The 64,681-nt window shown below is 41.2% G+C and overlaps 1 long non-coding RNA gene across 1 annotated transcript; it reads right to left on the bottom strand.

The window, feature by feature from the left end:
• Positions 1-18,089: 18,089 nt before the first annotated feature.
• On the bottom strand, positions 18,090-25,391 carry LOC116562427. The gene is made up of 3 exons (XR_004273935.1): positions 25,229-25,391; positions 24,646-24,707; positions 18,090-18,982 (listed from the first exon to the last, which is right to left on the bottom strand). It is a non-coding gene; the product is annotated as an uncharacterized LOC116562427 (long non-coding RNA).
• Between the last annotated feature and the right edge of the window lie 39,290 nt (positions 25,392-64,681).

Raw genomic sequence — 64,681 nt, 5'->3', positions numbered from 1 at the left:
TCAAAAAAAAAAAAAAAAAAAAAAAAAAGAAAGAAAAAAAAGAATTATGAGTATCAATACTTTTATATTCACATTGACATACTGTTCTATAATGTTTTGTATTTTAAAAAGGCAGGACATATATATTCAAGTGAAAATATTAACAGAACGACATGTAACAAAATATGAATAATGATTATCTTTGAGTGAGTTTTGCCCTATTATTTAAAAGATTTTTATGAAAAATGCATGTGTAGTTTTTATAACAAGAAAATGCTTTTTTAGGCCAGGTGTGGTGGCTTGTGCCTGTAATCCCAGCACTTTCAGAGGTCGAGGTGGGTGGATCACCTGAGGTCAGGAGTTCAAGACCAGTCTGACCAACATGGAGAAACATCATCTCTACTAAAAATACAAAATTAGCCAGCCATGGTGGTGCATGCCCATAATCCCAGCTATTCGGGAGGCTGAGGCAGGAGAATTGCTTGAACCAGGGAGGCGGAGGTTATTGTGAGCTGAGATTGTGCCATTGCACTCCAGCCTGGGCAACAGAGCAAGACTCCGTCTCAAAAAAAAAAAAAAGAAAGAAAAGAAAATGCTTTTTTAAAAAGCAGAATATAGTATGGCTTTTAGGCAGAAACAAATTATCCTAAGCTGATATTTACTTCTTAGAAAAGGGGAAGGAACAAAAGCTTCAGTGCTAGTATAAAACTAAAAGAAAAAGATCACAGAGACACGGAGAATTCAATCCCCACAAAATTCCTGAAGGAACCAGATGATACTCCAGTTTTCCAGAAGGCCCAGAATGCCTTTTGTGAGAAGGTCAAAGAAGGGTTTGCTATAGCTAAGAACACTATGCCGAATCTAAGCCCATAGTGGCCACCCAGACACAGAGCTTATAAGGAAAAGCTTATGCCATTCCAGATGACAGTTCCAAACGGACAGACTTGTAATTTTTCCATGTGGATCAGAAACATATACCCACCCTACATCATTGCAGTGAGACTCCAAGAATGGCAGCAGGAGAAGGTAGAGCAGTTAATTAATTAAACACTTATTTATTGAATGTTTACTATATTTGGGCACTATTGTGAGCCATAAGGATAAAAATTCCTGCCCCCATGGTGCATATATGCTACAGTGTGGAGTTGCAAAGTAAGGAGAGGTGGAAACAATATATAAAAAGTAGCAGCAGGCTGGGCACAGTGACTAATGACTGTAATCCCAGCACTTTGGGAGGCCGAGGGGAGCAGATCATCTGAGGTTGGGAGTTTGAGACCAGCCTGACCAAAGTAGAGAAACCCCATCTCTACTGAAAATACAAAATTAGCCCAGCAAAGTGGTGCATGCCAGTAATCCCAGATACTTGGGAGGCTGAGGCAGGAGAATCACTTGAACCCAAGAGGTGGAGGTTGTGGTGAGCCGAGATTACACCATTTCACTCCAGCCTGGGCAACAAGTGTGAAACTCCATTTCAGGAAAAAAAAAAAAAAAATTAAAAGCAAAAAAAAGTACCAGCAAATATAGCATGCTAGACACATACGGAGAAAAATAAAACAGTGGAAGGAGTTCAGGAGAGTCTGTTGGCAGGTTCTTAGAGTTTAAACAAGGTGGTAAGGTAAGGTGGTCCAAGGATATCTGAGTGAAGATGTGAAGAAGGTGAGAAATTGAGCTGAAGAAAAACATTCTAGACAGAGCAGTACATACAAAGGCGTGGGGCAGGGTTGTATCTGGCCTGTTCAAGGAATGCAAGGAGGTCAGTGTGGCTGGGAGCAGAGTGAGCAGGGGAGGGGAGTGGTGGGAGGTGGAGTGGAGGAGGGTAAAGTCATAAATATCCTTGAAGGCCATTGTAAGGAGAAGGAAGGAGACCAATGCACCCACTGATGCTGACTGATAAAGAGGCATGTGGCAAAGATCACTCCAAGGTCCCTAGCCCAGGTCACTAGGAGTAGATTATATCATTTGCTAAAACAGCAAACAAAGAGGAAGGGCAGAGTTGTGCCAGAGAGGGCATGGGAAGAAAAGAAAGTAAGAAATCAAAAATTTGTTTGGGAAGTCTTTTTGTTTTTTGGAAGAAGGGGCCAGTGGGGCCCAGAAGTTGGAACTGGTACCTTGGGATAGAAATGCAATTGATGAATTAACAACAGAGTGCTCAAATTATGAAAGTGAATGAGTAAATGATCAGCAGGACATGCTAATAAACAGTTGTTGTATCAGCCCTGTGAAACTGTTCAAGAAAGTATTTTATTAGGTTATTTTGCCAGAAAAGGAACAGAGATAAGTGACCTCAGATACTGAGGTTATTGTACAGCTGCACAGGAAGCTAGAATACATTGTCACATAGCAATCAGGACTCAGGACTTATGGAGCCTGAAAGGTCATGAAGGTGCAATGCAGTTATCGGGACCAGGCTACGTGTTCATGTACCCATCACAGGTGTCCTTCTAGTCACGGAGCCACTTTGTCTCTGCTTCTCTTGCTCCTGATAGGGTATTTCTCTTTCTCCCTCAATCTCAATCTTAATCTCTGTCCATATTCCTCAAAAGAAATTATCTAATTTATTTGATTAGTGATCACCCATGACAGAGAACATCTGATCAGAACTCTCAGATATTTTTAGGCCAGGCGTGGTGGCTCACACCTATAATCCCAGTACTTTGGGAGGCTGAGGTGGATGAATCACCTGAGGTCAGGAGTTCAAGACCAGCCTGACCAACATGGTGAAGCTCTGTCTCTACTAAAAATACAAAAAAAAAAAAAAAATGAGCCAGGCGTGGTGGCAAGTGCCTATAATCCCAGCTACTCAGGAGGCTGAGGCAGGAGAATTTGGTGAACTTGGGAGGTAGAGGTTGCAGGGAGTTGAGATCACACCATTGCACTCCAGCCTGAGCAACAAGAGTGAAACTCTGTCTCAAAATAAATAAATTATATATATATATATATATATTTTTTTTTTTTTTTTTCTGAGACAAGGTCTTGCTCCCTCACAGAGGCTGGAGTGCAGTGGGGTGGTCATAGCTCACTGCAGGCTCAAGCTCACCTCCCAGACTCAAGCGATCCTCCCACCTCAGCCTCCCTAGTAGCTGGGACTACAGGCATGCACCACAACACTCGGCTAATTTTTGGTAGAAACAACGTCTCCCTATGTTGCCCAGGCTGGCCTCAAACTCCTGGACTCAAGTAATCCACCCGCCTTGGCCTCCCAGTGTTGGGATTATAGGCATTAGCCACCGCACCTGGCCCTGGTCAGAACTCTTGAGCCTGGGTAGTTCCTAGGCCAATCCATACATGCTGCCTTTGGATCAGCGCTGGTTTCTGTTCCAGACAGTTGTGGCCAAGCGATACCTGGCATCAAACATGGGAAGCCATGATTAGCGAGTTCTCAGATGAGGCTATGGTCACGGTAAGTGCTCTGAAGCATTTCAGGGATAGAAAACCTAGAAGTATATGGCCTTAAGAAAGCCAGAAGAAGGAAGAGTCTTAGGAGACAATGTTCACAAGAATCAAGTGCTACAGAGAGATTTAATAACTGATAACAGTAATAGCAGTAGTCACTGTCATATTTTTGGGGCTTGTTATATACCAAATGCTATACTGAGTGCTTTACATAATTATCACCTTTAATTCTTATGATAGCCTTGTGACGTAAGTATTCTAATGCTATTTTGAAGAAAGTGAGGCCCAGATAAGTAACTTGCTCACTACATCTGGTAAGTGGTAGAGCTGAAATTCAAGGTAAGGTCTTCCAATATACAGAGATCAATTTATGGGTTCATACTCCAACATTTCTTGATTGTATATTTTGCACTGCGCCCCATCCTAAGGCATTCTCATGGAGCTTACATTCAAGAGAGGCAGACAAGCCATAAACAGGTAAACAAGCAATATAACTTAAAAATAGCAATAAAGATGACATAAAATAAAATGGAACAAACTATGGATTAAGGACAAACAGAGGCACTCTTCAAGATGGGATAAGCAGAGAAAGCCTCCACGAGGAGGTGACATTTGGGTTAAGACTTAACTGATGAGAAGGAACAAGCCATACAAAGCTCTGGGGAAAAACATTCCAGCCAGAAGGCACAGCAAGTACAAGAGCCAGGCACGGCAAATACAAGCAGCCAACCTACAGAGGACACCCTGCAATGACTCTGGGTGTTTAAGGAAATAAAAGAAGGCAGGAGTGATGGGGAGAGAAGGAGAAGAGCTTGGAAGAGCAGGCAAGAGGCAGATCAAGAAGATCTCAATGAAGTCTGGCTTCTCTTCTAACCATAAAGGCAAATCGCTGGAGGGTTTTAAACAAAGAAGTGATATAACATGATTTAAGTTTTTTAAAATCCAGGATGGTACTGTGTGTAAGTTGGGACAACCTAGAGCCTAGTAAGGGATGCTGGTGGCAGGAATGGGGTAATACTGGAGAGAGGGAAGAGTGGATGGAGTTTTGATATGACTTGCTAATCGATTCTCTGTGGAGGGTGAGGACATGAGAGGACACCAGAATCAGTCATTTTGATGAGGGTGATGATGGTATTACAAATATGCACAAAAATGCCTGTATGTTTTAGAGATGCAAAATGAAGTATTTAAAAGCTAAAGGTCATTATGACTGTACTTTAAAATACTTCTGCACAAAAAATATGTGAAACAACCCTGGTTGATGAAGAAATTATGAGTGTTTATTAGTGGGTTGTTAAAATTATTTAAATTGGGCCAGGCAGGGTGGCTCATGTCTTTAATGCAAGCACTTTGGGAGGCCAAGATGGGTGGATCACGAGGTCAAGAGTTTGAGACCAGCCTGACCAACATGGTGAAACCCCATCTCTACCAAAAATACAAAAATTAGCCAGGTGTGGTGGTGCATGCCTGTAATCTCAGCTACTCAGGAAACTGAGGCAGGAGAATTGCTTGAACCTGGGAGGAGGAGGTTGTAGTGAGCCAAGATCATGCCCACTGCATTCCAGCCTGGGCGACAGAGCAAGACTGCTTCTCAAAAAAAAGGCCGGGTATAGTGGCTCAAGCCTGTAATTCCAGCACTTTGGGAGGCCAAGGCAGGTGGATCACCTGAGGTTGGGAGTTCGAGACCAGCCTGATCAATGTGGAGAAACCTCATCTCTACTAAAAATATAAAAAATTAGCCAGGTGTGGTGGCACATACCTGTAATCCCAGCTACTTGGGAGGCAGAGGTAGAAGAATTGCTTGAACCCGGGAGGTGGAGGTTGTTGTGAGCCAAGATTGTGCCACTGCACTCCAGCCTGGGTAATAAGAGTGAAACTCCACCTCAAAAAAGAAAAAGAAAAAAACATTTAAATTGTATGTTGGTAGGATGGTCAGTCAGGTGCAGAGCCATAGTAGGAAATGCAAGAGAGACTTGTGGAAGAATGAAGTTTATTATACTCACAAGTCCTAGAGCCATGTGGGGGCACAGTATGCCACAGGTGTAGAGGGGCCACATAGCGGACTTGTAAACCCAGAAGTTGGTCTCAGTCATCATGCAGGAGAAAGCAGAGTGAGGGGCCCATGACTACATACCTTTATTACTTTATTAGAGTCAAGAGTGGGGCACCACAGGAAATGATACCATTTGTTACTCTGTTGTTTTCGTTTTTGTTTTTGAGATGGTGTCTTGCTTTGTCGCCCAGGGTAGAGTACAGTGGCATGATCTTGGCTCACTGCAACCTTCGCCTCCCAGGTTCAAGTGATTCCCCCAAGTAGCTGGGATTATAGGTCTGCATCACCACACCTGGCTAACTTTTGTATTTTCAGTAAAGATGGGATTTTGTCATGTTGCCCAGGCTGGTCTCGAACTCCTGACCTCAAGTGATCCACTGGCCTCGGCCTCTGAAAGTGCTGGGATTACAGGTATGAGCCACTGTGCCCAGTCCCACTGGTTACTTTGAATATAATTGAGGCAAGAAGCGGGAAGAGGTATACAGGAAACTATACCTGTATACAGTGTATGCAGGAAACTCTGGCAGCCAGCCTGGGTCTATCACTTAGGCATACTTGGGCATTCATGAGGAAGATCCATCTAGGAAGGGTGTGGGAGCAGGAGGGGACATTTGGGTAGCAAACGAAAAGGCTTACAATGCAAGTAGACCCTTCCCTCCTTTTTTAATACATTGAATTTTTGTAAGTTTTTAAAAATCGACTTAGGCTTTTAGTCTGAATAGTGAGGCCATTTATAAAAATGGAAAAGCTTGGGAGGAGTAGGTTTGAGGGTGAGGAGCATCAAGAGGTTTGTCCAAGATTAATTTGATATGCCTATTATCCAAAAGATTTGTTACATGGGCATCCTGATAGTGAGTCTACAGCTCAGGGAAGAGATCAGGGATGATGTGGCAGAGATCACTGGATCCCTAGCGATAACCACCCTCCTCTTCTGCCTTAGTAACAAAACCCTGATATTTAGTTGGGGATACTACTATCTAAAATAAAGGCTACATTTACCAGTCTCCCTTGCAGCTAAATATTACCATGTGGCTAAATTCTGGCCAATGAGATATAAATGGGAGTTTTGTGAAGGTGCCTTTAAAGAGAATTGACCAGGCATGGTGGCTCATACCTGTAATCCCAGCACTTTGGGAGGCCGACACAGGAGGATCACTTGAGGTCAGCAGTTCAAGACCAGCCTGGTTATCATGGCGAAACCCCATCTCTACTGAAAGTACAAAAATTAGCCAGGCCTGGTGGTGTGCACCTGTAATCCCAGCTACCCAGGCAGGATAATTGCTGGAACCCAGGAGGCAGAGGCTGCAGTGAGCCGAGATCGCACCACTGCACTCCAGCCTGGGTGACAGAGCAAGACTCCATCCAAAAAAAAAAAAAAAAAAAAAAAGAGAATTGACCTAGTTGAGAGGTCAACTTTTTTTTCTTCTATTCTCCTATGCATAGTCTGGAATGTGGATGACATGGCTGGACTTCCAACGGCCACCTTGAAATAATGAGGTGCCCTTGAGGAAGGAAGCCAAAGGCTAAGGTAACAAAACAGATAAAGTTCCCTTAGTCTCTGATGACTATCAAGGCACACTTGTCCTAGTTTGCCTTCCTTCAAACTTCTCACATAGTCAGTAAAAATAAGCTCTTATTTAGGTTACTCTTTGGGGTTTTTTTCTGATATGTGTAACGTAAACTAATATCAAGGGCTGTAACTAAAGATATAGATCTGGGAGTCAATATCATGTAGATGGGGCCAGGCATGGTGGCTCACACCTGTAATCCCGGCACTTATGGAGACTGAAGCAGGAGGATCACTTGAGGTCAGGAGTTCAAGACCAGCCTGGGAAACATAGCAAGACCCCATATCTACAAAAAAAATTAAAAACTTAACCCAGCATGGTGATGCACACCTGTAGTCCTAGCTACTTGGGAGGCTGAGGTGGAAGGATTGCTTGAGCCCAGAAATTCAAACCTGCAGTGAACCATAACTGCACCACTGAACTCCAGCCTGAGCAACAGGGCAAGAACTTTTCTCTAAAACAACAACAACAACAAAACAAATATAGATGATGTTTAAACAATAGGATTGATGAGATTACCAAGTAGAGATTGTAGAAAGGAGAAGACCTGGAATCAACCAACATTTAAAAGTCAGACACAGAGGGCAGGTATGGTGGCTCGCGCCTGTAATCCCAGCACTTTGGGAGGCTGAGGCCAGCAGATTACCTGAGATCAGGAGTTTGAGACCAGCCTGCCAACATGGTGAAACCCCATCTCTTCTAAAAATACAAAAATTAGCCAGGTGTGGTGGCATGTACCTGTAATCCCAGCTTCTCAGGAGGCTGAGGCAGGAGAATCGCTTGAACCAAGGAGGCAGAGGTTTGGTGAGCCGAGATTGAACCACTGCACTCCAGCCTGGGCAACAAAGTGAGTCCCTGTCTAAAAAAAAAAAAAAAAAAAAAAAGTCAGACATAGAAAGTAGGAGCAGCAAAGAAGACCACAAAGCAAGAGTGAAACAGGTGGAAAACTAGGAGAGTGTGATGTCAACAGAGGCCAAGATTATTTCTGGAAGGGGAGTGGAGTGAACTACATCAAATGCTACCCACAAGTGAAGTAGGCTGAGGACTGGGAAATGACCATTAGATTTGGCAAAACGGAGGACATCTTGATAAGAACCATTCATTAGAGTGATTAAGACAAGCCCAACTGGAGTACATTGAAGGGAACTGGAGGTGGGACATTACAGAAGACAAACACGGATGTCTCTTTTGAGATGTTTTACAATGGAAAAAAGCACAGAGGAGATACAGGGTTAAGGAAGTTTCCAGAGGAATGAGCAGTATTAAGGCATGTTTGCAAACAGTGGGAAATGATTCCATAAAGAGAGAGTAACGTCAAGGAAAAGGTGAATAATTGCAGGCGTAAAGTCCTTGAGAAGGAAGACAAAATAGAATCCAGAGGACTCCAGTGAAGTTTTCCCTAACAGATTTTTTAACCTATGGGAGAGCAGTTTTAGGAAAATGGAGGAGGCAAAATCCAAAATTGTGTGAGTTTAAGGAATGAAATATGAAACTAAAAATAACACAACTAAAATGACATGAGTGGTTCTCTCTGGGTAATAAAGGATTTGGGATAATTCTTTTCTGTGCTTCTTTATACATTTCTGTGACTTTCAAATTTTCTGGAAGGAATTCTTACCACTATCATAATCAGAAAAAAATTGCAAAAAGTTTAAGAAAAGTGAAGTCAGTAAGTGTACTGAATTCCATCTGTCTTGGAAGTAGGTCCACCCCTGGGAATAGAGGAAGTGCAGCAAGAGTAGCTAGACACTTAAGTGACCCTGGCAGGAAGGCCATTTTGTCCATGATGAAACTGTTTCTCCTTTTCAAATCTCCAGTCCCATATCTGCTAGGTATTACGAATTCAATGTGCTCCAGATACAGAAGGAAATTCAGTCTAGCAGGCAAAACACAATAGCTAAAAAGGGTGGCTTCAGTCATTGCCGTTGTTCAGTATTGTGGCTGCCTCAGGCGAGGCTTGGAAGTCTAGGCAGATGGGCACTTTACACTACAGAAATGTCTACCTGCAGGCAGACACACTATTGGAGTCCAAGACCAGGACTGGTGGGGTTGAAAGTGGGTTTGTAAGAACAAAACTAAGCCCCATGGCTGGGTGCAGTGGCTCATGCCTCTAATCCCAGCACTTTGGGAGACCAAGGCGGGTGATCACCTGAGGTCAGCAGTTTGAGACCAGCCTGGCCAACATGGTGAAATCCGTCTCTACTAAAAATGCAAAAATTAGCCTAGCGTGGTAGTGGGTGCCTGTAATCCCAGCTATGCAGAAGGCTGAGGCTGGAGAACTGCTTGAACCCAGGTGGTGGAGGTTGCAGTGAGTTGAGATTATGCCATTGCACTCCAGCCTGGGTAACAAGAGCGAAACTCCATCTCAAAAAAAGAAAAGAAAAGAAAATTAAGCACCAGCAGCTCTACCACAGTGCTCCATTTAACAGAGGACTCACAGGACCTCTGAGCTGATTATTTCCAGGTGAGGCCTCACATACTTACAGTGATGCACTAAGAGGACTAAAAGAAGGTGAGTCTCATCATACAGCTTTGAACATGCTTCCCATTACCAGATTGTTCATCTGTCTTGCATTATAAATTAAGGTACTTACAATCCTACAATTATTTTATGAGCAGCACAACTACATTGCATTATATTTTTCTTTGATTTAAAAGCCCCAATGTTTTAGAGACATTTTTAATGTACCACATTTAAAACTAGCCCTGTTAAAGTATTTCTTTATTTTTTGAAGTTAATAGATTTTATTTTTTTAGAACAGGTTTATATTTACAGAAAAATTGAAGCTGGGCACTGTGGCTCACACCCGTAATCCCACTACTTTGGGAGGCCGATAAGGGTGGATCACCTGAAGTCAGGATTTTGAGACCAACTTGGCCAACATTACTAAAAATATGAAAAATTAGTTGGGTGTGGTGATGCATGGCTGTAATCCCAGTTACTAGGGAAGCTGAGGCAGGAGAATAGCTTGAACCCAGGAGGCAGAGGTTGCAGTGAGCTGTGATAGTGCCACTGCACTCAGCCTGGGCAACAGTGTGAGACTTCATCTCAAAAAAAGGTAGGAAGAAGGAAGGAAGGAAGGAAGGAAGGAAGGAAGGAAGGAAGGAAGGAAGGAAGAAGGAAGGAAGGAAGGAAGGAAGGAAGGAAGGAAGGAAGGAAGGAAGGAAAAGTTGAGCAGATAGAACAGAGTTCCAATGTTCTCCCCTCATCCTCTCCCTGCTCCCAGCACACAGTATTCATATTTTGTGTTAGTGTAGTGTGTATTTACTTGTTACAACTGATGAACCAACATTGGTACATGATTGGTACCAATTATTGGACTTTACCAACTAAAGTCCATAGTTTACATTTGGGTTCACTCTTGGTGTTGTACAGTTCTACAGGTTTTGACAAAAGTATAAGGTCATGTATTCACCATCATGGTGTCATATAGAGTAGTTTTGCTGCTCTAAAAATCCCCTGTGGGTCACCTATTCACTCTTCCCCTTCTTCACTCCCCTTGGCAACCATGGATCTTTTTACTGTCTCTATAGTTTTGCCTTTTCCAGTATATCATATAGTTGGAATCATGCAGTATATAGTCTTCTCAGATTGGCTTCTTTCATTTAGAAATACTCATTTAAGATTCTTTTTGTGGCTAGATAGTTCATTTCTTTTTATCACTGATTATTATAACATTGCCTGGATATACCACAGTTTGTTTATCCACTTACCCATTGAAAGACAACTGGTTGCTTCTAATTTTCAGCAATTGTGAATAAAGCTACTATAAATGTTTGTGCACAGGTTTTTGTGTGGACATAAATTTTCAGTTCAATTAGGAAAATACCAAGGAGCATGACTGGAAGATAACATGGTAAGACTATGTTTAGCTTTGTAAGAAACTATCAAGCTGTTTTCCAAAGTGGCTGTGCCATTTTGCACTCCCACAAGCAGTGAATGAGAGTTCCTCTTGCTCCACATCCTTGTCAGCACTTGGCATTGTCAGTGTTCTGGATTTTGGCCATTCTAATAGGTATGTAGTGGTAACCCATTGTTGTTTTAACTTGTAATTTTCTAATGCCATATAATGTGGAGCACATTTTTATATGCTTATTTGTCATCTGTATATCTTCTTTCTGGAGGTATCTGTTCAGATCTTTGTCCACTTTATAATGGGACTGTTTGCTTTCTTATTGTTGAGTTTTGAAATTTTTTTATATGTTTTGGACACAAATCCTTTATCAGATATGTATTTTGCAGATATTTTGTCTTGATCTATGACTTATGTTTTCATTCACTTAATTTTTATTTAATATACTAAGAGCCTAAAAAATTGCAATTGGCTCAGGCTTCCCTTGACCTCTTAGAAAGTAGAGATGAGACAGGTGATGCAAATAAAAATTTCTGGACCTGTTTAGCCACGAGACGTAGCAGCTCCTAGCCACTCAGGCCACTAGTCCTTGCAGAACAAGGAAGAAAAGAGAAATAGTCATGTAACTTTACCATATGCCAAGCACAAAGCATTTTACATATATTATTCCATAGCTACCTCAAGAAGTAAATTGTGCGGGGGTGGCTCACGCCTGTAATCCCAGCACTTTGGGAAGCCGAGGCGGGTGTATCACAAGGTCAGGAGTTCGAGACCATCCTGGCCAGCATGGTGAAACCCCGTCTCTACTAAAAATACAAAAAATTACCTGGGCGTGGTGGTGCGTGCCTGTAGTCCCAGCTACTCGGGAGGCTGAGGCAAGAGAACGGCTTAAAACCGGAAACGGAAGTTGCAGTGAGCCCAGATGGCGCCACTGCACTCCATCCTGGTGACAGAGGGAGACCCTTTCCCCCCCAAAAAAAGTAAATGGTATCATTTAGATAGGAAGAAATCCATCAAACCTGTTAAGTATCAAACAAGTGAAACTATCCAAGGTCTCATACCTATGATGTGGCAGAACTGGGACTCAACTCCGCATCGAACACACCTGGCCAAATACAAAACTACCCTGTCTCAAGGCAGGTCCCACAGGGGATGGAGGAAAGCGCAGTCCACCGCAGGCAGAGGGTGCTGGAGTGCGGCCCATTCTGTGCCAATGTTGAGATCTCAGGGGCTCTGCTTGTGGGTGGAAGAACTCCTCCCAGTAAGATGGATCCAGAAGGTCTCTTTGATTTCAAACAAGATCTCAATAAACAGTGGGGATATAGGGAATGGAATCTAATTTTCGCGGCTCAAGAAATAGGCAAAAATTAAGCAGGGTGTTAAGGCTTTAAACAAGCAGGCTGAAGCCCAGCACAAGGCTTTGACAGAGCTAGGGAACTGGAGCAAAAATGAAGCAAGCTCAGTCACTGCCATACCAGCAACGTGATGGGAGTCTAAGAGAACCCATCACTGAGGAAATGAGAGACGCTGGGCCTACCGCAGGACTCCCAGCTACGGAGAGCAAGGCCCACTCCTGCACTGCTGATTGGTGGGTCTGAGTCTGTCTTATCAGAGCAAGATGAAGGTCTGCATATGGTTAAGGTTTCCTGTTAAACGTTCTCAGAGCCTGCCATGGAAGGGAACAGTAAAAAAGCTTCAAGGAAAGCAGAAACCACAGAGTCTCAAGCCATAAGCCAGGACTTGGGGGAGAAAAGTGAAGAACACAATTATCAGAAGTGAGCACCAAGCTCAGCACTATTTGATGCCTGTTCTCAGTGCTGAGCTAGGGAAGGCTGAAACTTCCCTGACTTTAAGACCCATCCCAGAGATGAGTTTGGGGCTTAGCTTAAAGGTGGGGCCAGGAGGGGGCTAGTGATACAAACAAGGCGGTAGTAAATGAAGAGCACACCTGTGCCAGACTGGCAGCTGGGACTGTAAAGGGAGGAAGACTTTGTCATAGACTTTGCAGACCAGATAAATTTTGCAAACTGAAATTCCAAACCCCTTTAAGATTCAGGTGCACTGACTGTCGACAATAGCAAAGACCTGGAACCAACTCAAATACCCATCAATGATAGACTGGACAAAGAAAATGTGGCACATATACACTGTGGAATACTACACAGCCATAAAAAAAAGATGAGTTCATGTCCTTTGTAGGGACATGGATAAATCTGGAAACCATCATTCCTAGCAAACTGACACAAGAACAGAAAAACAAACACTGCACGTTATCGCTTATAGGCGGGTGATGAACAATGAGAACACATGGGCACAGGGAGGGGAACATCACACACTGGGGTCTGTTGGTGGGTGAGGGCTAGGGGAGGGACAACGGGGGGGCAGGGAGGTTGGGGAGGGATAACACTGGGAGAAATGCTTGATGTAGGTGACGGGGGGATGGGGACAGCAAACCACCATGGCATGTGTGTACCTATGCAACAATCCTGCAAGATGTGCACATGTACCCCAGAACTTAAAGTACAATTAAAAAAAAAAAGATTCAGGTGCACTGTGTTTAATGCAATAGAAATGTTCCTAAAAAGCAATACATAAATCAAATTTTTGCAAATTGATGGTTTGAGTGACCCAGGGGAATTTGCTGCTTAAAGGAAATTATTATTTTTGTAAGTTTGGTTTCAACTCATTGGATTTTCTTAAATAGAGCATTTTTTCATCAGATTTTCTTGTATCAGAGAGTGAGACATATATTTCTGGTATGTAAAAAAAAAGTAATACAGCTGGGCATGGTGGTACATGCCTGTAGTCCTAGCCACTCAGGAAGCTGAGGTGGTAGGATTGCTTGAGCACAGGAGTTTGAGGCTGCAGTGAGCTATGATCACAGCACTATACTCTAGTCTGGTATCAGAGAAAGGCCTTGTCTCTGAAAAAGAAAATAATTAAAAGTAATGGATGCTACTAGTACATCTTGAATTTAGTAAGGTTTAAATTGTATTCCTTACAATATATTCATTAAATTTTAAAATGTGGTCTAAACCAGTGGTTCTTACATCAACTGTACACAGAATTAAACTGGAAGTTTTAAAAATACTGATTCCTGGGCCCCACTACTTCAGCTTCTGATTCACTGGGAAACATAGGAAGGTACCAGGGGCTCCCCAACGGGAGCCTATGGCTTAAAGGGCTTTGTGCAGCCATAGACCTTGACAGCAGAATGAGGTTAACCCAGAGATGGTCTCACTGCCACCATCCTAGTACCTCCCTCCCCTAGTACCCATGGAAAATAGATTTCCAGCTTACACTGAGCACAGTGATCTCATGATGATGGGGGGTGGGGTCACTGGTCAAATAAGGTGGGGGTTCTCTAAAGCCAAAAGGTGACCACCACTCTCCAGGCTGATGTGAGACCAGACCCTGGTTACAACAGCTCCATTGGCTCTAGAACCAGGCTTTCAGGTATAAGGCAGGGTGTATCACTGTCCCCAGGGGACCTGTGACCTTCATGAAGAATTCTAGCAACATGATTTTATATCTACTTGTATCATACCTAAAAATTATTAGAAGAAAACTGAATATGGTCTTGTGATAAACAGAATAATATCCACCCATCCCGCAGTGACGTCCACATCCTACTTCTTGACACTGTGAATATGTTAGGTCACATGGTTGCTAATCTACTGATTAACTGACAGACTGATGGGAAGATTATCCTGGGTTATCTGAGGGTGACTGACGTAACCACAAGGATCCTTAAAAGCTGAATAGAGAGGCAGCAGAGAGATCAAGAGAGATAATAGCTTGAGAAGGACTTAGCTCCACATTGCCAGGGAAGTGGGGCCATGAGCCAAGGGATGTGGACAGCCTTTAGAAGCTGGAAAAGGTGGCCAGGCCCAGTGGCTCCCATCTGTAATCCCAGCACTTTGGGAGGCCGAGGCAGGTGGCTCACCTGAGGTCAGGAGTTCAAGACCAGCCTGGCCAACATGGCGAAACCTCGTCTCTACTAAAAAATGTATAAAAAATTAGCTGGGCATGGTGGCGGCACCTATAATCCCAGCTACTCAGGAGGCTGAGGCAGGGATAATTGCTTGAACCTAAGAGGCAGAAGTTTCAGTGAGCCGAGATTGCGCCACTGCACTCCAGCCTGGGGACAGAGCAAGACTCCACCTCAAAAAAAAAATGTTGAAAAGGAAAGATGCTCTACTCTACAGCTACGAAGGGACACACATTGCTGCTGACACCTTGATTTTAGCCCAGCAAGACCCACATTAAACTTCTGACCTCCAGAACTGCAAGATAATAAATTTGCATTGTTTTAAACCACTAAATTTCTCGTGATTTTTTTGGATAGCAGAAACAGGAAAGTAACCCATGACTAAGTTCTCAAATTTTGTTTTTCATTAGAATGCAAGAAAAGGAAAGTAGAACTTAAAAGTCTGACAGATTCCCCTTTTTATAAAATATTGGGGTGACTTGCAAGGCCCTGCAAGTCACCCCAATATTTTACTTTTCTTCTCTTTAATAGACAAAGAAGATTGTACATCTAAGGTGACTGGGCTCATTTTTCAGGCCAAGTTTTTAGCACAGTATGAGAGGATTATGGTAAGATCCAGAATTCATATTTTAAAAATCTCCCTAGGCATCTTTAATATGCAGCCACGTTTACGCACCAGTGGTCTACAATTTAAATTCTAACCAACATAACTACAAGGTGGTTGCATTCCTAGAGAATGAGTACTGGTGGGTTATCATTAATCTGGGAGGACAGAACTCAGGTGATATGCACAGAGATGGGGCCTGGTGATGTAATATTTTATCTGTGACCTGCAGAATGGAATAGCCAGCATGCCAATTCAATGTGAATGTGGCACCAAATGGAAAACAGGTGGAGGAGGACATTTTAATTCATTAATGAAGGTTGTTAGGATGGAGGGTTTATTGATTCTGAGGACAGGTGACAGCAGGCTGAGGATGTGCCAGCGGAGTTGCTGGGAGTTGAATGCAGTTCAGAGAAGGCAAATGCAGAATAATATACCGTCTGTAACAGGGAAGGACACAGCACAACAACTGGCAGGGCTGGGGAAGACCTTGCAACATTAGAAAAGGGTCTGGAGACAAGGTAAGTCAGATTAGAGTAGGTGTTAGGGGGAGTAAGTGGATGCCGGAGGGCCACTTGGCCTGGGCCTCTTATTCACATATGTCCTGAAATTTAGGCTCTTGACATCTCTTGGTATCTGATAAGGTGTTTGTTAATGTAAAAACATGCAAAACATGCCAGTTTATAATTCCATTCTTGCAACATTTCCTTTGTTAATATATGGGGAGCCTGAAAACATGAGGCTAGTGGCCTAGATGTCTCAACTTCAAAAGTCTATGGTGGCTCAGGGGACTCATTCAGCCCTGCAGTTCATGAAGCAATCCTAAGTGGACCCCCATAGGATATTTTTGGAAGGATACACCAAGAACAGTGAGGGTCTCTAGTGAGTTGGGACAGGAGAATTGGAATCTCTGCAGAGAGGAAAAGAATTTGCCTTTTCTTTTTTTTCCTAAATACAATTTTAATAGACCCTTTTTTTGTTTTCCTCTTTTCCTCCCAGAGTTATACATGCAGTTAATCAAATGTCAAACAACAAGTCTTGTTATAAAAAAGCAGATGTCCCTTAGTCTCTCCTCCCCACTTTCTACACTTTCAGCTTTTAGATAATTCTTTTGGTATTCACTTCCAGGTCTCTACATTAATATGCTTGAAATGCTGTTCCTTGATTTTTCAACTATAGCTATTATCTGATTTTTCCCCAGGGTAGAAGATTAGGATTTGGTGTCTTTCCTCCTGCTTTCCCAGTGGAACACACTCAACCTTCCCCATTTCCCATCCTTCCAACAGAGTTATGTTGTAATGCATGCTGTTAAGGTGATGTTCAATGTATGTGTTATAGCAATAGTCACAGCTAAGCCATGCAGTAAACTATGACCACTTTCCCTTTCCTGAACACTTTTTTTTTTTTTTTTTCACTTTGAGATAGGGTCTTGGTCTGTCACCCAGCCCAGATAATTTTGTTTGTTTGTTTGTTTTTTGGGGGTTGGGGGGTTTGGGACAGGGTTTCACCTTGTTGCCCAAGCTGGTCTTGAACTCCTGGTCTCAAGCGATTCACCCACCTCTGCCTCCAAAAGTGCTGGGATTACAGGCATGAACTACTGTGCCTGGCCTCCTGCACACCTTTTTTTGTTGCTCCTGGAGCTAATAACTGTTTTGGTTTTTGTTTGTTTCATTTTCTATGTACAGTATTTATTTGCTATTTGTCTATCTCTGCTGTCAAGGCATTCAGAATTTTCAGATGTTCTAATAATTTCACCAGTCTCCTAAAAATTTTTTTAAAAATCTCTCCCATAGCCTTATAGCATGCTCTAACCTGCACCTGAGACACAGCTCTCATTTTGGAATCTCCCTTCACCATCATCACGGAGATTCTCTTGCCTCATTCCTGGTTGAACTTTTGAGTCCTCTTTCTTAGTTTATTATTTTGACGTATGTTTGGGAACTTCCTAAGGCAGGGGCATGGGATATAAATTCTCGAGAACTTGGATGTCAGAAAATGTTTGTTTTCACTCTAGTCTGACACTTGATGGATTCTTTGCACCAAGCATAGAATTCTAGAGAATAAACAGTTTTTCTTGAGAATTCTGAAAGCCACTGCCATCTGGCCTTCTGTTGCTATTGAGAAGTCTGATGCCATTCTGATTTGTCATCCTTTAGGAAGGACTTGTTTGCTCCTCTTCTTTGAAAGCCTGTAGCATCTGTTCTTTGTCCTCACTGTTTCGAGATATCACACTGGTGTGCTTTAGTGTGGGTCTATTCTCTTTCTGCTGGCATTTGGTAGCCCTTTCATTCCAAAAATGCATGCTTGTTAGTTGTGAGAAATTATTTCTTTAATGACTTTCTTTCCTCTGGTTTCTCTGTTCACTCTTTTTAGAACTCCTATTTGCAATATTAAACCTTCTGTTCTGTTTTCCTGATTTTCTTTTCTTTTCTTTTTTCGAGACAGAGTCTTGCTCTGTCACCCAGGCTGGAGCGCAGTGGTGTGATCTCGGCTCACTGCAACGTCTGCCTCCCGGGTTCAAGTGATTCTCGTGCCTCAGCCTCTAAAAGTAGCTGGGATTAGAGGTGCCTGTCACCATGCCCAGCTATGTTTTCCTGATTTTCTTATATTTCCTTTCATTTGTACATTTCTTTCTCTTTTGCTCTAATTTCAGAGATTTGCTTTTCTTCATTTTCTCTTATTGAATTTTTAATTTTTTAATCATATTTCTAATTTCCAAGAGGTCATATGTGTTCCCTGAATGTTCCTTTTACTAACATTATATTCTTTTTTGATAGTTATCTATCTTATCTCTGAGGATATTAATCAGAGGGTATTTGACATTTTCTTCACCCTGTACAGTCTCTCTTTCCTTGAAGTTGCTTTTTCCTATTCCTCTTGGTTGCTGTATTTCATGTGAGAGGTTTTCCTCAGTGTCTATTAAACCTTGATTATCTGTTAGTATTTAAAATCGGAGCTAAAAAGCTGAGTAGAGATTTTGGACCAATTAGGCCTTGTTGTCTGGAGGCTCCACAACATGCTCTGGCTGGGTTATTTGGCTGAAGGACCCACACAACAGTGCATTTAAATTTTTACTCTTGTGGAGATCAAATTCCCCTTAGAAGACTCTTCCAGGCTCATGCTCAAAGGATATAATTCTGGCAACCAGCATCATGGGAGCTCACTGGGGAAAGAGCAGTGGGTCTCAGTGTCTGTCCACTTAATTTCTCAGTTTCCAACACAGCATCCAGCCCTCAACTCTGCCCAGTGTTCTCCTATTGGTAGACCTTCTGTTCTAGACTTTGTGGTGGGGATAGGCTACCAGCCTGGTGCAGACTGGGAAGGGACCTGGGAGTCAGAGTGCTTCCTAAACAGACTTTGAACCACTCCGGGTTTTAGGATGCCCCACCCCACTTCCAGATACCTGGCACTGCCAATTCCTGAGCCCTTGTGGGATTCTGGTTGTTTCTCAAATTTCATCACTGCTGACTTAGGATTCAGTTTTCCCATGTCTGTTATATCATTGGCCACACTTCTTACTTTCCAGCTTTCAAAATGTTGCTATGGGGAGTTGAAAAAAAGTGTTGCTATCATTTCTTCTGTTTTTATCAGAAGGAAGAAAAAGGAGACTCTGTGTGTGTGTGTGTGTGTGTGTGTTCTGTTCTCCATCTTTACCTGGAAGTTGGGAGATTTACTTATCACTCTTTAATTTTTTTCTGTTGTTTTATTGTTTAATCAATGTTTTAGTTACAAACTATTAATTACTGAGGATTGTTTTACTTTTTAAGATAATCTAGTTCATTTTTATCAAAGCAGCTATGAGAGTATAACATGTAAAAACTGCAAAATAATGATCAGCCTTTAAAGCTTTGAGTGTTTCCCAAGTGCTGAGCTCTGTCATACCTGCATGTATGTGCATGTGTATTTACAAAGGAGACAGTTGTGGCTGACGTGGAGAAGGTAATGTACCCACAAACGATGACACAAGACCAATAAAAAATAATACACCTATAAGCAGGAAATGAAGTAGGTCACAATGAGTCATCATCTGTTGTGTGAAATTCTCAGGTTATTGTTACCTCAGCCCAGAGAATAGTTTTCAGTTCAGTTGGACACGAGCTAACCCACTCATAATGAATCTGCTGAAGCCATTAGTTGTTTCCTAATTTTTTTATTGTACATCCTTATAACAAAAACATTTCAGCATACCCTCAAATATATAAATGTATTTATTTGCAGGTTATACATGTCATATTGATATCAGTGTAATATGAACATACAAGTATGTAGAGATTTTTTAAAGGATGCAATAGAAAATAAAATTAGAAGTTCTAATATTTTTATTCAGTACCTCAGTGTCTTATACACCAAGGAACTTTCCACCATGATGAGTATCTGAACATTGATAAAGGTTTTCAAAGACTCCTACTCAGACCCTACCTAGGCATTCTGAATCAGAACTTCTGAGGGTAGGGCCCTAGACAGCCAGCCAAATGCCTAGGCAGATAAAAAGGGGAGAATCTCCCACCCTCCCCACAAGTATTTACATCAGATGCTTTTGTGTAGGTGAAGGAACATGCCCAGGGCCTTGTCTGAGCATGCCCACGTGAGCCCTGGGGGAGCATGGTGAAGCCACAGGTAAGGGGAGGAGCCCTGGTATTCAGTCTGTGAGGTGGGATCCTGTTAGCGGGACTCCACCTCCCTTTGCTGAGTTTTTTCTTTTTGTTTTCCCTTTTCACGCAATAAAATCCTTCTCTATTCACCTTTCAATGTGTCCACGTGCCTAAATTTTCTTGGTCATGTGACAAGAACCTGGTTTTAGCTGAATCAGAAGCAAAATTCTGAAACACTAGCACAAACATTTTTTAAAAGTTTCCTTGCCGATTCCCATATGTACCTCTGGTTTAAAAATACAGTTCTAAAGATGTAAGAATTAGAACCCTTAAAACACTGAACATAGTAGTCAAATAGCTACTAAATGCAAAGAGCAGGCAATTAACACTGGGAAATATAGTTCAATAGAATATCTGGATCATCACATGCCTCAAAAAACATTGTGTCCTCCTTCTCCCAACTCCACAGTTTTCTTCCTCTGTCTCTGTCCTTTCCTTTCAATTTTATTAATTATCATTAATTTTTGAAATGGGGGGGGTCTCTCTAAGTTGCCCAGGCTGCTCTCAAATGATCCTCCAGCCTCAGCCTCCTACAGTGCTGGGATCACAAGCATGAGCCAATGTGCCTGGCTTCCCCTCAATGTTTTTTTTTTTTTTTCCGAAATGGTGTTTTGCTCTTGTTGCCCAGGCTGGAGTGCAATGGCACGATCTTGGCTGGCCACAACCTCTGCCTCCCAGGTTCAAGTGATTCTCCTGCCTCGGCCTCCTGAGTAGCTGGGATTATAGGCATGTACCACCATGCCAAGCTAATTTTGTATTTTTAGTAGAGACAGGGTTTCTCCATGTTGATCAGGCTAGTCTCAAATTCCTGACTTCAGGTGATCCACCCACCTCAGCCTCCCAAAGTGCTGGGATTACAGGCACGAGCCACCACGCCCAGCATGCCTCAATTTTAATATAACTTGACCTTTACTATTATATGCATATATATTCATTATAGAAAATATAGATAAACAAAAAAGAAGAAAACAAAAATGAACTTATAATTCTATCATTCCAAAATAATGAAATGTTTATTTATAGCCTCTAAGATATTTATGCAAACATATTTAAAAGGGAATCGGCCAGGCTTAGTGGCTCACACGTGTAATCCCAGCACTTTGGGAGGTAGAGGTGGAGGGATCACCTGAGATCAGGAGTTTGAGACCAGCCTGCTCAACATGGTGAAACCCCATCTCTTCTAAAAATACAAAAATTAGCAGAACATGGTGGCAGGCACCTGTAATCCCAGCTACTTAGGAGGCTAAAGCAGGAGAATTGCTTAAACCAGGGAGGAGGAGGTTGCAGTGAGCTGAGATAGTACCATTGCACTCCATCCTGGGTGACAAGAGCAAAACTTCATCTCAAAAAATAAATAAATAAACAAATAAAAATAAAAAATAAAAGGCAATCATACTGTACATGCCATTCTTAACCTGACTTTTTTCCCTGTGTAATTATATTTTTTTTCTGAGATAATAAGGGTGAAATCTCTGACAGAGCAAGGAACAGTGGCAAGAGAGCTGATCAACAAAAAGCAGTTGATGAGATCAAGCTACCCCCCTAACCTGCTGAACTGCAATCCTCTCCCTCATATTCTCTTCCCTCCACCTTCTGATCCTCCCTGACTTCATGTCTCTCCCTCTGTTTGCCTTCTAGATGTTCTTTCCCTTTCTCTTTTCCACTACCTTCTATCCTCAATTCTCTCTACTAAAGCAACCGAGGCCTCCAGGACAAGGGTTAATATTTAATAGAATTAAACTTCCTGCTAATTTGACAAGAGATGAATAATCAGGAGCTGGAGCAACAGCTGCACCCGCCTCTGCAGTGGGGATTTTCTGAGCAAGCCCAGGCAAGAGCCCTCTGTTCTTTTTTTTTCTTTTTAGAGACAGAGTTTTACTCATGTTGCCCAGGCTGGAGTGCAATGGCGCTATCTTGGCTCACTGCAACCTCTGGCTCCCAGGTGCAAGCAATTCTCCTGCCTCAGCCTCCCAACTAGCTGGGATTATAGGCATGCGCCACCATGCCCAACTAATTTTGTATTTTTAGTAGAGATGGGGTTTCATCATGTTGGTCAGGCTGGTCTAGAATTCCTGTCCTCAAGTGGTCTGCCTGCCTCAGCCTCCGAAAGTGCTGAGATTATAGACATGAGCTACCTTGCCCAGCCTGAGCCCTCTTTTGTTGATGACTGTCTGTTGTTTCCACTCAGGAGCCCAAATTAAAGTTTCTTATTTGCCTTAGAAGCAAGGTGTGGCCAGAGACAGCCGGGGTACCCAGATTGTCAGAGAAAAGCCATGTCAAGAAGATTATGTTTCTGGAATTGGAACCAAGGGAGATAGAGCTATGGTTGACACAAGATGAGGACTGAGAAGACAGGCATGAAAATTCAGAACAAACCAGCTGCAGCACTTCCCTGCTGGTGTTACAAAACCCATCACAGAAAACCAGTTCTTCTTGCTTTAGGTGGGAAGAATCTGCCACATGCAGATTACCCTCAACCCTATTGACAAACACATTTCCACTGCAGTTATTAATCCACTGGTAATGAGGAAAGTTTTCTGAACTTTGAAAACTCACTGGGCTGGGTGAAAGAAAGCGAGCACTTTCTACTACACTAAAGCCAAACTGTGTTTACCAGAGGCTGTGGAAAATTACCATTTTCATTAAATGTAAATCATTGCCCCCAAACCAACTACGTTCTTGGGGATGAAATTGTCACTGGCTCTATAACTAGGAAAGGCTACATTACCCAGCTCTCTAAAGGCACACTGCTGTGGAAGGTTCTAGAAAACGAGTGGAAAGTGACTCATTCTCCACCCTCATCCCCAAAACCAAAACTCCCCCATGCAGCAAAACAGCCCCTGCAGCAGCAGGAGTTTATGGATTATCCTCAGAGTGGGGGCGTAGCACGTAGGCCACTAGATGCTTCAGGGGGCAGCAATTAAGTGCTTCACCAGGGTGTTAGTCACAGTGGGTGGGACCTTCCCTGTCATCCTGCAGAAATGGGAGCCAGAGAAGCTGGTAATAGCTGAAGAGAAGGAGGCCCCACCCCCTATAACCTCTCCCTTTCCCCAGCAGCAAATACTTCATAAACAGCACTTAGCATATACACAAGGTCAGAAAGGAGGTGAAAAATAGGGGAAGGTGTTTTGATGTAAATATTTCCAGAAAGGATCTGTTAAGGAAGAGCATCTCTGTCTTAGGGTAGAGTTAAAACTTAAAAAGAAAAAAATATTCATGTGATAAAAACTAGGACATTTTTTCCTCCCCCTCACCCCGAGAAACAAATCTCAACTTGTAGTGGCACCTGAAGTTTTACCATTAGTGACTCATTCCTTCATGAGTTCCAGGAGACTTGGCATTTAAGAGGTCTGTATTGAAATGCAAATATTTATGAGACCTGCCAATAATTTTCACTAGCACCAGCATCCTTGAGATCACCTTCAAATACAGACTCCTGGCACATACAAGTATACATCATCCCCCTAGTCCTCACCACAACCATGACCTTCAGCCAATAGGCGGGTTTTCCAGTTCTCTGGCTTCTGATGGGACCTTGATATAGGTAACTTTAGTTCTTGCTTTTGTAGGTTAGAAAATGATTTCCACTGTGGTGACAGTTTGGCTACCTTAATCAGAACTGACCCTTAATAGTTAAGGATGAAAGCAATGGAATACTGGAAGTAGTTGGGTTTGTAAAATGTTAGCATGTTAAAAGGGAGGGTGGCTATACAGGAGTCAACACTGCCACCTTCCTCCACTGAATCCATGGCCCTTTCCTATATTGTGTTTCGTTCTTTTCTCCCTCGTTTCTCTACAATTACATTCTCTTTCTTCTTTTTCTCCTACCCCTCAAGACACAGATACATTCAGAATGCAATTGTATTTGTCTTATATGCACTTAATCATTTAGTACTTTCTTTACACAACATAGAAATAAAATTCTAAGACCCCCAACTGACTGAATGGACCCTTTCTTGGCCGGAGGATCCCCAGAGGAAACTTGGAAGCAGAATTCATGGCTACAATCTGACACCTCCTCCCTTGATAAAAGTCATTGGTTTCCTTTTCTAAGGTCTAAACAGAAACCAGCCCTTTAAACAGATTGCTAGCTTGTCTTCCCAAACACGGAACAAAAACAAGATAAGATTAATGGTTCCTTCATCACCCCCCAAGACCTCTGCTTCCTCTATTCCCTTTTTCTTCAGTGCTTGCCTTATCTTATGTGAAATGTAGATTTTTGGGGTACTAATTAAAGTCTCACAGACACATTCTCATTGGTCTCACTGCTGTCCCTCTCTCATTCCTTTTAAAGGAAAATGAATAAATACCAAACCTCCTGAGAATCTCTTTGGAAAAAAGAGCCACAGATGCTTCTGTGACTCATGTTTTTTCACCCGGCACACCCTCAAGCTGGCTCAAAACCTGGATGATTTGAATCTTATGCTTCAATCGCTCATTTTGGTTTTCAATAGGTTTAATATTTTACTTGAGAATACAGTCGTGTCAGTGAGCTGACCTTTTTTTACTCAATGGGCTTAGCAGCTATGACAGTGGAAAAAAGGTCCTTACCTTTGTTTCATGATGTTAAGAGTGAAGGGATCATTGATAGGTGCTGAGAGCCACAGGGCCACCTAGAGAGTGTCAGAGGGTAATAAGGGTGAGCTGAGGGTTTGAAAAAACAAGACCAGATCTCTTAAGGAAGAGCATCTCTAGCTCATGGCAGAGTTGAAACAAGATCCCTGCCTCCCCTCCACCCCAGATTGCCAAAAGAACAAGTTAAAATCAGCCCTGACCAGTGAGCCCTGGTTAACAATCCACCCTAGGGCAGCAGCAAAGGCCCTACAGGTTGCTCTCCACTCACGCTCTCCGTAAGATTTCCTCAGGTGGGGAGGGCACATGGAGCCCAGGGCTATCTTGCAGAGTTGGGACAACCATAATGTGCCTCTCCTGCCTGTTGGCCTTTTTTTCCTCACTTCAACACATACAGGTGAAATCAAATGAAAATTAATACCAAGGACCCCACAAAGGGTAAAGAAGCCACTACAAGCCAAGAAAGCAGAGTGTGTGGACAGAAGTGGGGAAGTCACTCCAGATTTTCTGGGTGGCTAGGTGTAGTTTGGAAGACAAAGTTACTGGTATTTTCAAGCTTCACCTGGCCAAGTTCTCTTCTTCCCTAGGTGGGGATGCCTCCATGAGCTCCAGCAGGCAGCCTGGCCCACCTCCCAGCTCTGCTCAGCTGCTGGGCACTCCATGGAATGGAGAAGGTGAAGCCCATAATGAACATACCGCCCTGGGCACTTTCTTCCCCCAACCAAAGAGGCGCTCCTCTCCTGGGCCTAGACCTCTTCCGGAGACCAACATGTGACAGAGCCACAACCTCCGGTCCCTGTGTCAGCCATCTGCAGTTCCTCCTTTTCCCTTTCCTCTCTCCCCTCATAAACAATGACCGTTGACGGCCCCACTAGCTACAGATTTTGATGCCAAGATTAGCTTTGGTCAAGATGATAATCTCCATCCTCCAAAACAATGACCAAAATGTTTTATTTATGGCTAGGAACTTTACTTTCTTTCATATGGAATATTGAATATATTTTCCCTGTGCTCATTTTTGTTCTGTGTGGTGATAGTTAACAGCAAAATTGGTGCTACCCAAGAAATAAGCAAGGAACTTCTTGAGAACAGGAGGAACTAAGCACGCAGTTGAAAGTAGAGGCCCAAAAAAAAGGTTATTCTATATTTGATTCCTTCTCTGATTTGTGTAATCTCCTCATCACACACACAAAAAAATCAACAAATTGTGTAACTCAGTTTCTCAAGCATCATAACAACTTGTGTGTTCCCTGTTCCACCCTTGCCACACATAGAATTTTTTTTTTTTTTTTTTTTTTTAGAGATGGGGTCTCACTTATTGCCCAGGCTGGAGTGTGATCTCGACTCACTGCAAGCTCCGACTCCTGGGTTCAAGTGATTCTCCTGCCTCAGCCTCTCAAGTAGCTGGGATTACAGGTGTGTGCCACCATGCCTGGCTAATTTTTTTGTATTTTCAGTAGAGATGGGGTTTCACCATGTTGGCTGGGCTGGTCTTGAACTTTTGACCTCAGGTGTTCTGCCCACCTTGGCCTCCCAAAGTGCTGGGATTACAGGTGTGAGCCACCATGCCCAGCCCACACACAGAATTCTTAATAAGAAATTAAAGCGCATAGCATCTATTGTTTTAAGCAGGTAGCCTCTGCTGCCATTTGCCAAAGACTGGGAAAGTTCCCATTTGTATAAATCCCAGGTACCAATACTTGCAGCTTTCTCTTCTATAAGTTAAAGTCTAAAAACTAGAATTTCAGAACAGTGAAGGAAAATGTGAATATTACAACATATAATATTTAGGCAGCCATATAGTCTTATGAAAAAAAAACAACAAAAAAAGGACAAAACCCAGATGATGTTGTTTTAAATGTAAAAATAAAAGAATAAAAGAAATAAAGAAAAAATAGTTTTTTAAAAATAGTTTTTGGAGTAAGGAGGAACTGTCTAAGTATTATATAAAACCAAAAAGCCATAAAAAAAGTCTTATAGATTGAACGATATAAATTTTTTTTAACTTCCAGAAACAAAGCCAAGAAAAGACAAATGACAAAATGAGAAAAATGTGTTGATAGCTCTAATCACAAACGGATAATTTCCTTCAGATAAAAAGAACTCCCAACTTAATACTGTAAGAAAAAGATAAAAAATCCAATAGAAAAAAAAAATGGATGGGAAAAGGATATAAGCAGATAGTTTATTAAAAAAAGGAAATAGAGGTGCCTCATAAGCATGTAAGAAGATGTTTTATAAGTTAAATAATTCAATATTACTATATTTAAATACAAATTAAATTTAAATTACATTGATATATCATTCTTTGCCTATCAGATCAACAAATTGCAAAACGTTTGATAACACGCTTTGTGGGCAAGGCTCCGAGAAAACAAGCACCTTACCTGTTGCTAGTGAATAGAAACAGGTACCATCTCACCAGAAGTCAATTTAAACAGTATCTTTTCTTTTGCAAATGTTAATAGTATTTTGTATCTTTAGTATTTTTTATTTTACAAATGCAAATAGTAACGTCTCTATTACTTTCACTCATGAGATATGATGAAGTTTGCCGGAGGCCTCCGAAAAATTTTCCACTCTTCAGAGAGTTGCAGGAAGAGATCACTTCTCTCTTCCTTACACAGAAGATGAGGTCTGGAACTGCCACCACCATCTTGTCAGGCAGCCTGAGCACAAATCCCTCCCTCAGATGTGGGAGGGCCATGTAGATGGCCAGAGCCAGGTGCCCCAGCTTATGTTTGGCCTTCCCGTGCTGTAGGCCAATACATTTCCTACGTTTTAGGCAGTTGCATTTAGATTTCCTGTTTCTTGCTGTTGAATGCATCTTAAGCAACATAGTTTTAACCTCTTTGTGTTTGTTTATTTTATGTGTCAACATGGCTAGGCTATGGTACCCAGTTATTCAGTCAAACACTAACCTAGGAGTTACTAGTGAGATTTGTAGGTGTGATAATATCTACTTAAAATGACTTGAAGTAGATTATCTATGCTAATCTGGGTGGGCTTCATCCAATCAACTGAAAGTTCTTAAGAGAAAAACAAGTTTCCCTGAGGAAGAAAAAATTCCACCTGCAAACTGCAACATCAGCTCTTGCTCAAGAGTTTCCAGCCTGCTGGCCTGTCCTTCAGTTTCAGACTTGCCTAGCCAGTCCTCACAGTTGCATAAGTCGACTCCTGTCATAAACCTTTTGCTCTCCTTCTCTCTCTGTGTATATATGTATATATGCACATAGGTAAATGTATTTATATACTGGCCCTGTTTCTCTGGTCTAACCCTTATTAATGCACCTCTTTTTTCCTTTATGATACTTATCTCAATTTGGGATTATATACTTTGCATTTATTATGTATATCCCAGTATTCACAGTCAGACTATAGGCTTTATGCTTGTATGTCAGTAATTCCAAAAGTAGAATTTCTGGTCAATGATTATACACACTTGGAAGATGAAAAATATTGCTAAATTACTATTTTTAGAGTTGTACCAATTATACTCTTACTAGATTATAGCCTTCATGTCTTTTGTGTTCTGTATGTTCCTGGCACAAAGTAGGGGTTCAATAGATATAAACAGATGGAATTATAGAAAGAGAAACACAAATTAAGACAAAAAGACATAAAGGTTTGCCACATTAGGAAGTTTTTTGTTTGACTAAACCACTTTTTTAGTTCCCCTTTCCTCTACAGGTGACATAAAAATTTGGAGTAATTCACAGTCTGGTACTCATACAGCAGCAGCAGGCAGAACCCTGAGTTTGGGGTAAGCCCTCAGTTTGAACACAAATTCTGTGAGATTCAAGTTTTCCAACCTTGGGCAGATCCTTAGCCTCTATCATCCTCAGCTTCCACATCTTTGTGGAAATGAAGGTGATGACCTTTTAGACTGGAGTGAAGGTCAGGAAATAAATACATAAAGCACCTGGTCCATTATGCAGTGTGGACATGGGGATTATAATAAGATCCTCCCTGCAAATTTGGGAACAGAAAGCAACAATGCGCTCTAAAAACAATGTATACTGAGCACATAAAGCACCTGAGCAAAGATGTAAGGTGACCATGAAGAGATCAGCAGGATACCAACCAGGCTGACATTGGTAAAACACCTAAAGGAGGATATGACAAATAGAAGGGGATTGTCACACCCAAAGCCTAGAAAAGCGGAGTCAGAGACAAAGTGAGGCTGTGCCCCTGAAGGCATGTCCCATCAGGCCCCCAAATTCAGCCCCAAAGTTCATTTTAATCATGAGAACACATTCATCTGGCTGCCTGAACTTAATGCTGTTCTACTTTTGAATTACATAAATAGCTCTTTTTGTTCAGATTCCAAAACCTTTCTGATAGATTGGGTTCCTCCCTGGCCTATCCACAGGGAATTTTCCCTGGTCAGGCCCACCTGGCCAGCCAGCTCTCCCGACCCAGCATCCCACTCAAACACCTGTGTTCTCTTATATTTTAGAGGTTAGGCAGGACAATCTGACCCAGATGGGGGAGGAAATTGCAATCATGTTTTTGTCTAATTCATAGCTCTAATTAGCGAATAAAAGAAAAATAGAGCATGAGAAGAAATTGTCCAAGAGCTGGAAATTTTGTAAAAGCACCCATCCCTATGGGGAAGGCACCCTTGTGAACTTTGCCTCCACACTTAAGGTGATGTCATATCAACTACTAGGAAGACAGGGCAAGCACTTTGCATTGTATTTATTTATTTACATATACCCAGCTTATTCCTTAAAGGACTTAAAGCAAGCAGTCTTTAAGGGCTATCTTCCCTGACTACTGACAAAACTAAGTGATCAAAATAACTTTGTTGGCAGGGCACAGTGGCTCATGCCTGTAATCCCAGTACTTTGGAAGGCCAAGGCGGGCAGATAACAAGGTCAGGAGGTTCAGACCAGCCCGACCAACATGGTGAAACCCCATCTCTACTAAAAATACAAAAAAATTAGCCAGGCATGGTGGCACGCACCTGTAATCCCAGCTACTTGGGAGGCTGAGGCAGGAGAATCTCTTGAACTTATGAGGCAGAAGTTGCAGTGAGCCAAGATCTCGCCTCTGCGCTCTAGCCTGACCAGGCCAACAAGAGCGAGACTCTGTCTCAAAAAAATAAAAAAAAAAAAAAGGTTTGTTCAAATCACGTACTTTTTATTTAAAAGTCCAGAGACCAAACCATGACTTTCTTAGTCTAGGTACAAAACTCTTGCCAAAGAACCAAACTGAAAATCAGAAAAGAGTCCATTTGTTATAAACTTAAGATTTAAAACTTCAGAAGACTAAAGGATGGTTTTAGGTTAGGACTGAAGTTTGTGATCTGTAATTCAGCTTTTCTGCTTTTGTAATTTCCTTACTCTACTCTTTTGAATTCTTTTAGATTTTTATTTATTGTAAAATAGAAGACTTCTGATTTCAGCCATTCTATTGAGCTAACCCTTCCATGAAAACAACTGTAACAGATGGACTAATATACAGCACAACATTTGAAAGCATTGGAGGGCAACTGAGGCAGACAATACCTAAGAGAAGGGAGGCACATCAAAGTGATCTCTATACTGACCCTGACCCAACGCACAGGTGAGGGAATAGAGTAAGTGGCAGTTCTATTAGGCTGAAGAGACAGATTAGAGTTCAAAGCTGCTCAAGTGGTTGCAACTTGGTAAAATCTCAGGGAGGAGAGAGTTGCAGGGAAATAAACCCAAAAGATTATATGCAATCTCCCCTTGAGATGTTTGCAAACTCCTAAGCTGAGAAGCACAGGCAGATACTGCAGGAGAACCAAAAGAAAAGCAGCAGCTGGGAGGCTGGAGAACTGGGCAAAGATTTTTGCAGCATGGTACTGAAGAGATAGAAAAACAAAGCCCACCGAGGTGAATAGGTGAAACGCATCCCAAACTCTTTGTTGAGACCCCCAGAAAGACCTGTGAATAGCCACTGCACTTTAGGCTGGGCAACACAGTGAGACCCCATCTCTTAAAGCTGAAAACCAGTAAGTTAAAATAACAGAAGACAAAAAAAGAATAATAAAAATATTTTATTCTCTCCCCTCAAAAGTGAAAGGAGAAATAAAGAACAGAAATAGAAACAAGTTGACAAGATAATAGAGTTAAACATAAATATTTCAATAATTACATTAAATGTTAATGGATTAGTACCCCAACTAGAAGATCAGAATTACTTTTAGACAAAAAAGAAAAATACATATTCTGTTCACAAGAGACTCAGGTTGGGTGATGTGGCTCATACCTGTAATCCCAGCACTTTAGGAGACCAACATAGGCAGATCACTTGAGTCCAGGAGTTCAAGACCAGCCTGGCCAACATGGCAAAACCCTGTCTCTACCAAAAATACAAAAATTAGCCAGGCATGGTGGTGCATGTCTGTAATTCCAGCTACTCGGGAAGCTGAGGCAGGAGAATTGCTCGAGCCAGGAGGCAGAGATTGTAGTGAGCCAAGATGGAGTCACTGCACTCTAGTCTGGGTGACAGAACAAGACTGTCTCAAAAAAAAAAAAAAAAAAAGAGAGAGGGTGAGAGAAAGACTCAATTTAAATAGAAGACATAAGTTTTAAAGAAAAAGAATGGAGGCTGGGCATGGTAGCTCATGCCTATAATTCCAGTACTCCTATACTTTGGGAGGCTGAGGAGGGTGGATCATTTGAGGCTAGGAGTTCAAGACCAACCTGGCCAACACGGCAAAACCTTGTCTCTACAAAAAAAAAAAAAAAATACAAAAATTAGCTGGGCATGGTGCCATGAGCATGTAGTTCCAGCTACTCAGGAAGCTGAGGCAGACGAATCGCTTGAATCTGGGAGGTGGAGGTGCCAATGAGCTGAGATCACACCACTGTACTGCAGCCCAGATAACAGATGGAGACTCCACCTGAAGAAAAATTAAAAATTAGCTGGGTGTGGTGGGCACAGGCTTGTAGTACTAGCTACTCTAGAGGCTGAGGTGGAAGGATTGCTCTTGAGCCCAAGAGGCCAAGGCTGCAGTCAGCCATGATCATGCCATTGTACTCTAGCCTTGGCAAGAGAGCGAGACAAACTCTCTCTCAAAAAAAAAAAAAAAAAGTGGATCACAAGGTCAAGAGATCAAGACCATCCTGGTCAACATGGTGAAACCCCATCTCTACTAAAAATACAAAAAATTAGCTGGGCATGGTGGCACGTGCCTGTAATCCCAGCTACTCAGGAGGCTGAGGCAGGAGAATTGCCTGAACCCAGGAGGCGGAGGTTGCGGTGAGCCGAGATCGCGCCATTGCACTCCAGCCTGGGTTACAAGAGCGAAACTCCGTCTCAAAAAAAAAAAAAAAAAAGAATAGAAAAAAAATGCCATGCCATGGCAACGTAACAACAACAAGAAAGGCTGGTATAGCTATATTAATATCAGACATAATCAGACAGCATAGACTTTAGGGCAAGAAATATCTCTGAAGAGGGACATCTCATAATAATAAAAAGATCAATTAGCAGTCCTAAATTTACATGTACCTAAGAATTTATAATGTCTAAATTTTTTTAAAAATGTTTCCTACCATGGTTTCAATACATATTAAGCAAAGTTGGCAGAATTAAAAGGAGAAATAGACAAATCCACCATCATTATTTGGAGATTTTAACACTTGTTTCAATAGCTGATAGAACCATCAGACAAAAAAATCAGAAAGGATATGTAAGATTTGAACAACAGAAGTAACTAAATTGACCTAATTGTCATACATATATAGAACGCTGCACTTGACAAATGCAGAATAAATACTGTTTTTCAAGAGCACATGAATACTTATCAAAATGGAGTATACACTAGCACGTAAAGCAAGTCTCAACAAATTTCAAAGGACTCAAATTACATAAAGTGTGTTCTCTGACTACAATGGAATCCAACTAAAAATCTACAACAGGAAGATAACTAGAGACCCCTACCCACAAGTGTTTGAAAATTAAGCAACAGATTTTTAAATAACACGTAAGTCTAAGAAGAAATACAAAAAAAAATTAGAAAACATGTAAAACTAAATAATAATAAAAATAAGACATATTAAAACATCGAGATACAAGTAAACAAGGGGCTAAAAGGCCAGCATTGTGGCTCACGCCTGTAATCCCAGCACTTTGGGAGGCTGAAGCAGGCGGATTGCCTGAGCTCAGGTGTTTGAGACCAGCCTGGGCAACATGGTGAAGCCCCGTCTCTACTAAAATACAAAAGATTAGCTGGGTGTGGTGGCATGCACCCGTAATCTCAGCTACTTGGGAGGCTGAGGCAGGAAAATTGCTGGAATCTGGAAGGCAGAGGTTGCAGTGAGCTGAGATTGTGCCACTACACTCCAGCCTGAGTGACAAAGAGCAGCTCTCTTCCTCAAAAAAAAAAAAAAAAAAGAAGAAGAAGGGGTTGAAAAGAAATTAATAGCTTCAAATGTATACATTTGAGAAAAAGAATAATTGGAAATTCACATGATTTAAGCTCGTATCTTAAGAAGCTAGGAAGAGAACAAAAAAATTAAACCCAAAGGAATTAGAAGGAAGTCAATTATAAAAAGATAACAGCAGAAATCTTTGAAATAGAAAATAAGTATGCAATTAAAAAGTCTATAAATTCAAAAAGAAACTGGAGGCAAGGAGTGGTGACCTACTCCTGTAATCACAGCACTTTGGGAGGCCAAAGCAGGCGAATCACTTGAGGTCAGGAGTTCAAGACCAGCCTGGCCAACATGGTGAAACCCCATCTCTACTAAAAATATAAAAAATTATTTGGGCGTGGTGGTGTGCACCTGTAGTCCCAGCTACTCAGGAGGTTGAGGCAGGAGACTTGCTTAAATCTGCGAGGCAGAGGTTGCAATGAGCCAAGATTGCACCACTGCTCTCCAGCCTGGGCGACAGAGACTGTCTCAAAAAAAAAAAAAAAAAAAAGAGAGAGAGAGAGAGAAAAGAAACTGGAGATGCTTCCATTTGTTTCTTAGTAAAACCTTGTTTTAGTTCTTCCTTCCGTATCTGTATATATTTTATTTCCTAATCTTGTCTTATTGCACTAATAGGGCTTCCTGTACATTGTTGAATAGGAGTGATGAGAAGGATGTCCTTGCCTTTCTCCTGATTTGAGGGGAAAAGCATATAATTTCTCAACATTAAGTATGATTTTAGCTGTCGGCTTTTTGTAGGTGCTCTTTATCAAGTTGAGGAAGTTCTCTCTATTCCAAGTGTGCTGAGAATTTTTATCACGAATAAGTGTTGGATTTTGTCAATTGCTTTTTCTGCATCAATTGATATGATCATATGATTTTTCTTTTTTAGCCTGTTGACTTGGTGGATTACATTGATTTTTTTTTTTTTTTTTTTGGACAGAGTCTCACTCTATTACCTGGGCTGGAGTACAGTGGCAGGATCTCGGCTCATTGCAACCTCCACCTCCCAGGTTCAAGTGATTCTCCTTCTCAGCCTCCCAAGTAGCTGGGATTACAGGTGTCTGCCACCACGCTCAGCTAATTTTTGTATTTTTAGTAGAGACAGGGTTTCACCATGTTGGTCAGGCTGGTCTAGGTGATCTGCCTGCCTCAGCCTCCCAAAGTGCTGAGATTACAGTCGTGAGCCACTACACCAGGCTACATTGATTGATTTTTGAATATTGAACCAGGCTTGTATATCTGGAATAAATCCCACTTGATCATAGTATACAATTCTTTTTATATATTGTTGTATTCAATTTGTTAATATTTTATGTTAGAATACTTTTGCATCTATGTTTCTGAGAGATACCAGTATGTAGTTTTCTTTTATTTTCTTTCTTTCTTTCTTTCTTTCTTTCTTTTTAAATAAGAGATAGGGTCTCGCCATGTTGTCCAGGCTGGCCTCAAATTCCTGGGCTCAAGTGATACTCCCACCTCAGTCTGCTAAGTAGCTGGGACTACAGATGTGTGCTATTGTGCCTGGCAATTTTTCTTTCTTGTAATCTCTGTATCTGATTCGGAGATTAGGGTAGAAAAGGTTAGGAAGCAAAGGTTTGTTTCAAACTGTTCCCTGAACCTTAACAATACTAAGGAGTGATCTTTGTGAGATCTAGATGGCCTTAGTTGGAGGGCACAGGAAGACCTGGTAGAAACGGAACAGAAAACCAGGTAAAGATCCTGGAGGTAAAGATTATGGAGAAGTAGCCATAGTTATTTGCTCCCCTGCTAGGTTAAAATCTCATTGGGAAGGTTATATACACACTTATGAATATTAAATTAACAACGGAAGGCTGGATGTGGTGGTTCACACCTGTAATCCTGGTACTGTTGGAGGCCAAGGCAGGCATATGGCCTAAGCTTAGGAGTTCAAGACCAGCCTGGGCAACATGGCAAAACCCTATCTACTAAAAATTCCGAAAATCATCTGGGCATGGTGGCACACAACTGTGGTCCCAACTACTCAGGAGGCTGAGGAAGGAGAATCTCTTGAGCCAAGGAGGTGGAGGTTACCGTGAGCCGAGAACACACCATTGTACTCCAGCCAGGGTGACAAAGCTAGATCCTATCTCAAAAATAAATAAATAAATATATAAAAATTAACAATGGAAGACAGCATATTTGGCCAAACTTAAAAAGAAAAAAAAAAAAAAACAGAAAACAAAAATACCTTAGAGAGAGAAAATGATGTAGAATTTTAGAATGGGAGGTTGGTAAAACTCTTTTTTCTTCTAAACTAAGTTTACCGTTTCTTTACCTCTTCTCCCACCTATATGGCTGAGGTTGGAGGCATGAATATGTGAAACACTGCCACAGTTACACCAAATGACTCAGCATTTTATGCTTAGGGAAAAAGTAAACACACTACAGTAAAACCCTATTAATTTGAGTTCCTAAAATTCACAGACACATTATTCTAGCCCACACTGACAAAGCATACCTTTGTAACATGGAGACAGTGACTGCTAATGAAGTTAATGATGTAAAGCAAATTGTGTTGGGGGTAGAACTGAAAGAAGGAAAGATTTGGACATACTTAAAAAGAATAAACATTTCAAGCCCATTAACAATATGTCAAAGCCCCATTAAGTTGGACTGTACCAATCTGGCATTTGTGTCAAATTTCAGTGCTAGTGCTGAATTTTACCTATGGTAAATATATCTTTCTCCAAGAAAAAAAGTTATTTTAAAGGCTCTTTCTCTGACTTCTCAAAACACCATTAAGTACAAATTAATTGTTTCTTTACAGGATATTCTTATTTCGTAGAATATCCTCTATTTTAAGACACTACTAATTATACTTTATCATTAATTTGTAATAATATTCAGGAGAAAAGAAACACTGACAAGCAAACTGAATTTTAAGATACATCTTAATTTTGGAAATAATAAATGTGAAAAACGTCCATTTTAAGATTAAAGATATTCTGTAGCCTACCTCTCCTTGCTCAGCTTCAGACCCTTATAATCCACCACTTGTTGGCCACATCCACTTCTGTTTCAACACCTCTGAAATTCAAGTCATTATTCCATCAATCCCCTTACCCAAAACTGCTTTCAATACTCTTATTCATTTCTACTACCATTATCAAAACTTTGCTCAAGTCAGAAACCTTGGCTCCTTCTTTCCTCTCACCCTCCACATCCAATCAACCACCAAATTCTGTCCAATTCACCTTGAGATATGTTGAGAACCCGCCCACTCCCTCACATGACTCCTGCCACCATCCTTGCTCACACAACCAGCCCCTCCCTCCTGGTAGATTGCAATAACCTCCCCACTGATTTCTGCCTTCTCACTCCCACTTCCCTCTGTTGGAACAGTCTCTCTGTTTTTGAGATGGGGTTTACTTAATCACCCAAGCTGGAGTGCGGTGGTGTGATTATGGCTCCCTGCAACCTCTACCTCCACAGCTCAAGTGATCCTCCCACCTCAGCCTCCTGGTAGCTGGGACTACAATGTGCACCACCAGGCCCGGCTAATTTTTTATTTTTTTGTAAGTAGAGGCAAGGTCTCCCTATGTTACCACGGCTGGTCTCCGACTCCTAAGCTCAAATGATGTGCCTGCCTCAGCCTTCCAAACTGCTGGGATTACAGGTATGAGCCACCAGGCTCAGCCGGAATAGTCTTTTCCAAACTCTGTACTTCTTAAGATCTTTTTAATAACTGTCAAGACCTTTGGAATGAAGTACCAGATCCTTATTATGGCATCCAAGGCCCTTGTGATGGGAGCCAGTGCTTGGTTCTGCATCATTTCACTCCCCTTGTTTCCTTGCTGAAGAAACTCCAGCTGTCTTGCCTTCTTTTAGTTTCTCAGTCATTCATAGGATGCTGTACCTCACTATGCACACATCTTACCTAAAGGTTCCTTCTTCAAGAAGGCACTTTCTGAGCCCCAGATTACACTGAGTCCCGCTGCTCTATGTTCCCACTACACACAGTCCCTCACAGTCATAACACACATCACTGTTATAATCATTATTCAAATCCACCTTCCCCAGTAGAGTGCAAACTATGTTCCTGCACTGCACGTAATGCCTGGCACACAGTAAGCTCTCCCTAAAATGTAGGTAAATACATTAAAAAGTAATGTCATTAAAGAATAAATACTACCAAAGGGTAAGCATTCACATGTATGCTGCATAGGGCCTAGACTCTGGAATCAGACTGCTGGGTTCATATTCCAACTTCCCCACTTATTCACAAAGTGATAATTGGTATAACTCTTTGTGTCTCAATTTCTCCCTTTATAAATGAGTATAACAATGCTAAATTCTTCAGGGGGAGTTATGAGGACTGAATAAATTTGTGCAAGTAAGGCACTTAAAACATTGTCCAGAACATATTAAGCACTCAACAAATATTGCTTATTATTATCTCATTTATCTGTTCCAATAATCCTAGAAGGAATTATAGTCAGTAAACTGAAGGATACATACAATAAGAGTCCCCAGAATTTGAGTAACGAAAAGGTCACTGTCTTGAGATGAAACTACTAAAAAAGCATAAAATCAGCTGTCAGCTGAAGTAGCCCTTCCTTCAGTGACAAATTGAATATAAGCTGCTACTGATACAGCTTTGGGGATCATTCAAATGAATTGAGGTAGCAGAATGCATCTTCAGGACCAGACTCCAAGATTAAATGAGATAATGCTGACTATGAGCATTTAGACAACCTTAAAGTGGGATATAAATATTTGTGGCATGATTACTGTTAATATTAGTAGAGTAATTCCATTACCCAGTCAATGATATTTTTAAAAAATTTATTTATTTATTTATTCTCAGCAAGGCAATTTACTTCTATAGAAGGGTGCATCTATGGATGGAGGAATGACGAGAGCACATGAACAGGGGAGTGGAAGGGGTTCTTATCCCTGATGCAGGTAGCCCCTACTGCTGTGTCATTCCCCTATTGGCTGGGGTTGGACCACACAATCTAAGCTAAACCTGGTTGGCTAACTTGAAAAGTGCAGAAATGTGGTTATACCAGTGGGAGGAAGGGAAGATCAGTTTCAGCTGGAGTAGCCACTGCAATGGGATGAGTAAGTCACTGAGTGCATATCAGGTGTGGAATGTGGGCTTTGTAGAAAAGGACTGGTGGGAAGGTTGTTTACCAGGACCAGGGGAACACAGAGAGTAAGGAAGTCTGGCCTTGAAAGCAGGGAACAAAGGACAAGCAAACTTAAGTGACCTAAGCCTTTGAAGAAGAATCTCCTACTGTATTTAACAATCCCCCATTTAATTTTTTTATAGTATTTCTTCTTCAAACTTTTCAGCATAATTTGGCTCTGTTGTTCTACTTGGTCTTCTAGAAGAAAAAGCTCATTGGAATAAGGAGGAGGAGGATTGAGGGAGGTTTTGGTGAGAGCTGTTTCTATAAGCTTTTGTATTAATTCTCGGGCACAGGGCATGACATAGTATTCTACAAGAATAAGCAGCCTTATTATTCCGAAGGCAAGAGAGATGAGGATTGAGGACATAAGTCCTTCCCATTTGCTGAACCAATTTCCCATTAAATCTGTGAAGGGGTCATTTAGTCCAGAACTTTTTGCTAGCTCATTTGATAAGGCAGTACGACCTTGTGGTGCTGTTGTTGTGGTTCCACTGGGAGCAGTATTATTAGGGATAAAAGTATAGCATTGGGTTCCGATCATAACATGAACTCCACCCCCTTTTGCTAGTAATTAATATTACAATCTGACTGTCTGAAGCAACACAATTGCATGTACACCCAAGGATCTAGTAGAAGGGCAGAGGAACTGAAGAGCTGGGAGGGCGGGCATTGGTAATGTTTATCCAGCACCATCCAGACAAGGAGCATGCTCATGAGAGACAACACAGGTAAACTCATAGAACAAAGTTTCTCCTGAGACCTTGCAAATACCTAGGCTCTAGTTGTCACTATGACCATACAGTGGTAAGTTAGATCAGTTAGTGGTAAGTAGTTCCTGCCCTCATGTCCAGAGGGGAGATGGACAAATAGATAATCATGCAAATAAAAATATAATTGCATCTTGTGCTAAGTACTGTTAGAGGCTTAGAAAAGGTTTTTCTGACACTTTAAGTGGAGCTAGGAGTTAACCAGATGATGGGGTGAGGGGAAAGCTGTCAAGCAGAAGGTAGTAAAGAGCTTAGTGTATCTGAAGATCTGAAAAGCCAATACAGATTGGAAGGGATCAAGAGAGAGAAGGTTACATGGGAAATGAGCTCGGAAAGGTAGGCAGGAACCAGGTTACAAAGGCCCTTAGTGGCCACTTTGAGGTAGTTTGAATTTATTTTGAATATGATACATAAGGATAAAACTATATGTGGTGAGATTTGCATTTTAAAAAGATCCTTCTGGTTGCTGTGTGAAAAACTGATGGAAGGCCAGGCACAGTGACTCATTCCTGTAATCCCAGGATTTTGGGAGGCTGAGGTGAGTGGATCGCTTGAGCCAAGGAGTTCAAGGCCAGCCTGGGCAACATGGTGAAACCCCATCTCTAATAAAAATACAAAAATTAGCCAGGTGTAGTGGCTCACACTTGCCGTCCCAGCTACTCAGAAGGCTGAGGTGGAAGGATCATCTGAACCTGGGAGGTTAAGGCTGCAGTGAGCCATGATTGCTCCACTGCACTCCAGCCTGGGTGACAGTGAGAGCTTGTCTCAAAAAAAGAAAATAATGGATTGGAGGGGGTGTTAAATTAGAAATGGTGAGACCAGTTAGGAGAATTTTGCAATAATCTAATCACAGGATAATAGTTCATGATGATCTCTTCTTCCCATCGGCTTATAATTTAGTTTTGCCTAAGAGCTTTCTTTGTTCTGTGGTCTTCCCTTTGAGATCACAGATGTCTACATTTATTCACAAGCTTGTGATGACTTGTAGGGATCTATTCTTGAAAGGTAGAAAGAGCTCTTCTTAATTGCAATTCTATGCCCTAAATTTAATCTCATCCCTGTCTGTCACTGATTCTGCAGTTTTAACTAAATTGCTTGAACTTTCATAGTCACTTTTTTCCTCTGTACAATGGGGATAATAATCTCTTCTGTGTTTGAAAATAGAATTGCCATTGATGGAATAGTCTACTGCTGGTTTTGTCTAGCCACCTTACTGGAGTCATGATGGAGAAGTAATTATAAAGTGGTTAAGAAATCTGATTTTATTAACCCATCCAGAGTTGATAGGGTGTAGGAATCTGACTGATGAGAAGATAACTCGCAAGAGACTGGTGGTTCTCTTTGCTTTTTTTCTACAGTTTCTTCCTAGGTGACTCCTCTAATCCCAAGGGCTTTAAATGCTTTTTATACACCAGTGACCTCTAAATGTCTGAGACAGTCTGGACCTCTCTACTAATCTTCATTGCCATATACCTTGTTGGAAAGAGATGTTGGAAATAGATGCTAAGTGCCACAAAGAAAAATTAGCACTGAGACAAAGGATCTTTGAGCAATGTAATTTTTACTTTCTGCAGAAAGGGTACTCCCGTCAGCAATCTTGCCACGAGAGTACAATGAACAAAGGAGGGCAGACATCTTTCTTTTTTACACATTTGGGGTTGTCCTTACTGCTGTATCTGATCTCCGTTGGCTGAAGCCAGACCTCACAATCTAAAGCCTAACCCTAAATAACTTGAAAATTTTCTAAACAGGTAAAAGCAATGGAGAGCTAGGACATGCCTGTGAGCATATTCAGCACAGATATCTTGGTTAAAGTACAAGGACATAGAACATACTACATGCCTGTAAGCATGGCATGTCTAACATACCTAAATGGCCACTTGGCATTTCTCCTGGGAGTTCCCACATGTTTCTTAAACTTAACATATTCAAACTGAACTTGTGTTCATACCATGATACCTGCATTCCCAGCCAGAGCCACATCTAATCTATTCCCCATTTATCTTTGCTCATTTCAATGAATGTATGGTATCTCTTCTACCCAACTGCTTAAGCCAGAATCCTGGGCTATTCCTTCATGCCCCTTCTCCGCACCCAATCTATTTCCAGCTCTATTAATCCTTTCTCCTATACCTATCATCAATCTATTTCCTTTTGGCTACCACTCTTGTCCAAGTTACCTTCTACCTTTCAAGAATAGATCCCTACAGACATCACAAGCTTGTGAAAAAATATAGACATCTCAAAGGAAGATAACAGAACAAAGAAAGCTCTTAGGCAAATCTAAATTACAAATTAGTGAGAAGAAGAGATCATCATGTACTCAGGAAGATAATGCAGGCTCCATTCACATGTGGACTGTGAAGGATAAGAAGGAATTAGGGTAGGTGAACAGAGAGGGACAAAAGTCTCAGTTTTAAGGACATAATGGACCAAAATGCAGGGCACACAAGGGGCAAGCCTTACCAAAAAGAGCCAGTAGCCAGCGGGCTATGGCTCAGTGCAGGAGGACTGGCAGAATCTGTCAAGAGCAGGAGGTGAAGAAATAGAGGCACCACACACTTACCTTTCCTGGACTACGGAGTCTGTGTGGGTGACGACAGGAACATATCTGGATAGCTGGAGTATGGTCAGATTACGTCTGCCTGGAAAGGTCGAAAACGTTGACTTTAATTTTGTAGTCTATAAACAGGCTTTATAGATTTTTGAAGAGGGAAATTACATAATTTTGCAAAAATTACTATGTTGTTGGTGGTGTGCTAGGTAAGATAAAGAAGGGAAGGACTGGAATTCCAGAGGAAACCTAGGGGGCCCTTAGCCTAATAAGTCAGTGGCTTTTGAAACTTAGGAGGGAGCACGTTCTGAAAATGAAATCTTATGTGAAATACTAGCGGTATAAAGCAGACAAAAACCTGGGTTTTTTAAATTAGCATGGTTTATTTTATAGTTTTAAACATATAACCTGTGTTTATAATAAAGTCGACCAAAAGATAAAGGAAACTGATTAAATAAACGTGAACATTTTAATCAGGGGGTGATGGAAGATAGCTGCATCTTGCATTAGCTTTAGCATCCAAGCATCCAATTTATTTCTGAATTTTATTTTGGTTTTACAGTACTAAGAAAAATCCTGATTCACTTTGATTCACATGTTAAGTACTTGCATATGGTAATTTTTGTTTTTTTGTTTTGTATTTTACAATTTGCCTGCAATCCCAAGGTACCCTTCAATTAAACTAAGTCGGAAGGTAGAGTCATAGGAATTATTGTTTCTGTAGTAAAAGTATCAATAGCAAGAAGCCTCCAAAGCAAAAACAACAACAAAAAAGAGGTCATCTATAGTATGAGGTCATCATGACAGGCCATGGCACAGGCCATTTACTACTGCCCAGTCAATGTGGCAAGAGGAGTGACAGTGCTTGAAAGAAGCTATGGAGCCTGGCCAGGCATTTAATCAGGCGCAGTGTGCCTGCACAGTGGTGGTGGCTTCGTTTGTGGTTTTATATGAGCAGATGTGCACAGTCTGAACGTGAGAAAAGAACAATCTACTGTGTCAACTTTCCCAATATTGAAGACTTTAGCCTTTACATTTATGTTAGAATCTGCTGGCATCACAATTCTTTATTTTACTTGGATTACCCTAAGACTCCAAGAATGAAAAGTAATGGAGGTGGGGAGTTGGAAAAGAGGAGGAGGTGTCAGTTCTGAGATACTTTTCTAGTTAATAGAAGAGTCTCCATAATTTATTTAGTAATAGGCTTGGATTAACACAAACCATATACTCACCAAGTGTGTAAATCCCATTCCATAGTACAATGTATTCCATACTACATATCCAATGATTGAAGGAACTTTGTATTTAAAAGAGAGCTTGAGGGCCAGGCATGGTGGCTCATACCTGTGATCCCAGCACTTTGGGAGGCTGAGGCAGGTGGATCACGAGGTCAGGTGATCGACACCATCCTGGCTAACATATTGAAACTCAGTCTCTACTAAAAATACAAAAAATTAGCCGGGCATGATGGCACACACCTGTAGTCCCAGCTACTCTGGAGGCTGAGGCAGGAGAATTGCTTGAACTGGGAGGCAGAGGTTACAGTAAGCCCGAGCAAAGATCGCACCACCAGACTCCAGGCTGGGTGACAGAGCAAGACTCTGAAAAAAAAAAAAAAAAAGAGAGAGAACTTGAAAGGTACTCATAGTTCCCCTCTTCATATTAAAGAAGGGTGTTTTGAGTCACTTATAGTCCAGAAATTTCAGAACCATAAGGAGCATAGAAACTGTGGGGAATAAGTGTCATTTACATTTAAACATTTAAACATATTTAGGTTCTATCTTTTGATATTGTAGAGGTTTATTCATTTGTTTTTCTCCTGCCTTAGCCTCCTGAGTCTTGGGCAGAAAAGGAATCTTTAGAAGTAGAAAAAACTGGCCAGGTGTGGTGGCTCACGCCTGTAATCCAAGCACTTTGGAGGCCAAGGCAGGTGGATCACCTGAGGTCAGGAGTTCAAGACCAGCCATGACCAACATGGTGAAACCCTGTCTTTAAGTTAAAAAAAAAAGAAAGAAAGAAAAAGGAAAAAAGAAAAGAAGTAGAAAAAACTATTTACACTTACTAGGATAGCAAATTAATATTCCATTTTTTATTACACAATTAAAAATCTAGTTTTTCTTGAATTTAAATTACTAATCTTGTTATGCAAATGAAGAGTAATTCACTTTTGTGTGATTAGTATTTGGTGAGCTGATATTAAAAAAACTAAATTTAATTAAACAATCAGTACCATTTACAAAGTGCATAATTAAATCCCCTTAAACATTTTAAACTGCATTTATAAATTTAATAAAGTCAGTTTTTATTTTAAACATTTTAAATGCTTGAAGAGCTAACTTATAACCTAATAAGCAAAACCTCCCCCAAGTACTTAAATAACTCTTATCAACCTTACACATGAAATGTACAAATTAAACTCTCTTAAACATTCCAATTCCTCAGAAAAAGCAAGAGTATTAATACTGAAAAAAATGGGGAAATTGGAAAGGGAAGGCGGTGTGATAGAGGTATGCTGATAGCAACCTTAAAAGTTGTACTATAAGGAATTGAAACTAAGTTCTGGAACTGTGGTTCTCTGAAATCAGAATCACCAAGTCCCTTGAAATACAGTTTGATAGATGATAAAATTGTTGAGCCCAGATCAGCTGCAGACAATGGAAATTTTAAACAAGTGGGATCAAGATCCTGAAGCATTTCTTTTTTTTTTTTTTTAATTATTATTATTTTTTTTCCAAAGACGGGATTTCACCATATTGGTCAGGCTGGTCTTGAAATTCCAACCTCAGGTGATCCGCCAGCCTTGGCCTCCAAGGTGCTTGGATTACAGGTGTGAGCCACCACGCCCAGCCGATCCTGAAGCATTTCTTTGAAGAACTGTAACAAAAGATGAAACATGGCTTTACCAGTGTAATCCTGAAGATGATGGACAATCAAAGAAATGGTTACCAAGAGGTGGAAGTGGTCCAGTCAAAGCAAAAGTGGGCTGGTTAAAATTAAAAGTCATGGCAAGAGTTTTTTGGGATGTTCAATGCATTTTGTTTAAGCATCCCAAAAAACTTTCTGGAGACTTTCTTGAGGACCAAAGAATGATAACTTCTGCTTATTATGACTACATTTTGAGAAAGTGGGCTAAAGCTTTAACAGAAAACACCTGGGAGAGCTTCACCAGCGAGTCCTTCTCCACCCTGACAATGCTCCCGCCCATGTCAAATGAGGGCAATGTTGGGAGAGTTTTCATGTAAAATTATTAGGCATCCACCTTACGGTCCTGATTTCGCTCCTTCTGACTTCTTTTTGGTTTCAAATCTTAAAAATCTGGCCGGGTGCGGTGGCTCATGTGTGTAATCCCAGCACTTTGAGAGTCCTTGGTGGGTAGATCACCTGCGTTCAGGAGTTCAGACTGACCAACAAGGTGAAACCCGTCTCTACTAAAAATACAAAAATGAGTTGGGCATGGTGGCAGGTGCCTGTAGTCCCAGCTACTCAGGAGGCTGAGACAGGAGAATTGCTTGAAGCTGTGAGGTGGAGGTTGCAGTGAGCCAAGATTGCACCGCTGCCCTCCAGCCTGGGTGACAGAGCAAGTCTCTATCTTAAAAAAATAAAATCTGTAAAGGGTACCCAGTTTTCTTTAGTTAATAATATAAAAAGGATTGCATTGATCTGGGTGAATTCCCAGACCCTCAGTTCTTTAGGGATGGACTAAGTGGCTGCTATCATTGCTTACAAAAACATCTTGACCTTGATGGAACTTATGTTGAGAAATAAAGTTTGTATTTTTTTTTGTTTTTTTTAATTGACATATGAAGAAGGAATGTATTTTTTCTTTATATATTTTAATTCAAGTTTTCCATGAACTTTCTGAATTCCGTGTGTGTGTGTGTGTGTGTGTGTGTGTGTGTGCGTGTTTATAAAATCGAATGCTTAGAATTAGAATAGAAATCTGGCTTTGATAAGGGTTTTTTTGTTTTGTTTTGTTTCGTTTTTTTTTTTTTTTTGAGACGGAGTTTCGCTCTTGTTACCCAGGCTGGAGTGCAATGGCCCCATCTCAGCTCACTGCAACCTCCGCCTCCTGGGTTCAGGCAATTCTCCTGCCTCAGCCTCCTGAGTAACTGGGATTACAGGCACGTGCCACCATGCCCAGCTAATTTTTTGTATTTTTAGGAGAGACGGGGTTTCACCATGTTGACCAGGATGGTCTCAATCTCTTCACTTCGTGATCCACCCGCCTCGGCCTCCCAAAGTGCTGGGATTACAGGCTTGAGCCACCGCGCCTGGCCAATGGTAAGGGTTTTAACCAATAGCAAAATATTTACAAGTTCATTGCAGGGTTCTGGTAGAGACTAAAAGTGTCCTTGCCACAAATGACACAAACAAATTAATCAGTCTTTTTAGTTGTTGAGGTCCTGTGGAAGTTGTGGGAGAAACTTAGGTGATATTCCTTTCCTCCAGACTGCAATATCATTGAGGAGATGAAATTAACCCACACATAACAATAAAAGGTGGTGTAGGATCAAATGCTAGGCAGAGTGTGGCACTCCACAGCTGGAGTAGGAGATGGGAGAGGGGAGGTTTCTGGAAGAAGGCAGGTGAGGCTTTAAAAGAATGCAAAGACATCAGCTGAGTCTCACAGAATAGGTGGGAGGTGAACCCCAACCCACACAGAGGCCTCTAGGTATCTGGAAAAAAAGGCCCATTAGGAAAATACTGACAATTTTGAGTAAGCCTGAAGGAATGTGTTCTCTTTCCGGGTCCATGAGGGGGCATAGCTTTAAGGGCAAGAATTTCCCAGCGCCATGCCCCCCTGCCATCTCTCTCCATCCGGGAGATTCAACGGTTTATGTTTGAACTTGCGCGGGAAGAAACTAAAAGTCAATCACTCCAGCGGAAGTTCTAAGGAACTCCTTTCATTGGCCCAGGGCCTTGGAGAAGGTGGGGGTGTCTCCCAGGATAAAAGTCCGTGCTCCCTCACCTGGGCCGGATTTCCAACTCTCTGGAATCCCCTCCCACAGGGTGGGAGCTCCCTCCGGGATTTTCCCCTCTGGAATCCCCTTCCACACTCTTCGTGGAAGCCTTTCTCTTCTCCTTTCCTTCTTTTTTCTCTACCTAAATAAAATCACCTTTCTGCAACATTTTTTGGGTCCAATATTCACTTTACGAGCATACAGGGCAGCTGAAGCGGTCCCAACGCTTATTCTTTAAGAGGTTGGAGGCCAAGAACCCACAACGATCACCGGCATCCAAGAAAAACCCGGTGACAAGCTGACCACATTTTCCATTAAAATGTCAGTACATATGGTCTGACACATGGTCTAACAACAGGAAAGAATATTTTTAATTGGGGCTGCCCCAAAAAATCTAGAACATATGGTTACTTTATTTACAGGTCAAGAAACTTCTAATTACAAGAGAAGAGGGAACTGACCAATGCTAGGTAGACAAGACCTAGCCACTGCCATGAGAAAAACTGCTAAACTAGTTCCCTCCAGTCATCAAAGCTGATGTTCTTTTTTAAGGTTTCTGTTTGTATTTTCAGATAAAAGGTCAGTGCCTACACTACAGAAGACAAGCTGGGGAAATTCTACTTAGATTTCTTCAATTACATTCTTTATTAGCCTCTCAAATTGCCTCAAATAATTTTTGTACTGGGCAGGATATAAATAATGAATGCAAAAATGTTTCTTCCACCTGGGGTAATAAAATAAGATCCAATTTCAAATTTCCTTCCCTTAAAGAAAAAGGGAACATTCTTGAGGTTGTTATCAGAGCTCTCATTTATATTGAAAAGTACATTTTAGGCTACCAAGATTGTTGTATGTAATTTTGTTCTTTACTTCCCTGATGTCTTGCTGTTTTTCTCTTTAGTAGCTTACTGTCTGAAACAAAATACATGCCACAAGCTTCCTTATTCAGTTTTGCAATTTCGTCATCTTAGCAATTATTGGAAAAGAAACAGTTTACAAGGCTTTAATTCAAGTCTTGGCAGGTTAGAACATCTTCCATTTCACCTTTCAGCCCATCCTAGAGCTCAGAGATCACTTGCCAACTCATTGCTAATACTATGAAGGAAATGTACAGTTTTCTGCTTTTATGGTCAGTGAATACATTGACCAAGATGACGTGGTGATCATTACGGATGAACAACAGCAAAGCTATACAGTTGAGCAACCCTTTTTCCTTATGTCTGAAAAAAATCTTAATTAAATGCATCTTAAAATACAGAATAAGTGTTTCTGCTAAAAGCAAAAAGATTTGCTTTTAATAAGATTTTCTGGGCACTAGACTTGTCTTTTATTTTTCAATCTTCCATTATTATTTGAGGCCTCAAAATATTTACACTGAAAGACAGAGCTCGATTTCATTATCTATGGCTGCTAAAAATGGGGAACCACCTAAACATACAATACAAAGGGGACCAGGCACCGTGGTTCACACCTGTAATCCTAGCACTTTGGGAGGCCAAGGAGGGTGGATCACCTGAGGTCGGGAGTTCAAGACCAGCCTAGCCAACATGGTAAAACCCTGTCTCCACTAAAAAAAAAAACACACACAAAAATTAGACGGGTGTGGCGGCCTGTAATCCCAGCTACTCAGAAGGCTGAAGCAGGGAGAATCCCAGCTACTTGGGAGGCTGAGGCAGGGAGAATCGCTTGAACCCCGGAGGCAGAGTTTGCAGTGAGCTGAGATGACGCCACTATACTCCAGTCTGGGCAACAGAACCAGACTTTGTCTCAAAAACAAAAGACAAAATAATATAAAAAGAATATTTTATATCCATTAAAATTTAAAACAATTCAGGCTTAAAAAGGAAGAAAATTCTGGCACACGCTATAAACATAGATAAACCTTGAAGACATTGCACTAGGTGAAATAAGTCAGACACAAAAGGACAAATACTGTATGATTTCACTCATATGAGCTACCAAGAGTAGTCAAACTCACAGAGCAAGTAGGATGTGGTTGCCAGAATCTGGGTGAAGCAGGGATGGGGAGTTGTTATTTAATAGGTAGAGTTTCAGTTTTGCAAGCTGAAAAGAGTTCTAGAAATAGATAGTGGTAATGGTTGCACAGCAATGCAAACGTATTTAATGCCAGTGAACTATATACTTACAAATGGTTAAATGGCAAAGTTTATGTTATGGATATTTTACCATAATTTTTTTAAAAATCAAAAATCTAATTATGAAAATAATTCTAAATATTGATATTGCTGATTATTCGCATGGATGAAAACTCTCTGTTCCTATCCCCATACCTAGTTCCAATGTTGACGGTGAACTTTCTATGGTCTTTGAATAATTAAGCACTCAATAAATGCCGGAGGTGTCAATGATGTGACAGTTATTTTCTTGGTCTCCTTGAATAAGTAAATGTTGATATATTAATATCTTTTTTACATTTTTTTTTTTTGAGACAAGTCTCAGTCTGTCACCCATGCTGGAGTGTAGTGGCATGATCATGGCTCACTGCAGCCTCAGCGTCCGAGGCTCAAGCAATCGTCCCACCTAAGCCTCTCGAGTAGCCAGGACTGCAAGTGTACACCACTACATCTAGGTAATTTTTGCATTTTTGGTAGAGATAGGGTTTTGCCATGTTGTTGTCCAGGCTGGTCTTGAACTCCTGGGCTCAAGCGATCTACCCGCCTCAGCCTCCCAAAATGCTAGGATTACAGCATGAACTATTGTGCCCAGCCAAATCATTTTTAATAGCTGTCATTAAGTTTCTTAAGTGCTTGCTATATACTGAGTACTGATTTAAATATTAAAATTCTCAGCTGAGTGCGGTGGCTCACACCTGTAATCCCAGAACTTTGGGAGGCCAAGGCGGGTGGATTACCAGGTCAGGACTTCGAGACCAGCCTGACCAACATGGTGGAACCGCATCTCTACTAAAAATATATTTTTTTAAAATAGCCAAGCGTGTTGGCTTGCGCCTGTAATCTCAGCTACTCTGGAGGCTGAGGCAAAAGAATCACTTGAACCCGGGAGGCGGACGTTGCAGTGAGCTGAGATCGTGCCACTGCACTCCAGCCTGGGCAACAAAGCAAGATTCCATTAAAAAAAAAAAACTCACAACAACCCTATGAAAGTTTATATATGATATATCTAGTCTCAGAGAGGTAATTTACCCTCTGTTGACAACCAGCAAGTGGAAGAGCAGGGGTACTAACATACCGTAAGGGTCCAGTGCTTGCCCTTTACAGCATTACTCTAAAGGTAGATTCTTAGATAACAAAGGAGCCTATTGTAACTACCACTAGTTTCATGGGTGAATCTCTTTACTGAATCTTTCATTTCTTCAACAAAAGTTTGTTAAGTACTTACTATGCTCCCCACAATGGGCCAAGTGCTAGAGATTCATATAACTAGTAAGACATAAATCTTATAATCCAACAAAAAGAGAAAAATGAGTGAAAGATGACACAAGAAGGTGTGATAAAGAATACTGGGGGCAGGGGGACCGCAAAGAGGAAGGGCTCACAGTTCCGCCGAGTGGGGCACTTCACCTATTTTTTTCCCTTTGTATGCTGTGGGAAATATTTTTACTCTTTAATTTCACTGGCATAACATGTAAATAGATTGGGCAACAAAGAAAAATTAAGTAAGTATCAGAAGATATTGGAGGATACAAGATACAAGATGATAGAAAACATTCTAGGTGGTCTATGTTAACAAAAGAATACCAGTTAGAAAAGACAGATTAAAAGGTAGAGGAGAGTGGGAGAAAAAGCAATCAAAAGACCAGTGTAAGCAATAAGTGATATTTAGTGTATATCCTCAAATAGTGGGATAACCTACAAAATAATTCAAGGACTTGTGCTGTTTTGCCAAGGAGCATACAATCTAACAGGCACACATGAGAAAAAAGGCACAAATCAGAAACATATTTTTCAAGCAATAATTCATAAGGGCAAATTAAAATAATGTAGACAGTAAGTGCAATCAAGGCAAAGAAATAAAAACAACAAGATCCTAGGGTGTTGGGGTCCAATTCTGAAATAAAGGAGGAGTTCTGCTGGTGAAGAGGAACAAGGCATTGCAAACTAGGAAGAGCAACCAAGTAGCCACGGAGATTGGAACAAACAAAGCCCTATAAGCCTAGCACAATGACTTTAAGAGGAAGCAAGCAGCGAGTGGGACTGTGCTATAGGGGAGAATTCACGGATGACCGGGGAAATTCAGGAGAATGAGAAGTGCTCACACATTAATGAAAGAACACCAAAATATATACTTCCAAACTTGTACAAATTTTAATTTTGCTAGAAAGGGAATCACTGCAATTGTGTGGATCCAACAAGCCAAAAGGTGAACTTCAAATAGTGAAGGGGTCAAGTGTTGACCATATTAAAATGTCATCAACAAGAGGGCTCAAAGTTGTCATAGAGCATTCACTGTTGATTCTGAAATAGCCCTTGGGTAACTGAGCTACGTCTGGATGAAGTGTGGGGAAAAAGGCAAGAGAGGAATAGTGCATCAAAGACAGGAAATCAACTCTGCAATGTCTAATAAGAGCAGTTCTTGAATATTGCACATGTCACTATGCCCCAGAACTATTGTGAAGGGCTCCTGGAGGATTTGCTCATTTCATTTTCACCATCCTCCTGGAGGTGGGGAGTGGTAGAGCAGCTCCCAGGAGCCCCAGCCCTTAACCATCAGACTACCCCACCTTTCTACTGCTTCTCAAGTGATTATGTAAAATTCTGTCTCTTGAAATGGAGGGGCAATTACTTGTCTATATGAATGTAATATAACAAGTATTTTTCAACCGTGATCTATGCAGCCTAAAGAATCATTTCATTTTTAATGAATTTACTTGTAGTCTGCCACATGCCATAAAGAATTTGATGCCAGATGACAGGTGTATAGGAAGCAGATTATGAATTGAATTAGATTTTATACATGATTCCATAAAAAACTATTCTTCTGAATTTTGAAAAGTATTGAAAACGAGTCACAGAGAAGTTATTAGACTAGGCAGAGTTTATTCTCCAGAACTCTGTTTACAGCTCTAGGGACTTAGAACCAGCCAGGCCCGTCTTAGAAGTCATGCCATATACTTATCTGGGAACTTAGCAAGTATTAATTGACACCCCAATCTGATCCCTGAAAGGTAAGATAATGACTTTGTAATATCAGTCATCAAATAATAAATATTCATTCTCTGACTCTCTGAACAGAAGATACATTTAAAATGTCAGCTGCATTTTATTGTAACTAGATGAAAATTTGTTTCATTCCTGCTAAGCTGTTAAATAAAGAAGGCACAAACCATGCACTGAAGACTAAAAGCAAATACTGAAGTAATAGTAATCACACCATTCATTAGAAATTACCAGTAGTGTTAGGAGCACAAGGATACTGTTTAGTCTTAATATCAGCTTTTCCAGCCCTTTTTCCTGATGTCATTTTTTTTTTTTTGAGATGGAGATGGGGTTTCACCATATTGATAAGGCTGATCTCGAACTCCTGATCTTGAGATCTGCCTGCCTCAGCATCCCAAAGTGTTGGGATTACAGGCATGAGCCACTGTGCCCGGACTTTTTTTTTTTTTTTAAGATGGAGTTTCACTCTTGTTGCCCAAGCTGGAGTGCAATGGCATGATCTCGGATCACTGCAACCTCCACCTCCTTGGTTCAAACGATTCTCCTGCCTCAGTCCCCCAAGTAGTTGGGATTATAGACTCCCGCCACCATGCCAGGCTAATTTTGTATTTTTAGTAGAGACAGGGTTTCTCCATGTTGGTCAGGCTGGTCTCGAACTCCCAAACTCAGGTGATCCACCTGTCTCAGCCTCCCAAAGTACTGGGCTTATAGGCATGAGTCACAGTGCCTGGCCTGATGCAATTATTTAATTGCTAGATATTATTGGGTTGAATTGTTCCCTCTCAAAACTTATAAGTTGAAGTCCTAACTACCAGTACCTTTGATTGTGACTGTATTTAGAGATAGGGTCTTTACAGAAGTAATTAAGTTAAAATGAGGTAATTAGGGTGGGGCCTTAATCCAATATAACTGGCGTCCTGATAAGAAGAGGAAATTTAGACACAGACACACAGAAAGGGAAGGTGATGTAAAGACTCAGTGAGAAGACAGCCATTTACAAGCCAAGGAGAAAGGTCTCAGAAGAAACCAACCCTGCCAACACCTTGGACTTCTAGCCTCTGGAATGTGAGAAAATTAATTTCTGTTGGGTGAAGCCATTTAGTCTGGGATATTTTGTTATGGCACCCCTAGCAAACTAATCTACTGCACCCTTCACTAGACTAAGCTCACTGAGGACCAGCACGAGTCTGGACATCTTCTTCACCCTTGAATTCCCAGTGTATATTGTGGAGCCTGGTATATAGCAGATACTTAATGCATGCTGTTGAACGAATAGCTGAACTTAGCTGAACGTTTTGGCCCACTTCTCTGGAGTACAAGGACTTAATCATTACCAAAAATGATCAAAGGACGTTTCCTTTCTTTGTCAAAAAATAACTTTAGATTCAGGTTTTTAAAATAGTCATCAGACATTGTGAAAAATAGAGAGCAGTATAAAGAAGGAAAACACAATTATAAAATCTTGCCACTTAGATGTAACTACTTTACATTTTGACACTTTCCAATTTTTTCTATATATACATATTTTAACACAGAGGAAATAATAGTGTATCACTGATCGTTATGTCACATTTCCCCTACATCATTAAAAATTATTCATAAGCATTTGAATGGCTATAAAATATATAATATCATATGTATCTTTCATAATTGAAATACATGGCTGAGCACAGTGGCTCACACCTGTAATCCCAACACTTTGGGAGGCCGAGACGGGAGAAGTGTTTGAGCCCAGGAGTTCAAGACCAGCCTAGGCAACATAGAGAGACCCTGTCTCAATACACACACACACAGAAACTGAACTCCTTATAGTTAGACATTCAGGTGTTTCTAACTCTTTCTATTATAATTAGCACGGCAATGAGTATCTTTGTATGAGAAATTGTTTATCCACTTTTCTGAATTGTTTAAAGGATGACATCCTAGCATTAATATTATTGATTTAAAAGGTATGGCCATTGGTAAGGCTTTTGGTACACATTCTTCCATCACTTTTTAAGAAATTAAACTGATTTGTACTCTACAAGCAGTCAATGAGATTTCCCATTACATTTTACCCTTAAGCATTACTTCTACAAATCTTGCTAATTGGATAAGTTGAAGTGGCAGCTGAGTGTCATTTTAATTTGCATCTTTTGAATATTAATGAAGCTTTCTGTTGGAAATAGATGCTCAGTGCCGCAAATCAAAATTAGCACTGAGACAAAGGATTTTTCAGCAACGCAATTTTTTACTCCCTGGACTGCAGGAAGGGTACCATCATGCCACGAAAGTACAACGAACAAAGGAAAACACATAAATTTATCCCTTACGCATTTGGGGGTCATCCTTACTGCTGTGTCTGATCTTCATTGGCTGGAGTTAGACCTCACAATCTAAACTGAAACCAGATTGACTAACAACTTAAAACTTTTCTCCTTTTTCTTTTTTTTTTAATCCCTAGAAAACTAATGCAACAACTTAAAATTTTCTAAACAGGTAAAAGCAACGGAGAGCTTTTGGGACATGCAATGGGATATGTCCTGTGAGTAAGTTCAGCACAGATATCTTGGTTAAAGTACAAGGACATAGAATGTACTACATGCCTGTTAGCATGCATGTTTAACAGCTACATAGGATAGGGCTTAACAAAGTTAGTAGCACACTTATTCTTTAACAAGAAAGGAAATTTTAAAAAGGAACTTTTCTACTTTCCACACTTTCCGTTCTTCCACATGCATTAACTACCCATAATTTTGCCTTTTGAATTGCCTGTATGTATTTTGAAAGGAGATTTTTCTGAACACCTTTAATGAAGTAGTTTTCTAGCCAGGCTCCTACAGCAATATTGCCTGCTCTTCAGCAAAGGCCTCTGCTTCTGAGGGAATGAGACTATACACCCTACAGCTGTCCCAGAATCTTATCATGGGCTGATACACAGTAATGATGTTTTCACTGTTCTGAATTGACAGAGAGAGAAACCTGTTCCAATTATTTACCTCCTCCTAACAAAATTTTGATATATCAATTGCATGTGGATATATTTAATTTAGCTAAGTCTGCAATAAGTTTTCCTTGAGGAATGTAAAGACAATTCTCAGTTCAAAAAAACTCCAGAATTTTTGTGAGAAAGGCAGATAGCTCTGTATTACCAACATAATTTTGAAAGTACGTCTATTTCCCAGCTGCACTTATTAAATTCAGGACACAGAGGAAATTAAAAATATATTTTCCAACTGATGTATTCTAAAATTCACATCTGTAGCAAAACAAAATGTTGTAGCTCACATAAACCACAGAGGTCTTCTGATCAAATACCTGTATGTTCAGACAGAAAAAGTGTCAACAGAAATGATTTTGGTAATGGTAATTAGTGGCATAGCTTAGTTTTAGAGTAAGAAATAGATCAAAGGGGCTGGGCGTGGTAGCTCACGCCTGTAATCCCAGAACTTGGGGAGGCAGAAGCAGGTGGATCACCTGAGATCAGAAGTTTGAGACCAGCCTGGCCAACATTATGAAACCCCATCTCTACTAGAAATGTAAAAAATTAGCTGGATGGCAAGTGCCTGTAATCCCAGCTACTTGAGAGGCAGAGGCAGAAGAATTACTTGAACCTGGGAGGTAGAGGTTGCAGTGAGCCAAGATTGAGCCACTGCACTCCAGTCTAGGCAACAAGAGTGAAACTCTATCTCAAAAAAAAAAAAAAAAAAAAAAATTGATCAGATGGGTTGAATTCTGCCAAGATATTGGTGATATTGAGTAGGTAGGGGGAGGCAGCTCAGTACAGTGAAAAAAGACGGCCAGGCACTGAGGCTCACACTTATAATCCCAGCACTTTGGGAGGCCAAAGTGGGTGGATTGCTTGAGCCCGGGGGTTGGAGACTGGCCTGGGCAACATGGCAAAACCCCCTCCCTATAAAAAAAAATACAATATTTAGCTGTGAGTGGTGGAGTGCACCTGTAGTCCCAGCAACGCAGGAAGCTGAGATGGGAGGATCACTTGAGCCCAGAAGATGGAGGTTGCAGTGAATAGAGACAGTGCCACTGCACTCCAGCCTGGAAGTGCACCCTTGATACAGCAAGACCCTGTCTCAAAAAAATAACAGAAAAACAAGAGTCGGGCGCAGTGGCTCCCACCTGTAATCCCAGCACTTTGGGAGGCTGAGTTGGGCGGATCACCAGGTCAGGAGTTTGAGGCCAGCCTGACCAACGTAGTGAAACCTCATGTCTACTAAAAATACAAAAAGTAGCCCGGTGTGGTGGCGTGGGTCTGTAATCCCAGCTATTCAGGAGGCCAAGGCAGGAGAATTGCTTGAACCCAGGAGGCATGTGTTGAGATCATGCCATTGCACTCCAGCCTGGGTGACAAGAGCAAGACTTTGTCTGAAAAAAAAGAAAAAGACTATGCAACTCTGACTCCTTTGATGTGCTTCCCTTCCACTTCCTCGCTTAGTCAGTCCTCACCCATTCTTGCTCCCTTTTCTCATAGGCACAGCGGAAGATGCATCCCAATGGCTCTTCAAGGCCAATCCGACCCTCCCTTCTTTGTCCCCTCCCCTCATACCTCCGGATGTCATCTGTCTCTTCCCTCTCTTGCACTGTCATCCTTCCCTCTCTCTCCATCTGTTCCTCGAACTAAAAATACATTCAATTTTCCCCTTTCTGAAAAAAAGCTAGGCTCCCTAGCCAACATTACCCTTCATTTATAATAATATTTGTCCCCTTTTCAAACTCCTTGAAATGTACAGTTTGTTTCTTCTTTTCTCCAATTTCCTTCCCACATGCCTATACGAAGGTAACTGCTGTTCTGGCTCCAGCCCCACCTCCAGTTAGGTTTGCCTGTTCTTGAACTTCATATAAATAAACTCAAACAGTATGTACTCTTTTGTGTCTGGCTTCTTTATGCATTTATTCCTCTTTTTGTTGTGATAAACTACCCATAGCATAAAATTTATTATTTTAGCCATTTAAAATATACAGTTCAGTGACATTAAGTACATTCAAATTGCTGTGCAACCAACATCACCATCCATCTCTAGAACTTATTTAACTTTCCAAATTGAAACTCTGAACTGATTAAACAATAACTCCTCATTTCCCCTCCTCCAGCTCCTGGTAACATCAATTCTACTCTCTATCTCTGTGACTCTGCCTATTCTAAGTACCTCATATGTGCAGAATTATGCAATATTTTTTTGTGTGTGGTTGGCTTATTTTACTTAGCATAATAGTTTTGTTTGTTTGTTTTTGAGACAGGGTCGCACTTTGTCACACAGGCAGGAGTGCAATGGCACAATCTCCACTCACTGCAACCTCTGTCTCCTGGGCTCAAGTGATCCTCCCACCTCAGCTTCCTGAGAAGCTGGGACTACAGGAACACACCACCATGCTGAGCTAATTTTTGCATTTTTTGTACAGACGAGGTTTTGCCATGTTGGCCAAGCTGGTCTCAAACTCCTGGACTTAAGTGATCCACTCACCTCGGCCTCCCAAAATGCTGGGATTGCAGGCGTGAGCCACCGCGCCTGGCAACATTTATTCTTAAAATGTTATCTGCCAGGCCAGGCGCGGTGGCTCACGCCTGCAATCCCAGCACTTTAGGAGGCCAAGATGGGCGAATCACGAGGTCAGGAGTTTGAGACCAGCCTGGCCAACATGGTGAAACATCGTCTCTACTAAAACTACAAAAAATTAGCTGGACATGGTGGTGTGTGCCTGTAATCCCAGCTACTTGGGAGGCTAAGGCAGGAGAATCACTTGAACCTGGGAGGCGGAGGTTGCCGTGAGAGAGATGGTACCATTGCTCTCCAGTCTGAGCAACAAGAGAAAAAAATCCGTCTCAAAAAAAAAAAAAAATGTTATCTGCCCTTGGTTCAGGCCTTTCCTACTAGTTCATTTCTCATTCTTGCAGATTTCCCCTGAGTCTTCACTCTGGGTTTCCCTGGGTTTCTCCTTAACTTCTTCTACTTTCTGTGCACATAGTCCCTAAGAGTCCCACGGCAGAAGTATCACACCCATGCCAGGAACTCTCAAATTTGTATTTTCCAAGTCAGGACTTCTTTTTGAGCATAGTGTTTGCCTTCAAACACTCTGAGCATGGTATTTGTCTTCAAATAATCATTGGAAATAAAAGAGTATGAAGTTTAAAATCTGATTAAAAATATGAACACTGTTAATGGTCTTTCTTGCTGGCAAATGGGATTAGGGAATGGGAAATAAAGAAAAGACTTCTGCAATTTTTAATACTGTGGTTTTTTAAAAAAATGCACAGAACATAAAAGTTACCGTGGTAACCATTTAAAAAAAATAGACCTTATTTTTTAACAGTAACTTGAGCTTCACAGCAAAACTGGGTAGAAGGTATGGAGGGTTTCCATGTCCCTACATGTGTACAACCTCCTCCACCACCAAAATTCCAAACCAGTATAGTACATTTGTTATGATACAAAAAAAACTTTAGACAAAATAAATGCAGCAGAGTTTGTTTGAGTAAAGAACAATTCTTCAATTGGGAAGCCCTCAGAACCAGAGAGGTTCAGAAAACTGTGCTCTGCAATATGGTCAATGGGTATTTACAGGCAGAGAATGGCTGAAGAAAGCAGAAATAAGGATGAAGAAGCAGATTGATCATTTCAAAGTTACTTTCCCAGTAAAGGTTAAAACTGAGGGAACTTCTTGAGAACATTGGCTGAAACTGGCCTATTCAAGGATTTGGATATTATCTTTCTCTCCTGATTTCTTGGAAAGTCAGATAAACAACTTAATTTTGGTTTGGTGGCATAGAACTTTAGCATGATTGATCCCATTTTGGTTTGGTCTGTTGGGGCTAGTGCAGGAACTCAGTCCAAATCAATGACCTAATTTACATTTTATTTATTACAACAAATGAACCGAAATTGACAAATCATTATCAATGTTGTTATCATTTGTTGTATAGTCTATGGGTTTTGACAAATGTATAATGACATGTTTCTACTTTATGGTACATACATCGTCATTTCACTGCCTTAAAAACCCTACGTGCTCTGCCAACCTGTCACTCCCTATTCCCAAAACTCTGGCAACCACTGATTTTTAAATTCTGAGACAGGATCTTGCTCTGTTGGCCAGACTAGAGTGCAGTGGTGTGATCATGGCTCACTGCAACCTTGAACTCCTGGGCTCCAGCAATCCTCCTGTCCTGCCTCTTGAGTAGCTGAACCTACAGGTGCATGCCATCATGCCCAGCTTATTAAAAAATTTTTTTTGTAGAGACAGGGTCTCACTATGTTGCCCAGGCTGGTCTCAAACTCCTAGCCTCAAGTTATCCTCCCATTCAGGCCTTCCAAAATCCTGGGATTGCAGGCATAAGTCACAGCATGCTCAGCCTCCACCGATCTTTTTACTATCTCCATAGTTTTGCCTTTTTCCAGAATGTCATATAGTTGGAATCATATGGTATGTAGCCTTTTCAGAGTGGCTTCTTTCACTTAATAATAGGCACTTAAGATTCCTCCATGTCTTTTCATGGCTTGATATCTCATTTCATTTCTTTTTATCACTAAATAGTATTCCATTATTACTTTGTCTCTGTAAATTTAACTACTTTTGTTACCTCAAATAACTGGTATTATACAGTACTTATCTTTTCGTGACTGGCTTATTTCATTCACCATAATGTCCTCAAGGTTCATCCACGTTGTGGCATGTGAAAGAATTCCCTATATTTTGTAATTTTAAAAAAGTATTCATGTAGGCTGTCATGGTGGCTCATGCCTGTAATCCTAGCACTTTGGGAGGTTGAAGTGGGTGGATGACCTGAGGTCAGGAGTTCAAGACCAGCCTGACCAACATGGCAAAATGCTGTCTCTACTAAAAATACAAAAATTAGCTAGACATGGTGGTGTATGGCTGTAATCCCAGCTACTCAGGGGCTGAGGCAGGAGAATCACCTGAACCCAGGGGGTCAGAGGTTGCAGTGAGCTGAGATAGTGCCACTTCACTCCAGCCTGGGCAAAAAAGCAAAACTCCACCTCAGAAAGAAAGAAAGAAAAGAGAAAGAGAGAGAGAATGAGAATGAGCAAAAGAAAGAAAGAATGAAAGAAGAAAAGAAAGAAAGAATGAAAGAAGAAAAGAAAGAAAGAAAGAAAGAGAAAGAAAGGAAGGAAGGAAGGAAGGAAGGAAGGAAGGAAGGAAGGAAGGAAAGAAAGAAGAAAGAAAGGAAGGAAGGAAGGAAGAAAGAAAGAGGAAGAAGCATTCATGTGTTCAATTAGGTAAAATAATCGATACTGGCTGATTGTCTCACCTGTGTGTTCTCCCCCATGATCATCAATTCTCCATCCTTCTCCGCCTGCTCTGAGATCCAGGAGCTGACCTCTACAGATTGCCTCACCCATGTTCTCTGGTTTCTGGTTGGGTGGCTAATGGGAAGCACCATCAGGGGACAGAGAGCAAGAGGTATTTATTTATTTATTTGTTTGTTTGTTTATGAGACAGTTTCACTCCGTTGCCCAGGCTGGAGTGCAGTGGCACGATGTTGGCTCACTGCAACCTCTGCCTCCTGGGTTCAAGTGATTCTCCTGCCTCAGCCTCCTGAGTAGCTGGGATTATAGGCACGTGCCACCACGCCCGGCTAATTTTTGTATTTTCAGTAGAGATGGGGTTTCACCATGTTGGCTAGGCTGGTGTAGAACTCCTGACCTCATTATCTGCCTGCCTCGGCGTCCCAAAGTGCTGGGATTTCAGGCATGAGCCACTGCGCCCGGCAAGAGGTCTTTATTGCCTCACATAAATACCTGCTTCCTGGCTCACTACTGTGCAGGGAGTAGCTGCTCTTCATTCGTCTTCTTAGCACAGGCTCACTCTAGGCTTCCTCACCACCACTTTGCCCCACCCCTGCCCCCTTTCCCCTTCAGGCCTAGAAGTAGAAACAACTTCCTACTGTTGTTAGTTCCTGCATGCTTCACAACCCCTTTTTTGGTCCCTTTAACCTTGCCCACACGTAGGTAAATAGTCCCTTCATTAAAGTCTCTTTATTAAGCCCTTTTGAGTATGCCATCTGTTCATGTGCTTCCTACTAAGATCCTGAGTCAGACACATGCAACTATTAAGAACAAGAAAATTAACAGTGTAGAAGGCTAAGAAGAGAAAAATAAAAATCTGTGTTTACCCCCATAGCCCTTGACTCGATTCCATTCCATGCGTAATCGCCATTTCGTTTGGTGAGTCCCAATTCTTGGGTAAGCCCTAATTAATCTTATATAATAATGTTACATCCTTCTCCCTTACCAGTAACTGGTTCAGAAACCCAGGGCTAAGCCATTGGCAAAGGATATTTTCCTGTCCTAGGGACTGGGTTGAGAATGGGCACGAGTCGCTGCCATAGCCCAGTTCAGGGTCACAAGATTCACGGAGAAATTTGCTCGGGGGTTTCTTCTCAGAGAACCAAGGTTGGAGGTGAGCCCCAAATGTGGAACCAGTTTGAGGAAAAGTCAGCAGAGGAGGCTGAGCCATGGGAATCACAGAAACATAAGTCAGGCCACTGGATTAAGCTACTAATATCAACCCTAAACCTAACCAGCCTCTGTACTTCCAACTATGGAACCTAATACATTTCATGGTTTTCCATTTACTTGCAACAAAAGCATCCTAGCTGATACACACACACATACACACACACAATAAAATACCCAAATGGGATCATTGGGATCATTTTATATATGTTCTACTGCAAATTGCCTTTTTCACTAAATGCTATATTCTGACCATTTTTCCAACTAAGCGTATTTAGTTTTGCTTCATTATTTCATTATTTAAACACTGGATACTATTTTGTGAAAGGGACACAACATAGCTTATTTACCCTTCTCCTACTGAAGAATATTTAGGTTGTTTGCATTTTCCCCATTACAAACGTGGCACAGTGACACACATTATGGTATGTCTGTATAAATATGTGCATAAAATGAATTTCTAGTGGAATTGCTTGGTCAAAAAGTCTGAGAATTTAAAATGTTCATAAATGCTGCTATTTTGCCTTCCAAAAGGTTATATCAATTTCTACTTCCACTAAGAGTATGTGAGCCTACTTACTTCTTCACATCCTTGCCAATGCAGGGTACTATAAAAAGTTTAAATCAGCTGGGAACAGTGGCTCACACCTGTAATCCCAGCACTTTGGGAGGCCTAGGCGGGTGGATCACATGAGGTCAGGAGTTTACCAGTCTGGACATGGTGAAACCTGGCTCTACTAATAATATAAAGATTTGCCGGGTGTGGTGGCACATGCCTGTAATACCAGCTACTCAGAAGGCTGAGGCAGGAGAATTGCTTGAACCCGGGAGGCAGAGGTTGCAGTGAGCTGAGATCGCACCATTGCACTCCAGCCTGGGTGACAAGAGTAAACTATGTCTCCAAAAAAAAAGTTTAAATCTTTAGTAATCATATGAAAAATACATCCATTACATCCATTATTGTATTAATATTTTCATTTATGACTGAGGTCAAAGCATTTTATATGCTTGTTTGGTAAACTATTCATGCCTTTTGCCTAATTTTCTAATTAAATATAATTTTCTTATTGATTTAAAGTAGCTCTTTGTATGGGTTTTAAAAATAGCTATTTCTCATAGTATTAAAAATTTTGTCCCTCTGCTCTTGTTATCTTTTTAGTTTTTTATGATACATTTTTTAATGAGAAAGTTTGTGCAAGTTAATGTGCTGATGTTGTCCTTTATTCTTACAGCATATTATTTTATGCCGAGTCCTTCCCTCGTTCTAAGATAATTATTTAAATTCAGCAATATTTTCTTCTAGTAATTTATGGATTCATATTTACATTTAAGTCTCTGCCCCAAAGGAAGGTTTTTCGCTCTGTGCAAATCTGCACTCTTCAATTTTTTGTTATGATGAGCATATATTACTATTATACTTAAAAAAAAAACATGGTCACAGCTAGTATAGTACAAATATGTCTTTCTATGAAAATCTTGACAAAAACAAAACCGATAACAGATGTAATTTGAAAAACATCAATATGGTATAAGAATGAAACCAGGCTTCCCACATTTTACTTTGCAATTTCAAAGATCACCATATGTGTGCCTCCCCCGGTACCTCAAAACTGTCCTCTCGTGTGTACACACTGTTCAGTACAGGGGGCCTGCCAGCCTGGTACTTATGGCCACCCCCTTCCTTAGGACTGATCTCAAGCCATAGAAACAAAAGAAGACAAGTCAAGGGAAAGAGCAACAAAGTAAGATACAAGTAAACTGTTGGAAGCAGAATCAGCATTTACTGCCAGTCAGTAACAACTCTTTCTGAAATGCCTGAATTTCTAGTGGAATTCCCTAGTCAAAAAGTGAGAATTTAAAATGTTCATAAATACTGCTATATTGCCTTCTAAAAGGTTACATCAGTTTCTACTTCACTAAGAGTATGGTGAAACCCTCTCTCTACTAATCATACAAAATTTAGCCAGGTGTGGTGGCACAGGCCTGTAATCCCAGCTACTCGGGAGGCTGAGGCACGAGAATCACTTGAACCCAGGAGGCAGAGGTTGCAGTGAGCTGAGATCACACCGTTGCGCTCCAGCCTGGGTGACAGAGTGAGACTCTGCCTCAGAAAAAAAAAAAGAAAGAAAAATACTTTGTTTTGTCAGATCCAGAAAAGCCCTGAGCTGCCGGTTAGTACAATGCATTTCTCTACTTCCACCCCAGTACTTCCAGTCCCAGTCTGTAGCCCCAAAGTGTCTCCACTGCACACAAAGTTAAGATCATAGACTGTGGAGACAGACTACCTGGTTCACACTGGATTCTGTCACTTACCAGCTGCTAGGCACATTGCTTGAACATCTCTGAGCCTCAATTTGCTCACCTGTAAAATAGGGATAATAGTAATACTTACCTTCTATGGATGTCCCGTGGATGAATTATCTGAGTTAATACATGTAAAGCACCTACATGCCTGAAATATGATAGTGTTCAATCAATATTAGTTATTATCTTTAACAGAGAATAGTTAAGTCTACATGAGCCACAAGTCCATTGCAGAAGTTCAGTGGAAGAGCAGAAAGGAGTCATGGGATGTCCCAATTTTGCAGTTGTTTGACAGGATTGAAAAATCATGCAAACTCTGCCTTTCCGTTTTCCTGAGCCTATAAACATGTGGATGATTAGTTTCCTATTACAGTTAACAACTCATTGTAGAGTGCGGTTAAGATGCAGCTTGAGGGCTTCTATTATTCGTGGTTCTTACTCACTTAAGACAGGCTGTTTTTTCTCCAACTGACTCAGTGCTCTACTCACTACTATTGTGCAATAGAGTTAGAGAAAGTACTGAATCATTTGCAAACTGCTTATCGATGCTAAGATCCCACTGTGTAACGGCAAAAAAGATCTTAGTCGCACAGTTAGGTGGCGGTAGTGCAGTTGAGACTAAAATGTCTTACTTTGTGAGCTGCACAACTGAGGTTCATTTTGGGATAATAATTCTCACAATAACTCTATGAAGCAAGAATTTTATTTATTTATTTATTTTTTGTGTTGGACTCTCGCACTGTAGCCCGGGCTGGAGTGCAATGGCGCGATCTCGGCTCACTGCAACTTCTGCCTCCCGGGTTCAAGAGATTCTCCTGCCTCAGCCTCCCGAGTAGCTAGGATTACAGGCATCTGCCACCATGCCAGGCTAATTTTTTGTAATTTTTAGTAGAGACAGGGTTTCGCTATGTTTGCCAGGCTGGTCTCTAACTCCTGACCTTGTGATCTGCCTGCCTCAGCCTCCCAAAGAGCTGGGATTACAGGCGTGAGCCACTGCACCGGCCAGTAAGAACTTTGTAAAGTTGTCCTAGGAAGTTCCCATCCTGTAAAAAGGAAAATCAAAAGGAGTCATTTTAGAAGACTACCTGTCATATCTATATGTAGGTATAAGTTTCTCCGTCACCTCCCAAAAATACAGCTGTGCAACTAAAATGCATTAACTTATTGTCTTACCCCTTTTCCTTTGTTATGCTTTCCATCTCTGCCTGTATGCTCTATTCGAGCTGAATTCTTGTGCTTATTTCTTACAGTTCACCATTTTATTCTTTG

Source organism: Sapajus apella, unplaced genomic scaffold, assembly GCF_009761245.1.
Source record: "Sapajus apella isolate SASKATOON/1434 unplaced genomic scaffold, GSC_monkey_1.0 scaffold32, whole genome shotgun sequence".
NCBI lineage: Eukaryota > Metazoa > Chordata > Mammalia > Primates > Cebidae > Sapajus > Sapajus apella.
The sequence above is the reverse complement of the archived record's forward strand: the minus strand, read 5'-3'. Positions and strand labels throughout refer to the sequence as shown.